At 42.1% G+C, this 65,366-nt stretch overlaps 1 long non-coding RNA gene and 1 pseudogene across 1 annotated transcript; one reads left to right on the top strand and one right to left on the bottom strand.

Moving 5' to 3' along the window:
* Positions 1 to 5,664: 5,664 nt before the first annotated feature.
* On the top strand, positions 5,665 to 28,848 carry LOC143443522 (uncharacterized). Its single transcript, XR_013112601.1, has 3 exons — positions 5,665 to 5,804; positions 20,445 to 20,529; positions 23,297 to 28,848. It is a non-coding gene; the product is annotated as an uncharacterized LOC143443522 (long non-coding RNA).
* Positions 28,849 to 50,810: 21,962 nt separating this feature from the next.
* LOC117715623 (elongation factor 1-alpha 1 pseudogene) lies at positions 50,811 to 52,463 on the bottom strand (annotated as a pseudogene).
* Positions 52,464 to 65,366: the final 12,903 nt, after the last annotated feature.

Below are 65,366 nucleotides of genomic sequence, written 5' to 3'. Positions count from 1 at the left end.
CCAACATACCCATCTGTTCAAGCTGAGCCTAGGTACATGTGTGCAGTATGTGTGCAGTACTCAGAGGTGACTTAGAATCACTCTCCTCACCAAGTGTTGCTCTGAGTTCTTCCATATCAACTCTGCCATAGTGTTTGTAATCCAGTACTCTCTGGAGACCTGGAGTAGAAGTTAAGACTGATAGTCCACAAAGCTTTAGGGATGATGAAACCACGGACCAGAAACTTTTTTAGCTTTTCAGCTTATTTGTTTGTTGTGTATGTGTGCCACAATGTGTGTGTGGAGATCAGAGAACAACTTGAGAAAATCAGTTCTTGCCTTGCTTCTACCTTATGGGTCCCAGGGATCAAACTCGGGTCACCAGGTACTTCGTGGCAAGTACCTTTAACCCCTGAACGATCCGTCTCACCAGCCTGAGCTTCTGAATTCTTATAAACACTGTGGATGCATTTCCACCAGAAGTGTTAAGTGACACTCAGAACAGCACTTCAGAAAAGACATCGACATCTAAAGGAAGTAAGAAACACAAAGAGGACAGTTCTGTTTTCTAAATAATTCAGTCCTGACATGAGTAGATGACCCATGTTTAATTGCATAAAAGTTAACAGTTACTAAAACTATCTAAAGAAGTAGCTTAACCACATGATGACTGGCCTTTATCCACTTGGCATAGCTAAGAGTTACTGAGGAAGCAGAGATGTCAGCTGAGGAATTACATCCATCAGATTGGCCTGTGAGCTGTCTATGGAGCATTTTATTGACTAATAAACACGTATTTCCAAGTCCATGTCCCCTTCAATTTCCCACTGAAATAACAACTATGGACCTGCCTTTGTATATGATTCAGTCCTTTTCTCTGCAGCTTCCAATGCATCTTTGGTCTGTATTCTTAATAACTTGACTATACTATGACATGGGGCGTTTCTTTTCTAGTTCTGTTTAGTGTTCTGGTATGCCTCCTGTGCTTGAACAAGCCTCTTTCTAGCTCTGCGGATCTTTCTCTACGATTTTATTGAAAGTGTTTTCTATACCTTCAGTGGGGAATTCTCCCTCATTTATGTCCATAATTCATATATTTGGCAACATATTCTGTAATATTCCACAAAATCCATTTCTTCATGAGTCTTTTATCTGGCTTTATGACTTTTTTTTTTATTTTCATCATCATTTCAGACTGGTTTTCTTCAGTGTTTCTACTTCTTCATTAAATTCTGTTCTTGTGTGGAAACCCTGCTAATTAAGGTTTACCATGACCGGATAGCTCCTCTTAGGTCCTCAAACAATGGAGGACTCCTTTTATCAGCAAGGCTTCCCCTTCTTTGACCTTGTTTGGGGCTCCTGACACGCCACACACACACACACACACACACACACACTGTACCTGGTGGATATCTAGTAGTCCTTTGGCAGACTTACAAGTTTAAACCCCACTCCTCAATAAGAACCTGCCCACAAGTACCTGGGGTTCCTGGAATGTCTCTCCATACAAGCGAGGCATTCACAGAACTTTAAACTCTAGCCAATGATTTTCATTTACCATGAAAACTCCTTCCCACTCTCCAAGGTCCATATATACCATTGGCTCACCCCAAATAAAGTATATGCATGCAAGCACACCCCTGAATAAAGGTAGTTATTCACACAAGCTAAGATTATCTACGAGTGCTGTTTCATTGAAGACCTTTGAAGAGGCCTTTGTCTAAAAGAGCCATAACACTAAGATCCTTAGAGAAGGCCCCACCCCCAGCACTTACTCCCAGCCCGTTAGGGTCCTGCAGAACTCCATCTATTCCGGATGAACTCTGCTTCACCCTTCCATCCTAGTGTGCAGTGACATCTGGATACCCTGAGTGGGAGGAAGTGGAGGATGTGGAGCCACAGCTGGATTCCAACATGCATACCACATATTCTCAAATTCTTAACTGACTTATTTCATCCAGCTGTTTGTTTGTGCTCCCTTGGAATCCACTCCGATTATTTTTGTCCTTTTAAATTCATTCCTGAGTTTGTTTAATCTGAAACCCTTAAACATATTTCTAACTGATTTTTGTTGGGGATCTCAATGTCCTCTCATCTGAAGTGACATCTCATTCAAACTATCACACCTTAGATTAAGACCTCTTTCTTAGGCCAGCGGCATCCAAGTGAAGTCATTGCTCTCAGTTGAGCCCAGGAGTACAAAGTCAACTTGACAATGTATGAGACCTCATCTCAAACTTTAAATGTCAATCAAACTAGATTTCAGAGAAAAAACATTATCCGGGACAAATAAGGTCATTTCATAATGATAGATACAGATGCCAAAAAACCATGTAATTCTAAATATGTATGTTTCTAATAACATATATAAACAAAGAGGATAGATTTCAAGAATAGTTAATATACAAATGACTTTCTTTTGTTTTATTTTTGAGACAGGGTCTCTCTACATAGCCCTGGGTGTCCTGGACCTCACTCACTATGTGTGGATCTCCCTTCTCCTTGGGGGTCGGTGGCCACTGACTCATGAGGGTGAAGGTAGCAGAAGCAGAGAGCAGAGTTTGTCAGCTGTGAGATGATGGGAGGACTTCCAGAGACCACCACAATGAGACAGCTCCACTTTAATGCTCCAAGTGTAGGGTGTATTAGAGCTCTTAGGGGTACAGAGAGAGAGGTCATAGCACAGCACCTAATTATCATCTGTCTGGAAGGACTGAGTGAGGACATATGTGCTGAATCATGCAGTACTTGCTGTGCAGGATCATCCTCCAGATAAGGTCAAGCATCTGTGCTTAGAGTTATTCCCCAGATAAGGTAGGTGGGGAAGAGAAGCTCCACTGAAAAGGGGAAGTCTCCATTTTGCACTGATTTCAATACTATTCCTTTTTCTTTGTTTTTTTTTTTTTTTTTCAGTGATAGGTTTGGGGTTTTTTTGTTTGTTTGTTTGTTTGTTTGGGTTTTTTTTTTACTCATTCATTAATTAATTTTACATCCAGATGAGATCTTCCCTTCCCTCCTCTCCTCCCAGTCCTTCCCTCTTACCTTCTTTCCTCCCATACCCCCTCCCTTTCTCCTCAGAGACAGGGAGACGTCCCATGGTTACCCAACCCCTTGGCATATCATGTGGCAGTAAGACTAGGTGCACCTCCTTGGATTGAGGCTAAAAAAGGTAGCTCAGTTAGGGGAAAGGGATCCAAAGGCAAGCAACATAGTCAGAGACAGCCTCTCTTTCTGTTGGTAGTGGTTTCGCATGAAGGCCCAGCTGCAGAACTGTTACATAGATGTAGGCCTAGTTCTATCCCAAGCATGCTTTCTGGTTGGTGGTTCAGTTTCTATGAGTCCCTATGGGCCCAGGTTAGTTGATTCTGTAGGTTTTCTTGTGGCGTCCTTGACCTCTCTGGTTCCTTCAATCCTTCTTCCTCTTCCACAAGATTCCCTGAGCTCCACCTAATGTTTAGCTGTGGATCTCTGCATCTGTTTCCATCAGCTGCTGAGTGAAGCCTCTCAGGTGACAGTTATGCTAGCCTCTTGTCTGCAAGCATGGCAGAATATCATTAATAGTATCAGGGGTGGACTCTCTTTCATGATATGGGACTCAAGTTAAACCAGTCATTGGTTGGCCATTCCCTCAATTTCTGTTCCCTCTTTATCCCTGCATATCTTATAGGCAGGAAAAATAGTGAGCCTAAGTTTTTGTGTCTGGGTTGGTGTTCCCCTCCCTCCACTGAAAGTCTTGTCTGATTCCAGGAAGTGGCTATTTCAGGTTCCATACCCCCTATTGCTAGGAATCTTAGCTAGGATCACCCTCAACATGAAATCAGGAAGGCAAATCAAATTATTAGTCACAAATTAAAACGATGAAACTTCAGCTACTGAAGACTGACTTCTAAAACTGTGGGTAACCATCCTGTATGAGGTTGTAGCTATAAGATTAACTACTGTATAAAAAGTATAATTAAAGGATAGTAAATCATTTCAAACATTCTAAACTTCAAATAAAATATTTCAAGAATGATAGTACATGTTGACACAATTGAAAATACACAGTCAGTCTGGTTACAGTATTTGCCTTGGGTAGTTAACATACACATTCAGATTGGTTACAGTGTTTGCCTTGGGTAGTTAACATACACAGTCATTCTGGTTACAGTGTTTGCCTTGGGTAGCTAACATTCCCATTTCCTTCAGCTCCCATCTCTACTTCTTTAGATGATTCTATATTCTTGACTGGTTTCATTTTGGACATAGTATTTTTTTATTACTATATGCCATATATAAATTGTATTTTAGATACAGAAGGTAGACATGGATTGTCATGACTGTCTTACTTAGGTGGTGAGATGGATGCAGAAGGGAGCTCTGGATCAGGGTGGCTAGTGAAGTTGATACAAGCTAGGGGCTTCTTCCTTAATAACTTTACCAGCCATTTCTCTCTTCTGGAGAGATTTTTCTTACACACTCAGTCTCATCTTTCTCAGATCCCAGGAATGAGCCTTCCTAACAACAGGTACAAAGTATCATTTGTCTTGTGCATGTACAAAATATAATGCTTGGCCAATGTGAAGAATTGAGCTGAAGCTCTCAGAAATAAGTCGCATCCATGTAAGATTCTCCATGGCTGATGGACTGGTTATAACTTCATCAAGGTAGAGTTGAAATGTAGGTCTAATGCCAGATAACTATTGAACTTGTTTTAGTGCCTGTAATAGCCATTCATTGGCCACATCTGAGTCTGACCTAACATCCTGGTAAATATCAGGTAGAACCCTTTGGAACACTTTGAGTCTTCAAGCTTCTACCAATCTCAAAGAAGAAAGAAAAGAAGGAAAAAGTCATCAAATAGCATTGAAAATCTAAAATATAGATTTCCTTGACTTGATATAACTCACTTGTCTCGTGTTTCTGCTAATGTATTTGGGGGGAAATCCTTAATTTGTATCTTTTCTTTGTGTAACTATAAAACATTCATAAGATAATTTCTATATTAGAACATGTTATTTGACATTTTGGTTGTAAGCCTAGCCCTTAATGGGCTGAGCCATCTCTCTACCACTGAATTGTGTTATTTAATGTGTTATTTGAGATCACTGGAATCTGTGTTCCCAAACCACGGTTGCTCACATTTGGCTCAAGAATAAAATAGATCTTATTGCCTTTGAGGTGAGAGTTATTTCCATGCATGGCTTCTTGCCTCAGTTTTCCCATTTGTGTTTACTCTAGTTTAATTACTCACTCCACCCCAGGCCTGACTGAGGTAGAATGAGAGTCAGAAGATCAAGGGGACACTGGAAAGAAAAGCCACTTACCCCAGGACCTGGTTTGTTTCTCACTAGATAAATCAAGAACAACTGACAAGATCAGGGATGAGCAACCATGAAGACAACAGCCAGGAGACAGGAATGGCAGGGTGCTTATATGACACACTGTAGGAAGAATCTGCACATGTACATTTTTAATGGCTTGTTTGTTTTGAGTTATTTCTCTGCCTCAAGTGGAGATGATATCTTCTGACATTAACCAGATATCTTGTTCAGAGATCCAGATGTCTGGAAGGGAGGTAACAGATCACTGCAGTAACCACCCAATCGGAGGGAGGCAGGATGGAGACATGACCAGCTGGTCTTCATGCTCTATAAAACAGCAGTGTTGGGTGAGGTGTTGAGTCATGGTTTTTCAGAGGTTAGCATACTCCCTCTTCAGACCATCAGTCCTCTGAGCAAAGCACAGCTTAAAGGCTCAACTCTTGCCTCTGCTTATTGGTTTTGCATCAAGCAGAGTGCACATGCATATTTTGGTGACCCCACTGGGACTACTTTGGCACTGTGGTAAGTGACTGGATATTTATTTGGGCTGGGGGTTCTGAACTTGGAAAACTCCCTAAAGGCCAGCAAGTGAATTAACTTGGCAACTCACCCCTTCCCATCTCCCAGCACTGGACACTTTCACTTAACAAACTGAATCACTGGGCTTTCTCTTCTGTTCCCCTTTTCCACTACAACCTGCAGGGACTTGCTTACAGAACTTTCTGTTCTGTCTTCACCAAGTTATAGTCTCTACAGATGCTGTCTTGAAGATACCCATATTGTTGGTTTTCTTCATAGTTCTCTGTCTGTTAGAAAGGGGGCATAGCCTCCCACTAAGGGTCATGGGGAAATGACCTCCTTCATGGACTCTGTGGATGGGGGGTGCTTATTGGTATAAATGCCTTGGAAATCTGTGATGAGGTTGAAGAAACTCCTGGGTTCATCTCTTTGAAAAATTATTTTATGGATGTAAAGCAGAAGTAACGAGGGTCAAAACCACATTATTAAAACTTTTTTTAAAAAAACCTAGAAACAAACCATTTGTTGACTAGTAGCAGAGTGGATAAGTCATAGCATTAATGGTAGAGAGTCTACTATTTTGAACAAATCAACAAGAAATAGAACAAGGCAGTTACTGGGATTGTTGCTTTGTACTGACTTGTAAGTTTTCTTCATAGTCACAATGTGTTAAAAATTGAGTCCCTGTACAATCCGCCCACTTTAAGTCAATTTTCTATTGAATTGCCAAAATAGTTTAGACCAATACTATATATTAGAACATTTATATTCCAACCTTTCAAACTTATTCATGCCATTAATACAATATTAAGTAAGTCTGTCTCAGTTCCAAGATTTTCTTAGCATTTGCCAATACTTTCTTTCATTCAGGCTTGTGGAATCATCCCCCTGGGGTGCCTTTGTTGTTGTTATTTACAATAAAAATATTACAGATGTACACGTGTGTGTGCATATCTGTGTTTGTATGTATGTGCACATGCATGTGTCTGCATGTGTGTATTTGTGTGTGCATATATGTGCATGTGTCTATATGTGTATGTGTGTATATGTATGTGTAGATGTATGTGTGTGTCTCTCTGTGTATGAATGTGTGCACATGTATGCATGTGTGCATGAATGTGTATACGTTTAGATGTGTGTTTATGTTATGTATGTGTGAGTGTGTGAATGTGTGTGCATGTTTGCATGTATTTGTGTGTATGAGTGCATGTGTACACGTGAATATGTATGTGCATAGTGTTGTTGCTGCTGATACTCTTGTAATTTTTTATGTATATCCCAAGTTGGCTTTAAATTAATAATACTTGCACATCAACATCCTGAGTACTGGATAACAGGTGTGTACCTCCATATCTGGCTCTAGAAGATACTCTTAAATAAAAGATAAAAGAGAAATCCAACTCTCTACTTTCTTCCTCTAGGAAAGAGTACATTTCTTTTTTAAAAATTGGTTATTTTATTTATTTACATTTCAAATGTTATCTCCTTTCCCAGTTTCCCCTCCAAACCCCCCCATCAACTCCACCCTCCCCTTTCCTTTATGAAGGTGCTCCCTCACCTGCCCACGCACTCCTGCCTCAGTGCCCCAGCATCCCCCTACACTGGGTCATCGAGCCTCCACAGGACCAAGGGCCTCTCCTCCTATTGATGCCAGATAAGGCAATCCTTTGCTACAAATCCAGCTAGAGCCATGGATCCCTTCATGTGTAATCTTTGGTTGGTGGTTTAGTCCCTGGGATCTTTGGGGGGGGTCTGGTTGGTTAATATTGTTGTTCTTCCTATGGGGTTGCAAACCCCTTCAGTTCCTTCAGTCCTTCTCCATTGGGGTCCCCTCTCTCAGTCTGATGTTTGGCTGCATGCATCCACTTCTGTATTGGTCAGGCTCTGGCACAGCCTTCTCAGAGAACAGCTATACCAGGCTCCCATCAACAAGTACTTCTTGGCATCAGCAATAGTATCTGGGTTTGGTGTCTGCAGATGGGATAGATCCCTAGGTAGAAAAATCTCTGGATGGCCTTTCCTTCCATCTCTGCTCTACTCCTTGTCACTACATTTCCTTTTCACAGGAGAATTTCTGGATTAATATTTTTGAGATGGGTGGGTGGCCCCATCCCTCAACCAGGAGCCATGTCTATCCACTGGATATGGTCTCTGCAGGTTCTATATCCCCTTTGTTGGGTATTTTGGCTAATGGCCTCCCTGTTGGGTCCTGGAAATCTCTTGAGTCCATGGCATCTGGGACTTTCCTAGTAACTACCCCCAGCTCCTCCTCCCCCACTGCTGCACACCTCATTTCAAATTCCTGACCCTCTGTACATCTCCCCCAGCTCCTCCCATATCTGAACTGGCCTCTCTTTTCCCTCCCCCTCCTCTCTCCCTCCCAGATCCCTCTCTTCCTCTACTTCCCAAGATTATTTTCTTCCACTTTCTGAGTAGGACTGTAGCATCCACACTTTGGTATAGTCTTCCTTCTTGCTGGGTTTCATATGGTGTGTGGATTGTATCTTGGGTATTCCAAGCTTTTATTGGCTAATATCCACTTATCAGTGAGTAAATACCATGTGTGTTCTTTTGTGACTGGGTTACCTCGCTCAGGATGATATTTTCAAGTTCCACCCCAAAAAAAAAAGAATACATTTTTTTCTGACAAAATACCTGCCATACTATTTTGTTTCAAACATTTGTTTTTATAGTTGTATAAAGTTTTTCAAATATTTAAACAAAATCCATCTCTTAAAATAGTTTTTGTCACAATATTTGTACCTGTTCTCATATTTACCCTTACAAATATTCCCTTAAAATGACTTGTCCATTTATAAATATATTCGTGGGGTTGTCTTTGATATGTTACATTTAAATAGGGGAACTATTTGTATGTTTTATTGTATTGACTTTTTAACAAAAAATATTACTTTTTTCTGTTTATTCAAAAAAAGAAAGAATTCTGGCACATTGTTCTGACTATGCTTATGACTCTATCAGTGATAATGATGTATTAATACAGTTTGACCATTCTATGAATTGGGTCCTAGGGTGAAATATTATACTATTTCTTAACTACAATTGTTTTGCAAAGGGTCAGGAAAAGGTTCCTCCTACCCAGGATTCTATTCTATTCAATCAGGATTTGGCTTTAACTGGAGATAATTCAGTGGTACAAATATGAAACAAATATGAAATGTGTAGACTTTCAAATGTCTTAGAAAAGACTTATTTCAGAAAGTCTGAAGCAGGAGGATAGATACAGGAAGAATCAGAGGCTGTCAATGCTCAGTATCAGGTCTTGGGTACCCAGGACTGGCTAAATTGAATGGGGAAAAGGGTAAAGGAATCTGAGATGACATCCTCTTCTTGAAGCTTGCCGAGTATCCCTTTTGGTAGGGATGCTACTCAGCCTCTGTCAGGGCAATGATCAGTAAGAACACTTCTTCTTCTTGGCATGGGAAATGGACAGGCACTGCGGTATTACTGGGCCCATACCTTTTTTTCCCCTCACACTAGATTGCTTGGATTGGAAATGCTTGTTGATAATCTACCAGGAGGATTCCATCTGTGTCGCTGTTTTAATGACTCCCTGTTGTGTAGCATTATTTCTGAGGAGACAGGAGCAAATGTCTATTCATCCCAGACAAGGAATTACTGAGGGCCACATAGGAAGAACAGCAAATGGCTTAGAACTAATAGAATGCGGCCCTTTGGTTTTCACAGACACATGGGTGGACCTTGGTGTGGCACAGCCCCGAGGACCACACGTCCTGAGGACTTCATGCTGTTATGAAGTTCTGCTCTGCTTGCTGCCCTCATGTCCCTCTTAATCTAAGAGTTATATGAAAACTCTAAGGGGGCTTCCAACTAGTCACTCACTGGGCAGTATCTCTGGCACTCACAGAATAATGCTTGATCTCCTTCAGGCTTTGCTGCTGGAGCAGATTAATGATTCTATCACCACCCTAGGAAAGAACTTAGAGACATAGATAGTCAGCAATGAACACCACCCTTAGAAAACATTTGGAAAAATAAAATTGTTAGTAAAGCTAGGTTGAGATGCTTTTACTACTGGCTCTGATGTAGAAAATTTTAGGAAACAATTTGAAGTTCAGAAAGGTAAATTCATATTAGCTGAGCTAAGGACCTTTTATGGTCAGGGAACAAGAACAATGGCAACACTGGCTGACGTGACTCTCACTGAGGCTAGACTGGTCATGATTGATTTCTTATACCCATGTTGTTGTCCTCAGCTTCCTGATATGGTTCATTAAAAATTTCTGATGAGTAGATATGTATTCTGAAGATTTAAGATAGATATGACTGATTTTTATATAAAACTGTAGATTTCTGATTCTTTTAAGGTTCTTACAACATTACTTTTAAAGATACATAATTAAATGATTACCCCTTTCTTTGTAATTGCAATTTACTGCCTGCCAGTAAGAGAAACTGGCTGAGAAAACTACCTTGCTTCCTTACACTTTGTTAATCTACAACAAGTTGCTTAGTTACAAATGTATGTGGGTTTTTGAAAATAATTTGATTTCTTTACCTGTACTATGTAATGTTATTTCTTATGGAAGAAGAAATAAAAGGTGGAAGGTTGGAACATTGTTCCTTCCATTTATCAACTATGTGTATATGTGTAAGGTTTGTGTGAGTGGGGACTGGAATGCTGATCCTTCCACCCACCAATTGTGTGTGTGTGTGTGTGTGTGTGTGTGTGTGTGTGTGTGTGTGTATACATATGTAAAACTTGTCTTGATGTGTGTTGGAGCTTGCGCCATCCACCAATTGAATGTTTATACGTATGTAGTATATGTGTGAAATGCTTGGAGCCTGTTTGCTGGAGTTTTGTTCTAACCATTCTATGTGTGAATGTGTATATGTCTGTAGTTATGTATGTGTGTATGTATGTATGTACATATGTATTGTGTGTATGACATTAGTGGACTCTACTTTTTGTTTCATCCACTCAGTGTGTGTGTGTGTGTGTGAATTTTCTCTCTCTCTTTCTCTTTCTCTGTAGCCCCAGGAGTTAAAAGAATTTATTGTTTTTTTTACTGGCCACAGGGAATGCCAGCCCCAGTAAATCAAGTTTTGTTCCCTCAGAGAAGAGTCTGCTGAGTAACTTCTCTAGTCGCTGACTGCCATTGGCAGCAGCTCCTGTAGGATCTGGATCCACCTTCATCAGTGGCTCTAAGTACTGACTCCCAACCCAATGGCTGTCAGCCTCAGTTTACCTACCACATGGATTCCAAAGCCGGTCATTGGCAAGGAATCAACAACTGACCAACATATGGATACCACCAAAGTCCAACTTGGTGAGCCAGTGAGTTTTACTGAGGTTTCTTATGGTAATATGGATGAGAGGCTACTTACAGGAGCTGCAGTGACTCAGAGACAGCTGCACCAGCAAAGCCCACCCTTGTAAGTTTAACTTTTTCAAAGCCGACTTTTAATGATGGTTCTTCAACACTTTAACCTCCCTTCTGGCTCACCACCCACTAGAGATAATGGAAAAGAAAGGATACAGGGAAGTGGACCTATTTAGAAATGGTTCTTTGGAGCAACTCCTGCCTGTGTTGTCAAGAAACCAGCAGTTCACAGCTCAATCCACTCGCAAATACTTCACTGATAAACCAGCAGTCCGGTTCAGTAGTGTCAGGATAGCAAACATGAATCAGCAGTGGTGGCACTACCTAGCAGAGACAGCCAGGCCTCAGCCTATGTCAGCAGGAGGGACCAGAGCCAACAGGAACATCAGGAAAAGTTCTTGGCCATGCCTCTCTCAGCAAAGCGAAAATCAGAGGTGCCAGCTAGCTGTACCAGCAAGCCAAGCTCAGCCTAGCCCAGCCTCTATCACTCTCCACTGAGTTCTATTTATACTCCCTCCAAACATAACTTGTCCTCCGTAAATCCTGCCCCAGCACATGCATCTGTCTCAGCTGACATTCTGCCAGTCAGCCAGAGTCTGCAGAAGTGACAGCATACCACTAGAATTCTCTAGAGAAGCAATAGCAGTGATTGGCATTTCCAGAACCCAAAGAACCAGTGTTTTCTCAGCCCTCTGGAAATGCATCTCGAGATTTAAGTTGCAGAAAGCAAAAGGGCCTTGTGCACACAGATAAACACTGGAAAAGCCAGGAAAGTTAAACATACAGCTTGCCTGTCAAGGAAATCAGGTGCTTAGCTGCCTTCCTAGAACGTCAGGAATGATGTAGTTTTACAACCTGGTGACCCTTTGCTGTCTGATGAGACAAGCTCTGCCTGTGTCTCCTAGAATTTACTGGTCTCATCCCTTTCCTCCTAAATCTTGATCATTGCTTTTAGACCATAAAACCCATTCTTGGGATGATATGGCTTGTGCTGTACAACAACCTAAGTGATTTTGTGTTATCTTAGGGCCAGGCCAGTCCTGACTTCCACAGGCATCATCTTTACCACAGTCAAACTTCCTAGACCTCAAATATTGGTCACTATCTCTGTATCAACAGTTCTTATTCTTGTGAAATGTAGCCGCCCTCAGCCACAAGTCAACTGGGTTCACCTGAAAGGGGGGCTGGGAATGAAAGGGGCTAGAGGGCGAGAAGAGATGAAGCCAAGACAAAGTTCTCTGATCAAGGCTCAAAGCTTTACTGTTCAGCTCTCAATTTAAAGGGGAAGACACAACCCACAACCCCTCCTGGTTTCAGATGGGTGGGATAATCCATAGTCGTTCCAGGTCATGGTCAGAGATGTCTCAAGGCAAGGCCAGGGGCAGTTCTGCTTCTGTGTTCTGGGCAGCCAAGGTGGGTAACTCCACCTAGATCCTATCACTTGACCTTGTTGTGGTAAACAAGGTCTCTCAGGCTTGCTCATGGTGGGGGGAAGGTACAGTTTCCCCCGTTTTGGTTAACTTAAAAAGAAAAGAGAGAGGTGAAACAGGAATAGGGTTGTCGTCGTGATATCTGGCTACTTCCTGCTGACATTGGGGGCGACGTGTCTCTAGGGGGAACCTAGAAGAATGGGTATGGGGAATGTAGGAGAGTTGGCTGTGTCCTGCTGTCCAGGGTTTATGGAGCCCATCTGAGGATAGGTCAGGAGGAACAGGTCCAGTAGAAGCAGCTGTGTGGGGTACACGACTTCATCCCATCTGGGGTACCGAGTAGCCGAGCTTGTTGGGAGAGATCTTGTGTGAAGGCAACCTATCTGCTTGAGACACAAGGTTCAAAAGTTAACAGCAACATGATTATCCAAGCCGAGTAGGAAATAAGGTTGAAAGTGGAACTGTTTTAGTATCTAATCCAACTGCTGGTTGACAGGGATCAGATACAAAGTCTATGACTACTCAGGCTGGTAGATTTCAACAAAAGCTGTCTGTTTACAATAATTTATAGCCCTCTGTTTCAGTGTTTTTCCATGGAGACCCAAGACTTTGAGCAGGCAAGTAAGCCAGGCCTATTGCTGAATTTTAGGCTTATAGCTGATTTTAGGCCTTCAGTGTTAAGCAGGACTGTCCCTGACGTCTCCTCTCTACTCCAAGTATAGAAGGATCATGGCAATTCTAATCTTACCCAGGCGGGGATAGAGGCCTGACCTCCAATAATTAAAGGGGACCTTGTAATGTCTCCAGTCCTCCTGTCGTTGTCCAGTAAGGCATGAAGGCCATACCCGTCCCGATGTCTTTTTCCTGGAGAGGGGATACTTTTGACATCAACCCCTATGCAGTCAGGCTTGTCCCTCAGGGAACCCAGAAACATATTTTTAACTTTTATTTATATTCCCTTGCAGTGCTTAGCCTCGCAGCCTTAGCAAGAATTCAGATTGCCAGAGAGAGGGGGTTCTGGGTGACCCCTCTCTGCTTGGTCTAGGGGCGGAAGTCCCCTCTTTTAGGTTGGGTGGAGATGAGACTTGGGAACACCCTGGATAGAGTAACAACCTTATCTAGAGTCTTGGGTCCTCCATGGCTAACACATGATAATGTGTCTGACTAAATTTTGTTATCAGATTCTTCATCATCAGAATCACAATTATTAGGCTCAAGATCTGTGTCCACTTGACGGACCAATTTTTCAGGCAGCCATCGGGCTCCATTTTCTTTTTCTGAAAAAATACAGACTGATCCACAACCCCAAATTAAGACAGGGTCAGGACCATTCCAAGAATTAGTTAGGAGGTCTCTCCATTTGACCCTGGCAAATGACCTGGAAGTGACTGGATGCCAGTGGCGATCTGCCGCAGACTGACCTTTAACATCAGTTTGCAGAAAATTTAAAACAAATAACACAAAAGCAAGATGTGCTTTTGGTGACCTTGGAGGGTATAACTCTCCCCCTTTAGTTTTAATAAGCCAATTTTTTAGAGTGTGATGTGCATGTTCAACAATTTTCCCTGTCCCATTGGGTTATAAGGAATTCCAGTTTTATGTTCAATACCAAATTCTTTACAAAAGGATGTAAAGTTGTTACCAGTATAAGCTGGCACATTGTCTGTTTTGAGAACTTTAGGTAATCCCATAGAATTAAAGGCTTGTAGGCAATGATCAATTACATTTCTAGAGGCTTCTCCTGTATGTAGAGAAGCAAAAAGGAATCCTGAGAAAGTGTCAATACAGACATGTATATATTTCGATTTTCCAAATTCTGCATAATGGGTTACATCCATTTGCCAAATATGATTGGGCTTAAGGCCTCTTGGATTAACACCTAAATGGGGAGCCGGAGATAAGGTAAGACAGTTAGGACACTGTTTTACAATCATTCTAGCTTGCTCCTTAGTGATCTTATGTCGGAGCCTTAAAGTGTGACTAGAGAGATGAAACTTTTCATGATCTCACTTAGCCAGAGCAACAGGATCCAAAATTAAGGCTTCTCCTATTAAAGCTCTGTCAACACAATCATTGCCTGCAGCTAAAGGTCCAGGAAGACCAGAATGAGCTCTTATATGGCCAATATAAAAGGGATTTTTTCTGGTAAGAATGAGGTTTTGTAGTCGAGAAAACAAAGATCCGGCTCGAGTATTGAACTGCAATACACCACAAGTTTCTAACAAGGGGACAGACTGAGCTACATATAGGCTATCAGTAAAGAGGTTAAAAGCATCACTTACGGACTGAAAAACATTTAGAACTGCTGTCAGTTCTGCTAGTTGAGCAGAGAGTCCAGGTGTCTCTATGACTACCTGTTGATTATTTAAAAGATACCCTGCTCGTCCTTTAGAGGATCCATCAGTAAATATTAAAAGAGCATTATGTAAAGGCTGCAAAGAAGTCATGTTAGGAAATATAACCTCATGTACATTTAAAAACTGTATCAATTTATCTGGAGGATAATGATTGTCTATAATGCCATTAAATCCTATTTGAGCAAGCAACCAATCTGTACTATGTTGCTTTAACCAAGTATTTTGATCTGCATTAAAAGGCTGAATAATGATGTCTGGCTCTTTGCCAAAATAAGTCACTGCCTGTTTCCTTCCAAGTACAATCATGTGGGCTACTGCCTCATAATATGGTAGGATGTTACGTTTAGGGGATATCTTTGAATGTATCCACATGAGGGGAGCCTTTTTCCACAACAATCCTGTAGGTGTGTAAGTTGTATAAAAAATTAACAAATGTAAAGGTGAGGAATAATCTATGTAAGTAACAAATTGTTTCTCAATGGCTCTTTCTACTTGTTGTAAGGCCAACAATCCTTCTGGGTTTAAGGATCGAGGGGAGGTAAGATAAGCACTCCCCTTGAGAATATCAAATAAAGGTTTCAATTCTCCTGTTGTAAGCTTTAAGTAGGGACGAAGCCAATTGATATCACCTAACAGCTTTTGAAAATCATTTAGAGTTTTTAGACAGTCCCTGCGGATGATTATCTTCTGGGGACAAATGGCTTGATCTGTAAGCCTAAAGCCTAAATAATCATAAGGCTCCTGAGTTTGTACCTTTTCAGGAGCTATTTGTAATCCTTTATCAGCTAATGCTTGCTGTAAATCTCTATAGCATAGAAGTAAGTTCTGAGGATCTTTCCCACCTAAAAGAATGTCATCTGTGTAATGGCTGATGTACATCATTGGTCATTGCTGTCTTACAGGCTCAATGGCTTGTGCCACAAATTTTTGACATAATGTAGGGCTATTAGCCATGCCCTGAGGAAGAACTACCCATTGATACCTTTTCATCGGCTCCTTGAAATTAACAGAAGGAACACTGAAAGCAAATCTCTTGCAATCCCGAGGATGCAAGGGAATAGTGAAAAAACAATCTTTCAAATCTACTATTATTTTATGAAACCCTTTAGGAATGGCCACTGGAGACGGCAGCCCAGATTGTAGAGCTCCCATAGGTACCATGGTTTCATTAACCTTTCTTAGATCTTGCAACAATCGCCATTTCCCAGATTTTTTCTTGATAACAAATATTGGAGTGTTCCAAGGTGACTGAGATTCTACTACATGCCCTGCCTCTAATTGCTCCTGCACAAGCAATGAAGCAGTTTCTACTTTTTCTTTAGACAATGACCACTGACAAAAACCCACACTGGGACGTTATTAAGCCATTGAATTTTATCAGCATGGGATGCAGGCAAGACAGTGGCCATTATGGAAAATACCCTAAGCCTCTAGAGTTAGTTTGAGGCTCGGACGCTTTAAAAGTTTTAATACCTTGCCCTTCTCTTCCCAGTCCTTGGCCAGGCAAAAATCCTTGTCTTAGCATTTGTTTAGTCACTATTTCATTAGGGCTGCACATCATAAGACCCAGAGGGTGACAGGCAAATTCGACATCACATAGGGCTGAATTTGTCCTGAATTGCCCTCTTCATCTCTCCAAGTTAGGAGTTTAGAACTCCGTTTCAGATTATTGGCATAACCAATTCCCTGAAGGTGCATGAGCGTATCAGACAAAGGCCAAGCTGAAGGCCAGTCCTGTCCTCTCACGATCATAATGTCAGCTCCTGTATCCATGAGACCCTCAAAACTCTTTCCCTCAATTGTTAACTTAAGAGTAGGTCTCTTATTAGTAATAGATTGAACCCAATACACATCAGAAGAACCAAAGCAATCCTGTCCTCTCTCATTCTTAACAAACTTGGAAGGGAGTGGATGCAGAGGAACCAAAACAAGTTGAGCAATTCTCTTATCAGCAGGCACAGTTATCACGCCCTGGGGGGAAGCAGACAGGATCTTAATCTGTCCCTCATAATCACTATCTATAACACCTGGATAAATTTGCAATCCTTTTACAATACTACTGCTTCGGCCTAAAAGTAATCCCCAAGTCCCTGGAGGCAAGGGCCCAAAAACTCCTGTAGGCAACGTCTGAACTCCCATTTCTGGTGTCAGTACGGCATGGGTAGTGGAACTAAGGTCTAATCCTGCACTTCCTGGGGTTGCTCTAATAAGTTCTGAAATGGATTTCCCTGGCTTGGCAACAGCTTCATGGCCCCATAAGCTGTTGGTTGTGGATTCTTGGGGGCCTAGGACTGGCCCCGCCACTCGTTTCCCGACAAGGGTCGGCCCTGATTATCTGTTTTAGCTTACATTCGTTAGCCCAATGATAACCCTTCTTGCACCGAGGACAAATTCCTGACACGTGACCTGGTCGATAGTTCACGCCCTTTCTCTTGGGACAGTCACCTTTAAAATGACCTGGAACTACACATTTATAACTGTCGCTCCCCCCCGAGAGATCAGCAAGGAAGACGCAACAAACCAGATCCTTCTCAACAGCCTTTATTGGAAGCACTCTTTTAGATTTCTTGGGGAGACTGACTCGAATGCCCAGAACAGGCTGCTTATATACCCCCAGCCCTGGGCATGGCAAAGCGCATGGAGGTGTCCGATTGGTCAATTTGCAATGCCTCATTAGCATACTCATTGGCATACCGCGCCCAGGAGGGGGTGATTGGCCAGGTTCGTGGTACCCTAGTGGTACCTCATTCTACCTGAGCCTAAGCAGCCGCCATCTTGGATTGCGCCTCAGAGCGGCTGACACGCGAATGTCAGCGTTGTCAGCTGCTTTGAGGCGGGGGTGCTGCTTCTCTCAGCTGGCAGCCACTTTTCAAAGCGGGCATGGCTGCCGCTTTTCAAAGCAGGCAGCCGCTTTGAGTGGGCGGCGCCGCTTTACCAAGCCGACAGACCTTCGGTGCCTTTAGCCAGCCGTCAGGTCTGCGTCAGGTCGGCTGCTTACATATAACATCTTTTATCTTTACAGTTCTGTGCAAGCATTGCATGTATAGTGGTCCCTTGAAAAGCAGCAGCCATGGCCAGACCCTGATTGTAAGAGGGCCCAATTTCAGCACAAAGACGAATGTATCCATGTAAATCTGTCTTTGCTTTGTAAGGCCTGATAGCCTCGCGGCAAGCTGCATTAGCGTTCTCATAGGCCAGCTGTGTAACAAAAGGAATTCCCGACTGAGGATCTCCAAAAATTCTACCAGCTGTCTTTTGCAGCCTGTCCACGAAGTCCTGGAATAATTCATCAGGACCCTGCTTGATGCTGGATAAACTCCCATTAACATCCCCTTTAGTAGGTAACTGATTCCAAGCACAGCGAGCAGCCATTGCAATCTGTGCGTACACACCTGCAGGCAGCTCAACCTGATTAGCATTACCTTCATATTGACCTTCTCCTAAAAGCATGTTCAAGTCCCAGCTAGGATTACCAGCCTGAGCATTCATCGCGGCAGTTTTCTTACTAGCCTCACGCCATTCTGAGCTCCAAAGCAAGTAATCTCCTCCTGACAAAGTAGCCTTATACAAAGTTTTCCAATCTTGTGGTGTTAAATTTGATTCTAACACAGTATCCAATAAAGCTTGTGTGAAGGGTGCCGTAGGCCCATATTGAGAAACCGAAGTTTTCAACTCTTTTATCACTTTAAATTCCAATGCCTGATATTGTCTAGTTCTTTGGTTCTGTTGATCTACTACTTCGACTACAGGAAACACTAACACATCAGATGTATCCTGCCCATCCCTGCGGGCCTGACTCATAGCTCTTTCTAACAGCGATTGATGTATCCCAGAATCATCGCTCCTTTTTGCACCTGACTGACACTTTAACTCCTGTAGCTCGTTAGTCAATCTCTGCAGCTTAATTTCCATCTCTAATTTATATACCTTCATGTCCATCTGGGCAGCTTCTGCTGCATCAAGGACCATAGGTGGAGCAGAAGGTGCATAGGGAGGGGGCCATTCCTCGTGGCATTTGGAACCCCCTTTTTTCAAATCAGCTCCTTTCTCTAGCTCTGATTTATTACCAGAGTTTTCGATTTCTTTTATCTGAGCTGGAGAAGGTGTACTAGGTCTACATTTCCCTGATTTAGGGTTGAGAGTGCCCCTTTTTGTACAAGGGCTTTCTGATGGGCGTTCTTGGAACTCTCCAAGTTGTGCCTGGGCAATAGCTAACGCCTGCAAGGTCTCTTTATCTGTTTTATTATCAATAGCGTCTTTTACCAGTTTCCAAAGGCAGAGGGTGTTATAATCTGCCCTAGTGGTTTTCAAAACCTCTCCGACCGTCTCCCAGGTCTTTTTGTTCAACGTTCCTTCTCGAGGGAACCATGGGCAGCATGAATCTACTTCTGCCAAAAAATCTTCCAACACACTATCTGACAACCCAGCTCCTCCCGTCTGAAGCAACTCTCGAAGGCTGCAGGCAAATGCCCTTTTAGAATTCTCCTGGCCCATAATTCGCTGTCACCTCCTAGACAAAATAGGCTTCAGATCAACACCTATCTGACCTAGACCGTATCCCCTAAAACACACTTCCTGCAAACACGGCCTTCAAAATTTAACTAGCGCTAGCTTCAATACTGTTTGCTACTTCCCAAGTGTGTGGGATTCCTTCTTGTTCCCATTTTCCGTGGAGCTCCACCTACGACAGCTTTCCTCAGCTCGTCCCCCATTTTCAAGCCCCATGTTGGGCGCCACTCTGTAGCCACCCATGGCCACAAGTCAACTGGGTTCACCTGAAAGGGGGGCTGGGAATGAAAGGGGCTGGAGGGCGAGAAGAGATGAAGCCAAGACAAAGTTCTCTGATCAAGGCTCAAAGCTTTACTGTTCAGCTCTCAATTTAAAGGGGAAGACACAACCCACAACCCCTCCTGGTTTCAGATGGGTGGGATAATCCATAGTCGTTCCAGGTCATGGTCAGAGATGTCTCAAGGCAAGCCCAGGGGCAGTTCTGCTTCTGTGTTCTGGGCAGCCAAGGTGGGTAACTCCACCTAGATCCTATCACTTGACCTTGTTGTGGTAAACAAGGTCTCTCAGGCTTGCTCATGGTGGGGGGAAGGTACAGTGAAAGAAGCCAGATGTACTTTGTAAAGAATCTCAGTGTAAACAAGTCTTAAGTTGTGCACTTGGAACTGACTTAATTGTTATCTGAACACCTTTTTTCCAGAATTTTGGTGTACTTAAATATAGCTAAAGTACAATGACCTAGGCCGGACTCCAGAAGTCCTGCTCCAACCCTGTTACAATAAAATCGGGATGAATGAAGTTTCCTTCTTACCTCACCCTGATGGTTTCCCTGCCTGCTGTAAATCCTGTAGGGGAATCACCACATTGAGTCACGAATTCTGCATTCCCTGTTGTCCAATACCATCTTAGGCAGAGATCTGTTACCTAGATTAGGTAAAAAATTATGTGTATTTTTCCCCCTAAAGACTGGCAACTTCTCTACAGGTTCTTCCAGAACACACCTAGCCATTCATTCTGAAGCTATCTACAAAGAAGCTTGATTGCCACATGAAATAAAGAACTGACCAAGGTAAGTCTAGTTGTATGGGTTTCCAGGGAATTTAAGTTTTCAATAGCTTCCTCAGTAAAGATTCATCTAAGAGACATTCCTGAATTCAAAGTGAGATGCAGTATTCCACACACATGGAAGCCTAGACAAAGCTAATCTGGAAGATAATTATTTCTAATGTATGAACGTATTAGACCTTGTCAGTTTCCCTAATGAGAGCCCCATGCTACCAGCAAATAAGTCCTATTCTGATAAGCACTCAAGAGTTGTTAGCCACCATCATTGATACTGTGCACTGATATTGTCCCTGCCTGTACCAACTGACCTATGGCATGCTGGGAGATGTTTGGGGTTTTCTGTTTGGACTTGGAGACACATTGTGAATGTTCCAGTTGACTCAGAATCTCAGCCTCTGTTCACCTTTGAGTGACAGGATCGTGCTTCATGGTTAAAACAGTAAATCTAGAGACTAGAGAGCTGGCTTAGTCCCTAAGAGCACTGGCAGATCTTCCAGAGGACCCAGGTTTAATTCACTGCATTTATATAGCAGCTCACAGCTATTTGTAACTCCAGTTCCAGGTGATCTGGTTGGTGCCTTCATCTGGTCTAGGAGGACACTGCAGCACATTGTGTGTGCAGGCAAAACATTCATACACATGAAAAAATAATCCCATTGGACAGCGCTATCTCAAGGGTTTATGGATTTCTCAGTAACCTTTGGGGGGATATTAGGTCAAAATTTAAAAGACCTATGATTGAAAGGGAGGGGGGTTGCTTCTCAGGGATTTGCTGATAATAACCAATTCCTTTCATCGATACTCAACTAACTCCAGAGAGCATTTATATCTTCTGACTTCCTGTGGGTTTGTGGCATAAACACCCAAGTCTTCCATGAGCTTCTTGGGTTTCCTCCTTGAAACTTGAAAGAGAAGAGAAGGATAAGATTGATCAGGAGCTAGAAGAAGACAATTATATAAGCAGAAATCCCTTCAAACAACAATAGTATGTTCCCTGGGTATGGCAAGTTACTATAGAATTTGTATCCCAAACTTTGGTCTCCTGACTAAAACCCTTTAGGAAGCTTGGCAGGAATATGAATGGAAAGAATTAGACTGAATTTGGCAATTGTAACAGGGTTCGAAGGAGAGGGGCTGCTACCATTGCATGTGAATTCTTGCAGGAAGCAAAAGAGGTTGACCCAGGCCCCTGTGGTGGATGTGCCACCCCAAGTGATGACTTTCTTATAGTAAAAGTGGGTTATATGACTCACTACAGGATTGATGGAGAAGTGTCAAACTATCTACCTAATAATCCTCATGTTGATGTAAACCTAGCTAACCCTCCTCCGGGGCCCAGAATGGAAGCATTTACTACATGAGTGCACCAAGATAATAGATGAAATCTACCTGGTAGATTTGACTTACAGGAACAGTTCTGGCAGAAGTTGACTGCACCCTATACAGTGATGGAAGCAGCTACATCTACCAGTGAAGTGGAATGGCTAGGCTTGCTGTGGTTACTCTAGAAGAAATCATCAAGGCCAACGAGCTGCCACCAAGAGTGTCTACCCAGAAAGCTTAACTGGTTACATTGATGACCATTTGAACTGTTAGCAGGGAACCCAGCCAATAGTTACACTGACCCTAGGTATACGTTTGTAGTTGAACGTGCTCACAGTTCTATTTTGGAAAGAAAAGGGACAGGTCAATCTAATAAGAAAGAAATCAAGCATACAGTGGGGATTCTTAGACCACTGGAAGCTGGCATGCTCTTGAACAGGTACAACTTGTACTAAGTTGTAGCATTGGTGTACTGGTCACAAGAATGGTAGTACTACATTGGTCAGCAGAAACAACTGGCCACAGAAAACAGTTCAAGAGACCAGGAACTCCCACAATGCCATGCCACACCTTCTATACTTTGCTGGTTTGAAACTGTACCTCAATATTCTATTCAGATTTTTTTAAAGCCATTAAGTGCAATTTGCTGAATCCAAATCATATAACTACAAAAGAAAAAAGAAAGAAAAAAAATATTCTCTCCAGCTCCTTTAGTAAATCCAATTGCTAAGCAATTGCATGAGTCTACTGTTTGGAACACCAGTTGGGAGAAACACTACAAATAATTACATTGAGCCATGAGTTTTAGGCCTCAGGCTGTCTGAAGCTACAGTAAGGACGACTACTCAATGTGAAGTTTGTCAGAAAAATCCTTTCCCAACCCAAACCAAACCAAAAGGACTTAAAACACTAGTGAGGGCAGTATCCATTTGAGAATTGACAAGTTGATTTTACTATATTATCAAAGCCAAGAGGGTTCAAATACATGTTGGTTTATAATAACACTTTTTGGGGATGGATTAAAGGATTCTTTACCGCAATTGAGAATTTATCAAATCCTCACTGAGGAAAAGTATTACTTGTAGACTGTTTCTAAGATTGAACAGAGGATAAACAAATAGGCATAAAAGGTGCATTACACTGAGCCTGGAAGTCTCAAGGTATAGAAAATGACCCACACTGTAAAAGCATGATCACTAAGTTGTACAAAGAAACATCGCTGGGACCAAGCCTTGTCTCTCTGCCTTGCACAGGGTGAGGCTTGCTCCCTGAAGTAGGCTTAGTTTGAGTCAATATGAAATTGTCTCTGGGTGACTACTTCAGACCAAATGTATACCAAATAGCACAATAATAGATTAAGAACTGAACATGAAGAATCATGTATATTATCTAAGGCAATTTTAGATTTAATCAAACATGAGCAAGTGTTAATGATTCTGCCCTTACAGGTCCTGGGTATTTCTTCAAGCCAGCAGACCATGTTCTGTTGAAATATGTAGAAACAGGATCAAAAGACTGAGACGTGGCCTGGATCCTGGGAATCGATTCTGGAGACACTAACAGCCAGGCAAGTTGTTGAACTGAAACATTAAATACACTGCACCACAATAAAAAGGCGTGTGAAGACCAATGGACAGCCAAGCAAACAGGGGACCTGAAGTTAACTCTACAAAGACAATGCTAACTGTGATGTTATTAATGACTGGCCTTTTGACCCTCCAGGGAGACACCACAGCAGTTAAAAAGGATGATATTGTATGGGTCTACTTAACAGAAAATATTTTAAGTACCTCTGACTTTGGCCATAGAGGGGGGTTGTATTTTGAGGAGGTTTCTACATCGTGCATCATGGGTGTTGGCACACCCCTTGAGGATTTACGAAACTATACTTTATTCAAGAACATAAATAAGCCAATGGACTTTCCCGACATTTAAAACTGGGGATCTGTTGTGACCAAGGTAGAATCGGGAATGTTCACCTTAAAATTGGCAGGTATCACATCTCCCAGGGATTGTGTTGTTTTCTCAGGGTGTATTCAAGATTGTGTAGATCTGACAGAAAGTACCCTCATGAGATGTGATTCTTTCTCCCCCATGTTATATGCTGTGGGCCACCTGAAGCTACCAACAGGGTGGTTCCTACTGTGTGGGAAGACAGCTTACTCTTTTGTGCCTGCAAACAGTGCTGGGGGACCCTGCACCATAGGAAGAGTTACAGTACGCATGTCTCAGAAAGCCACCTTGAAGCACAGAGTGAAAACAAAGAGGGAAATTTCCTCCCTGCCTACTTGTGGTGACAAAGTGCATCTGTGGAGAGCTGCAGAATATGCCTCTATGACCATCTTTGTAACACCAGTGATGGTAGGATTCTTGAATGCAGAATTGGAATACATGGCTTGCACTACCAGCAGAGCCTTAGACACAGCATCCCATGCTACTGGGGCTGTTAGACAGGAATTAAGTCAAGTTAGGAAAGCCACTGGAGAAAAGCAGGCTATGGTAGATTATTTGTTACTGAGACAAAGCCGTGGATGTAAACAGTTTAAAGAAAACTCTCATTTTGACCAGTTAGACAATGCTCAATTGATCAATAGAAAGGCTAATATAATTAATGAAATTATCTCTAGCATAAAGAAGGGAGAGTGATTCTTACTTTCTTACTCCCAAGTTATAGAGGCCTCATGGAAATCTTCCTAATTTTTCTGCTTTTTGTCTTTTACTGTCTATAGGTACTCACTATTTCATAAGGCCTATTACAGTGTGTGTGGATATGTGTCAGAAAACTCCCTCATGGATAAAAATAAACTTACTGACAATAAGCAGGCTGCCAGATTATAACCAGATCATATATGTATGTATACTTACATACATTACACATTATTTTCATTTATGTATATGTGAGGGCAGAGCATGTTGACTTGCCTCAACTCCCTTCATTCCCATCCCTTCACCTGAACTGACCTTCCTTTCTCCTGTGGTGATACTCAGATTGGAAAGGGAATAACATTATCACAGTGCTCATAGTGGTAAATGATTTGCTGACTTATGGAAGGCAGGTGGTAGAGCAAGAGAGAGAGGGGGGTCTTGCTCAGGAAAGGCATGTGTTACTGTGCTTGTGGGTGATAAGAGATGCACAAGCCCTGATTTCCTTCCTTGGTCTTCATTTCTCCGTCACACCTGATTTATCCAGTCCACAGTATCTGTGATCTGATGAGTGTGATTTGTTCCTAGTTATAACCTGCCTTTCAAACACATCCTGGACTGCCTTGAATTCATAACTTTCTCACAGCCACATTATGCAATGATCCCATGGTGTTAATACCAAGGACCATGGAATGCAGGGAGCTAGCCAAGATCACATAAGCCCTTCAGTCTTCTAGAATGTATGGTAATGGTGAGTATGAATGGGCAATGACTGCTGAGTCAGAATCCCACCTTTCTCATGCATCCTTGCTGAGCCAAGTGAGCAACTCCATCCTAAAGCTTGACATCAAGTCCTCAAACAGAAAGAAACATCTCTGTAGTACTGTCGATTAGAAAAAAGAAAGTCAGGGGCTGGGGCAATAACACCATGTTTAAGAGCATTGTCTATCCTTGCAGAGGACCTAAATTCAGTGCCCAGAACCCACATGGCAGCTCACAAACCCCTGTAATACCAGTTCCAGGGGATCTAATGTCCTCTTCTGGCCTCCAAAGGTACTGCAAAACTATGGTGCCCAGTGATGATGCAGTATTCTGAAAATATCTGTGGCATTCTGAAACTAGAACTTTTGCTGAACCTCCCAGCCAGAGTTAGTGATACACTGGGAGGTCACTTAAGACTACTATCACACTGTGTTCTCAACCTGTTTGTTTAACCTGCTTTTAAGAGAACAATGTAACAGTCAACCTCACTTATCTTGGATTTCCCATGTAATCAGCATTTACAATCTAAACTAACAAATAGCTACAATCTTAAATTATATAATCTTCCATGCTATAGACCCAGAGTAATATGTATGTATGTATGTATGTATGCATGTATGTATGTATATTTGTGTGTATTATGTATGCATTATTTGCCAAAAGCAGCAAATACAGAGGCTGAAAGGAATCTTCTAAAATTAATATCCATAAGCATTGAAAGTAACATTCATGGATAGTGAATGCAACATGTGGCCATTGCCTGATTAACAATGACATTTGTAATGATCTTTGCTACCTGAGTCAGTTGGGCTCAGTTGGAGTTAGCAATTTTAAGCCTAGAAAAACTTCATGAAAGATTTCTGCAGAGTATCGCCATTTTTGTCCATGTGATGCTTTCTATTTCCTCAATCTGTTACTTATCATTATCTGGATGATATTTTGTTGGCTGATTCTGATGCAGATACTTTAGAAAAATGTTTAAGGAAACAAAAAGAATTCTACCATGGTTGGGGTTATAGATTGCTCATGAAAAACTACAGAGAGGAGATTCTATTAACGCTTTAGGTTCTAAAATAATTCATCAGAAGATTCAATCGCAAAATATAGATCAGAAGAGATCAGTTGCAGACTCTTAGTGATTTTCAAAAGAATGATGGGAGACAGTAATTGGCTACAGCCTATCACTAGATTAACTACTTAAGAGTTAAGTAATTTGTTTCGAACTTTATAAGGAAATTTGGATTTAAACAGTCCAAGAAAGTCAACAGCTGAAGCAGAGAAAGAAAGTTAACTCTGGTGGAACAAAGACTGCAAGATGCATATGTGGATCACATAGATCACAATTTGATTGAATTTTGGTTAGTTTGCCTTCAACTAACTCTCCTACTGCACTTATTATACAAATGGGAGATAGTATTGTGGGGTAGATTTTCTTAGACAAAGTAAAAATTTAAAACTTACATAGAAAAGCTTTCTGATTTAATCATAAAAGGTAGAATAAGACTATGTCAATTGTCAGAAACAGACCCAGCCTAATCATAGTGCCTTTTACTAATGCTGAGATTATGTTATTATGGTAACAAACAAACCACATCCCCAACACAAAGCTTTTGCTGACTTCTGATGTTATTACTTCCTTACAGTATATAGGCTGATTTAATTCCACAATATTATATATATTCCCAGTGTCTCTCAGCTGCTATTGATCCTTTCTCATTAACATTCAGAAATTTTAAAGTTAATTTTAAAGTTAAATTTTAAAGTACTATTTAGTCTATCCTTGGTGGGTTTTATTCTTTTTGTTTTACAAACCAATATTGTGTTTGTGTCACATTGAGAAAAGAAATAAAAATACTTCTTCCTAGTATCTGTGGTGGTTTGAATAGGAATGGCCCCCATAGATTCATGTGTTTGAATGCTTGGCCTATGGTGAGTGGCATTATTAGGAAGTGTTGCCATGTTGGAGTAATTGTGGCCTTATTGGAAGAAGTTTGTCACTGTAAGGTCAGGCTTTAAGATCTCCTGTGCTCAAGGTCTGCCCAGTGTGGCAGACAGTCTCCTCCTGTCTACCTTCAGATCAAGATATAGAACTCTCAACTCCTCTACCTCCAGCATCATGTCTTTCTGCATGCTGCTATGCTTCTCATCTTGATGATGATTTTCTAAACCTCTAAAACTATAAGCCAGCCCCAATTATGTTTGCCTTTATAAGAGTTGCCTTGGTCATAGCGACTCTTGACAGCAATGAAAAAACTTAACTAAGACAGAAGTTGGTACCAGGGACTGGGTTATTGCTGTGATAGGCCTGACCATGCTTTTGTTTGGAGGAATGCAGATTTTGGAACTCTGAGTTAGCAAAGCAATGGACTAGTGATACTAGTAGAAGCATGGAAGACAGTGGTGCTGAAGGTGATTTGAACTACGGGTGCCAGACTCAAGAGGTTTTGTAGGAAAAGAATTTTAGTATGTTGCCTAGAAATCATTCTTGTGATATTTCACTTTGTCAAAGGAAGTTTCAAAATAACCTAGTATAGGCTCTGTCCTGTGGATCACTCTTATGAAGAGCATTTTGAGAAAGGAAAAATAAAAAATGTATGATGCAAGGATTAAAGGGACACTAAGAAGCAGAATGGAGAAGAATCCTGTATTCAAGGATATTAAATGGAATTAAGGGAGTGGTAACATGGGAGCAAGATCCCACCCAACTAAACTTCAGCTTATGAAAAGGAATTAGAGAAAACCATAGGTTCAGGCATGGTAGTACATGACTTTAATCCCAGCACTCAGGAAACAGAGGCATGCAGATCTGAGTTCAAAGCTATTCTGGTCTACAAATTAAGTTCCATGACAGCCAAGCTTAGGTAGTAAAGGAAAACATTGAAAGTAGAAAGGTAGTAAAGATGTAATTGAACAACAGGGCCATATTCCAGCACTAGCAAGCAGAACTTGGCAGTTTAGTTCTGGGTTTAGAGTCAAGGACAAAAGAAATGGATTATGGAATCTCCATCCATAACTAAGGAAAGTTGCTGAGGCCATATGTGTGGCAGGGGTGTCCCTGCATGGAGATCCAAAGAGGCCATTGTGTGATGGCCAGAAAGGCCATTGTGCGAAGCTATAAAAATAAAACCTCTATTGCCTTTGAAACTCCGAGATATTAGAGATGTCACAGCCATGGGATTCCTGTCAAGGAAAGCTACTAATAGTGAGTGGAATCAGCCCAAGAGAAAGAAGTGTGTTGCAGTGTAGGCCGCCAACCTGACTCGGCCGGTCAAGATGGCGCCAGCCTCGGCCTCTGGTATTGGCTACTAGTAAATAGTGCACTGCACATGCATCAACTCAGTTTGGCCCCAAACCCCTCCCGAACGGGGTATGCTAATGAGGTACCACAATCTAGCAGGGTATGCTAATGGGGTACCATGATCCTGACCAATCACCCCCTCCCGGGCAGGTATGCTAATGTGGTATGCTAATGAGGCACTGCAATTCTGACCAATCGCGCACCTCCATGAGCTTTTCCCCGCCCAGGGCTGAGGGTATATAAGCAGCTCGCCCTGGGCACTCAGGGTCTCCTCCTGAAAACTAAAAGAGCGCTTCTGCAATAAAGGCTATTGAGAAGGATCCAGTTGTTTGCATCTTCCTTGCTGGTCGAGTGGGGCACGACATTGCAATAAACAAAGCTGAAAGGAGTTGGAGATCTAAAGAACATTTTGATAATAGACATGAAGATACAGAGTTCGGAGTTTCCCCAGCTTGTTTTCAGTCTTGTTTTGGCCAATATTTCCTCACTGTGCTCCCTTTTCTGTTTTGGAACAGTAATGTTTATCCTGTGCCATGATACATTAGAAGTACATGATTGGCTTTCTAATTTTGATGTTAAAGGAGATTATAGTTAAGAGATTGCATGAATCTCAGAAGAGACTCATGCTTTCCTTGATGTGGTAGACTACATCCCTTCTTAGATAAGGAGTCAAATAACATTGTTTAAGTTGCTTCTTGTCAGGTGTGTGTCACAATGTTACAGTTTTACTGCCTTGGAGCTGAGCTTTTCTTTCTTTCCTTTAAAAGATGTATTTATTTATATATTTTATGTATTTGGCTGTTTTGTCTGCATGAACATGTGCATACCAGAAGGGTATTGGATTCCACGGAAATACAGTTAGAGATGTTGTGAGCCATCATGTAGTTGCTGGGATTTGAACTCAGAACCTCTAAAGAGCTCCCTGTCTGTTCAGCTGGGTGCTCTTAACTACTGAGCCATTTCTCCAGGCAGAGCTGAGCTTTTGTCTCTTGGTAGTAAAGAATAAGCTGAGGCAGCACAGAAGAGGGGGCAGCAAGCAAAGTTTATGGAGAAGCAAAGAAACAGATTTCTGTTGCCAGGAGGGACTCAAAAAGAAGTTGCCAAGTATCACATATGGGAGGAGATTTATATATCCTGGAAAACTGGCCAGTTTGGTCTCATCCACATGTTAAGCAAGCATATAGTTGGAATTACTCTGGTTGGTTACAATGAACATATTTAGTGGGTTCTGCTTGGTTGATGAACTAGTGAAAGCACAGGCTCAGGAGCCTGCTAGATGAGGGTAAAGTTCTGCTGAAAGTACAAGGCAGAAGAACCGGGAAGTAAGAACAAAGGACACCTTGATAATTCCAGCCTCTGGGGATTTCCATTCCTTTGCTCATTTCCTGTGTAAAGTTGTTCAGAGATTCACCAGTCTGAAAATTAACAATTTTTAACAAAGAAGAGGATTTTATTCAATTACTGGCATCTGGTCTACACCCGGGACTTGGATTTCCCGAATGCAGTCCCCAGCCACCTCAGTTAAGGGTTTATAAAGCCTAAGAATACAAAGTTACAATTTGTTCTCCTGCAAGCAGAAGGTCCTCTCTGCAAAACAAGCTTATTTACAGAAGCAGTAAAAAGTGTAACCCTTAAAAGCCCTTAACATTTGGTGGTCTAAGTTTGCTTTATAAGCACAGAGATTTTTAACCTTTAAATATAATGTTAGCCATCAACATCCTTTGACTTATACCTTGAGTCAAATCCTTGACTCTGCAGTGGGTACCTGTTCATATGGGAACTTAACTACCATCAGCTTAATAGTTCCTAAATGAGAACTTACATATTTGTTAAGTAATTAATGATGCAGGGGCCAGCAGTAAGCAGCAGGCATGGGAGAGCTAAACACCCTGGATAGCTGATGACAGGGTTACTAGCCAGGAAGAACCCCCAAAAGAAAATGAGTGCCAATTTTTTTCTCCTTGTAAGGCCTTTTCCCTCTCTGTAATGTGTTTTCAAGTTTTGACCAAATGATCCCTGATAATCCCTGAATGGTTTGCACAGAAGCAGCAAGTTTCCATACGGCATAACAGTAACTTCGTTCTGTGTAAAGCAAACCAAATGCCCTACCTCAGATAATGTTGTAAGACCACCCCAGATATCGAGCCAACCTTATTCTAATTTCGCCATAGATGTTTCTAATGCAAATAAGTCCTGGCTTATTTGAAGTCCTAAGTTTTTGTAGCTGACATCAGCCATTGCTGTGTCCATTGCCCCAAGAGTAGCTCCAGCTGTTTCTAGTCCTAATCTTACTATGAGGAGTATGAGAAGAGGAACTCCATGTTTCATTTCTGTCTGCCCAGGAGACTGGGAAGATTTGCAAATACAAGTGTTCTCTCTCTGATGAGCTGTCATATACAAACATCCTGGGAAACAGGAATACTAAGATACAAAATTTGAAGGCTTGATGAATATGTGAACTAGCTAATCATGGATATGGTCTACCATCACATGTGAACCAAACAGTTTAAACAGGGAGGAGAAGGAAGGAAGGAAGGAAGGAAGGAAGGAAGGAAGGAAGGAAGGAAGGAAGGAAGGAAAAAAGGAAGGTCGGTCTACCTGACGAAGTGGTAGCCAGGAGCTGGGAAACTTTGACGGCAAGTTTGCATTTGCTCTTAAAGGGAGATCTAGACATATCTCCCACAGAAATAGCAGAAAGGCACATAGTCAGACAACACAGCATTAGTCTACAGCCTGTGTTTATCTCATATTTAGTGGATCTTCACAGGCCTTGGTGACAGGTCCATTCTCCTGCAGCTGGGTTGTTATCTCATGATGTGCTTGACCTGGGAGTCATGTATCCAAGTGTGGACACTGTCAACCTTGCCAGCAGTGGAGGTGATCAGGATGACAAGGTGTGGTCCCTTCTTAAGGGTCCCTGTTCCTTTAGACCTAACATTTCAGCCTCATGTTGAGGATGAGGGCCAATGTTCTCTCTTCTGTAACTGTTTCTCCATTAAAACTAGGACGTCAATGTCAGGGACCAGGAAGGCTGAAAACCTAGTCAGAGGGAAGGGTTGGGGGCTCAGGCCGTGGAGATCGTTCATCAGAAGCATCTGACTTGCTGACCCAGCTGAAGAGACAAGGAGCAATAAATATACCTGGACTGGTTTACACCAACTTTCAGCAAATCCACAGCTTATAGGCTTTTGGACTAGTTTGTAGTCCACGGCTGATTCATGGATGGTGTCTGTCATCCAAGTGGAAATCTGCTGGGACAGATATAGACTAGGGACAGAAGTTAAAGTTTAGGAACTTAAAGGAAAATCTTACATTTAGAACTTTCCCCTCAGGACTAAGCAGTAGGTGGGGAAGCGTTGTTGGTTGACAGTACTTACCTGGAATCCATTTGACCTGTGACAGGTAAATCCAAGTCATGACTCCCTGAAGCTTACATGAATTTAAAGTTTACAAAAACAGATAAAAGTTTTTCATTACCGCTGTTTGTAATCTGTACAGAGATCCACACTAGAGAAAAACAAAACAACACAGTAGACTCATACCTTTGAATCACAGTAAAGGCTTTGGAACCCCCAAGATTATTTTTAGTTTAAATGTTAACACATTTTACTCTCTCCAGATGACTGGATATATGGAGAGATTGGACAGAGATGTTTCAAGCAGGACAAGAAGCACATTTTAGTCTATACTTAGAAAACAACCAAAGTAAGTTTTAAAAGTTTGAGCTTGTAACTATAACAGTAAGCATTACTTTCTTTGCCAGAGCTGAATTAATAGCTCATCAGAACTCCATTGATTAATATGTTAAAACTCTGAACCTTTGAAGTCTTAACATCATATATCATCTTTAAGTTTTATTGTTATTTTTAATTAATTTCTCTGACCCTTACAACTTACATAGACCTCAACCCCTTCTTCTGTTCATTCATTTACCATGAAACACAGACATTGAACACTGAGAGCAGCCATTGCAATGCAAGCTTTTTCAAGGACAGGAATAGTAAAACTTACATGGAAGTCTGTTTCGTGTGTTTGCCTTCCTCATCAGGAGACATAACAGCTCTAGAGAAAGTAAGTCCTGATTTTCATATATGAAATGCATTGACTAGGCAGCTGCCACTAAACTGATAAAGCTGTAGTGAAACCATCAAGACCATCAGAAATCTGAGAAGAATAAATTTTAGCAGGAAGTATAAACCAAATGGCCTCTGTATCAATAAAATGGCAGAGACTTATCAGCTTCCTGGACGGTTACACTAGGCTCCTTCTCAGTAATCTCAACAATCCCTAAGGAGATAGAGTGGCTTCAGTCTCCAGTGGTCACACAGGACAGCATTAACTCTATGACTGACACACAGGATAGTATCTGTCTTTGGCTGCCAAACTCACAAGATCTGAGAAACTTTCCTGTGGGTGAAGGACTTGAGAGACTGGCTTTCCTTGGTGAGGCAAAGAGGGACATCCAATTCTTCAGTGTCCTGCTTGTCCGCAAGCTTGATGGTAGGTGAGGCATGGGGAACTTGTGACCATTGGTCAGTGTTACCAGAATCCATGTGGGGCCATCTTCTTTGAAGGATGCCATAGGGTTGCCACTAGAAGCTAATTTTTGTCTAACACTGGAAGCCTTTTTTCACTTAATACTTTAAATGGCATACTCAGCAGGTCTCTGATGAGTTTTTGAAGGCTATCTATTAAATACATCTGACTTTAAATAAACTTTACTTCTTTTTAGTTACTTGTTTTAGGCTTAACTTTGAGAACACATACAGAAAGTTAAATAAATCTAACCCCTGTCAACGAAGTGCATTTGTTCTGAGCCCAACTGCAAGCACAGTTCTGAGCATGTCGAAGACTTTGATCATTTATAAGGTGACTGACTATTAACCCACATGTCCTAATTATAGCCTTAAAAAATTACAATTCTTGAACTGAAGCTATTTTAGTACCAGAATAAAACTTTAAATCATAAATGCAGCCCACAAAGAGATTGTAAATTTTAACTTTTGATCCTTTTATAATGCATAATTATACACTATCGGAGTTTCTTGTATGATTTGGTTTATCTAAATACCTAAAACTTAACAATGCTAGCAAACACAAGGGGTGTGTGTGTATGTGTGTATACACATATATGTACACACACATATATATACACACATATATATACACACACATATGCAATTCATTGACAGGGGTTAGATTTATTTAACTTTCTGTATGTGTTCTCAGAGTTAAGCCTAAAACAAGTAACTAAAAAGAAGTAAAGTATGTATATGTATTTATGTGTGTGTGTGTGTGTGTGTGTGTGTGTGTGTGTGTGTGTGTACACACATACATTTTCAAGTCAGTTTCTGTTAGCCTAAATACACCTGAAATATGGAGATAGATTTCATAGTATCTTGCTATATCATAAGACTGGAATATCTCAGGTTTAGGTCATAGCCATGTCCCCAACTCATGGCTTCTCGTCTCCTTCACTATATTTTTAATCTTGAAAAATCCCTTTCCATCCTGATTTGCCTTGTTTCTCAAGCCTCTGTTATTCTTTATCTAGAATAATATAGCTCTCTCCCATCTTAGCCTGTCCAAAAATATGGTCAGATATTATCTCATGACATTAAAGCTCTGCTGGTATTTTTAATCAGAAGCTTAAGCTAGGGGGTACAGGTTCTGCATTGCAACTGTCAGGTTGGCATCAAACTCTGGTCAGAGACAAGTAACTCTCAGCCAGGAGGTGACCTTGGCTATTTTTTTTTTTTTTTTTGAGACAGCTGCGTTTCTGAAGCTTTCCTGATTGGTTCTGCTTTGGCAGCATTTTCTGTCTGCCTTTTAAATGGATTTCTCAGACCTAGTCCTCTGGGTCCTGTGGTGGTGCATTCAATTAGCTCAAGTATGTATGTAGTCAGAGCCTTCTATTTAAAGTGAAAACTGAAATTGGCAAAATTACTAGAAGAATTTTTACATATATCAAACCACTGACTGACATTTGCAGGATCAATGAATTTTGAAAACATTCAAGGACATTTTATTTGAACCCATGACTTTATTCTGAGAAAAAAGATGACATCCAGAAGACCTGTTATTTATCCATATTTTAAAAAGAGCAAAGAGTTACTGAACACAGTAAACAAAACCTGATTTACTTCCTCCATTAGGGAATAAAATTTATTACATTTTTTAATCATCATAGTCTTTTTAGTCTTATTTCCCAAAATGTTTTTCCTCATTTGTTACTGTTATACTTAGGCAAGAAACACACACACACACACACACACACACACACAAAACCATCATGATTCAAAATATTTTGGAGACACACTGTTATCTAAAAGTACCCATTTCTTTTAAACAAGGAGTTGAATCCAAGTTGTATATGTCATATCCTACAGTCAATTAAGATTATAGATTTTCAACCATCAACCCCCATGCCATAAGTTTTAAGTTAACATTTTGTTATAGATTTTATAGATCTTTAACCATACCAATAAACCTACAAATCTTGAGGTACAGAAAGTAATAAGATTATTACATAATAATCTTACAAATCATTGGATAAGATTCATACTCTAACCAAAGTTTTAGAGTTAAACAAAAAACACAAGGAGTTATGAGACTAGTAGCTATAGTCTCCACTGGGAATAGTCTGTCCCTTTCATTTTGTTTTTTTTCTTTTCTCTGTCACATAGTGAGGTGGCCCTCCTGATATACGTTGGAGATTTTGGAGGAAACCTTTAAATAAGCATGCTTGGGTCTACAGGATGGGGAACCATAACTCAACTCCAGAGCCAGATTTTCATTGAAATAGCACAGTATAAAACAATGTTTTATTTAACGTTACCCATACCTAAAAGACACTTGGATCCAGTGACTAGAGGAAGGGAACAGAGTAAGCTGAGAACAAAGAAGGCTTAAAGATAAGAAATTTAAAAAAAAAAAAAAAAAAAAAAAAAAGATGCAGCACTACAAATGCAAGCAGTCCAAGCAACACAAAACGGACAGAGAAAATTCTACAATCTGATGGCCACCCAGACAAACCAAAACCAAATGAGGGCCAGCATGTCCCTCCAACATGGGATTTAGCACTATGTTCTGCTCTTCCATGAGTCTCACAAATGCATGCTACAGACAAGAGCCTCACCTATACCTCTGGAGGTTTTCCTATGCCGCTTTCCTTACAGTCTAAGCATAGATTGTAAGCGTAGAGAACCTACGGATGGCCCCTCCTAATGCTAGGCCTATCTGATCCCTTGGCTTCCAGTACTCTGGGAGCCTCCAGGGTCCCAGGGCCAGCCAGAACAAAAAGGTAGATCTGGCTGAAGGCCCAGATCCCAGACAAGCCCACAAAGTTATGTGTCTTTGGGTTGTTCAGAGACCCACCAGTCTGACTGTTAAGACATTTTAACAAAGAAGAGGCTTTTATTCAGATACTGGCAGCAGGTCTACTCCAGGGTCTCAGGATTCCAGACTGTAGCACCCAGCCACCTCAGTCAGGGGTTTATAAAGGCAAAGAACACAAGGTTACATTCTCTCTAAACTAGTGATTCCAAACCTTCCTAATGCTGTGATCCTTCAATACATTTTTGTTGCTACTTCATAACTGTAATTTTGCTACTGCTATGAATCATAATGTAAATATCTGACATGTACCATATCTGATATACGACCCCTGTGAAAGGGTTGTTCTACTCCCCCAAAAGATGGAGACCCACAGTTTGAGAACCACTAGTCTAGGTGCAAGCAGAACGTCCTCTCACACAAAACAAATGTGTTTACAGAAGCAGAAAAAACATTAAAAATAATTTAACCCTTAGCAGCCTTTAATGTCTGGTGGTCCAATTTTGCTTTATACTTCTCTTAAGCACAGAGATTTAAATTTTTTAAACATAAAGTTATCTATCACAAATTCACTGTAATACTCAGTGTACCTAGAGTTCTGATAGGTCATTTCGACTTTTTTTGTTGTCATTGTTTTTCTTTGGACTGTGGATTGGGGCTGCCTTATACCTAATGTCTATCAACAACAAAGAGAAAGTAGCTAACTTCAAATCCATTTAATTCCCATTGTTGTCCATAGCATCAGATCTATAGTTCATTCTTGCTTTTCTTTCTCATATTCTAGCTGGAGCATTCTATCTAGTGCTCTAAACCACATTTTTTTTTTACTTATTCACACTAGTTTTACATGCATATTCCTTATTGTCTTAGTCATGGTTTTACTTATGTAAACAGACACCGTGACCAAGGCAACTCTTATAAGGACAACATTTAATTAGGGCTGGCTTACAGGTTCAGAGGTTTAGTCCATTATCATCAAGGTGGGAGCATGGCAGCTTCCAGTCAGACATGGTGCAGGAGGAATTCAGAGATCTATATCTTGTTCCAAAGACAAACAGAAGAAGACTGACTTTCAGGCAGCTAGGATAGAGTCTTAAAGCCTACACACACAGTGACATACTTCCTCCAACAAAGCCACATCTAGTCCAACAAGCCTATGTCTCCTAATAGAGCCACTCCCTGTGCCAAGCATATTCAAACCACTACTTTTTTTTGTTTAAATACACATTAACACAAAAGTGTATATTATGAAACATACTGTGGCATTTCACTACATGTACACTGTGATCAGATCAGGACAGCTGGTACATTCATTATGTCATTAAAGTTGTATATAATATGTAGATATAACATAGTTTATTCAATCAGTTGTAGATTACAGAAAGATACTGGGCTGATTCCAGTAATTTTACTGTAAGATTTCTCCTTAAACTTTATTTTTAAATTATCATACTGCGGAACTTAGTGGCATAGACACCATAATCTCAGCTACTCATGAGGCAAAGAAAGGAAGATCTTGAATCCAGGTCCAGCCTATACAACACAATAAGTCTAGCTCAAAAGAAAACAATTTATATACTCACACAAATGGAAATTTTGGCTAATTCACCAAGTTACACCCAGTGGTGACATTTTATTTATTTATTTATTCATTCATTTATTCATTCATATTTTTTAAGTTTCTTTCTTTTCTAAGTTAATTTATTCTTCTTTTATATTTTACATCCCAACTGAAGTTTTCCCTCCCTCTACTCCTTCCAGTCCCCCCCACCCTATACACACACCTCCCCTCTCACCCAAATCCACTCCTCCATTTCCCTTCAGAAAAGAATGAGCCTCCCAGTGATATTAACTGAACAAGGCATAACAAGAAGCAATAAGACTGGGCACAAACCTTTATATCAAGGCTGGACAAGCCAATCCAGTAAGATGAAAAGGATCCCAAGAGCAGGCAGAAGAGTCAGAAATACCTCTACTTCCACTGTTAGGAGTCCCACAAGAACACTAAGCTACATAACCATAGCATGCATGCAGGGACATAGCTCAGACCCACACAGGCTCCGTGATTGCTGCTTCAGTCTGTGAGCCGCTGTGAGTCCTGGTTAACTGATTCTGTGGGCTGTGTTCTCATGATATCAGGACCCCTCTGGCTCCTACAGTCCTTCTTCCTTCTCTTCCACAGGGTTTCCCAAGCTCTGCCTAACGTTTGGCTGTGGGTCTCTGCATCTGTTCCCATCAGTTGCTGGATGAAGCCTCTCTGGTGATAATCAGGCAGGAGAATATGGAGCAAGTGGAACACTCCTCTTTTGCTGGTGGGAGTGCAAACTTCTACGACCACTATGACAATGTCTTCATCAGAAAAGATGGGAACCTTTCACCCAGAAATCTGGTTAAAGTCTCCACAGGCTAAGGGTGGAGAATTTCAACACAACTAACAAAAAAAAAAAAAAACACGAAATATTTTCTACATAAAGACAGTATTTCTGTTTTTTAAATATTGATATTACAAGTAAGAATGCTAAAATATCAAAATCATGTGGAAGGCCAAAGCATCCATAACCTCTTTTCCTAATATAAACCTGTAAAGAATCTCACAAATAATATTAAGAACCTTGTTTACAGTCAAATTTCTGCCTCAGGGGTTTTTTTTTTTGTTTTTTTTTGTTTTTGTTTTTTTTTTTTTTTTTTTTTTTTGTGAATTAGTCTATTGAGGAGTCCTTTGACTCTTGTGATAAATGGCCTTACCTCATCCACCCATAATCCTGTGCAGTGTTCCCTAGGAGCCACTCTATGCTCTCATTTACTGAAAAAAAAAAATATTTCTTAGAAGCTCTTTGAACAATATTACTTCAGGGGCCATCAAAAATTTATACATACACATATGCACACACATACACACACACACACACACACACACACACACACATCTGTCTAGTGTTAAGGCATGTAAGCATTTCTCTCTCTTGAAGAGCCCATGCCTATATGCCTGTATTTTGAGTGTATGTCACCTTCTTTCTAAGCATCTTTCTCTCCCCCTTAATGCCCAGGTTTATTTCTGTATTAAAGTTGGTTCTCTTTTTTTTTTTAATGAACTCTAACTCAACTTGAAATTCTTGTCCTTCGTGAAGAACTCCACCTTCACTTGGCAGCTCAGTTTCTGTCCCCAGTCCCTGCTGCTGCTAAGAGTGCAGCACTGCTAGGCCACAGATTTTACACACTCATCTGTGAGTATGTGGTTGATAAAGTAGATCTCATGTGTAGAATTGTGCAACAGCACCACCAACAGGTTGTAAAGATGTTCCTGTCTCTAAGTGGAATTCTGCTGTGCCCTTTGAAGCACTATTGACCTACCTCGGTCCTGCTGGCAATCACTGATCTCTTCTCGTGTCTGTATAGCTTTGTTAGTTTGATGTTATTATAAAAATGGGAATGTGTGTCATGACCTTTTCCACCACGATGTTATTTTATATTGAACTAAACTTTATTTTTAAAAGACAAAGCTGTATACAAGCTTTTATACAATCCGAGTCTTAGAATTAATCAATGACTCTTCTGTATAGTTAATCTGCTTGCACTGGGATTTAAAGAAGTTATAATATTTCACTCTTGTAAAAAGGGCATACAATCCAAACTATAACTGGGATTCTCAGGGACTCAGTGCTTTCTCTTACACAATAGGGATCTGGTCAATTTTAAGGTTAAATCCCTCTATACATGCTGCCCTTGATTCCTTTATCACCACCATCCATCAGCCCATGCAATAGGGCATCTGGCTGCTGCAGCACTTTCAGTTTTTTGTCTTTGGATGTTTTGATGTAGCCCTTTGAACCCCATTCAGGATCCCAGCTGCTGTTGACAAGCAAGTGGTTGCCATCCTTTGAATTTGCTCATTCAGCTGTAGCCAACCACAGAACATCATGACCTAGATCCTTGCTGCTCTAGGCTGGATCATAATAAATGCCTGACTTGTTGAATTGAAAGGATGCACTGCCTGTATCAATAGCAACAGTGATGGGCCTCATGGTTGCCCTGGCCATCATGAATGCCTTTTCCCATTGGAGAATGGCCCAAATCCAGCGCCATTAACCACAGAAAATTTGGGTCTGTATTCATCAATTTTATCCTTTTTTTCAGGTAGCTGGAAATCCTCTGATTTCAGGCCTCTGTTTTCTTTAATATACATATATTAGTTTTCTTGTTACTGTAGCAAATCACCTGACAAAAACCAACTTAAGGCAAAAAAGAGTTTATTTAGGCTCACAGTTCCAGGGTACAGACCATCCAGGTACCGAAGACATTGTAGCAGGAGTGAGAGGCCCCTGGTCACATTGTCTCTGCAGTTAGGGAGCAGAGAGCAAATGGGAAGTGGCCCTGGATGTAAAACTTCAAAGCACATCCACAGTGATTCACTTTTTCCAACAAGGCTCCCTCACTCAAGGTTCCATGTCTTCCCAAACAGAGCCACCCACTGGGGATCAACTGCTCAAATACATGAGGCTATGGATGTTTCACATTTAAAGCCTAACAATGAAAGGTGTGACGTGTTATTCCACCACTGAACCCCTGAACACCTTCCCCAAAACAACTACTCTCTCCACAGATCAGTCTGCCAGTTGCGTGGATGCTCTATGCCAATGTCCCCTAAAAGCCCAACAACCCCACTTCTTGACTCATCACAGTAGTAACACAGCTTGTCTTCAATTGTGACCTTGAAGGCCATTTATCACCTATCTGTGAGTGAGGTCAGGTGTTTAATCAATATGAGAGATGTCGGTGAGCAACAGTCTGGGAGGAGGTACCTCAGACTCAAAGGTGAATAGAAAGTAGGGGAGCATGGATGTGTGTGCTCCTGTGACACATGTCTCTGTGTGTTCTGTGTATGTGTGTGCTCCTGTGACACATGTCTCTGTGTGTGCTGTGCATGTGTGTGCTCCTGTGACACCTGTCTCTGTGTGTGCTGTGCATGTGTGTGCTCCTGTGACACATGTCTCTGTGTGTTCTGTGTATGTGTGTGCTCCTGTGACACATGTCTCTGTGTGTGCTGTGCATGTGTGTGCTCCTGTGACACATGTCTCTGTGTGTTCTGTGCATGTGTGTGCTCCTGTGACACCTGTCTCTGTGTGTGCTGTGTATGTGTGTGCTCCTGTGGACACATGTCTCTGTGTGTTCTGTGTATGTGTGTGCTCCTGTGACACATGTCTCTGTGTGTGCTGTGCATGTGTGTGCTCCTGTGACACATGTCTCTGTGTGTGCTGTGCATGTGTGTGCTCCTGTGACACATGTCTCTGTGTGTTCTGTGTATGTGTGTGCTCGTGTGACACCTGTCTCTGTGTGTTCTGTGTATGTGTGTGCTCCTGTGACACATGTCTCTGTGTGTGCTGTGCATGTATGTGCTCGTGTGACACCTGTCTCTGTGTGTGCTGTGCATGTGTGTGCTCCTGTGGACACATGTCTCTGTGTGTGCTGTGTATGTGTGTGTTCCTGTGACACATGTCTCTGTGTGTTCTGTGTATGTGTGTGCTCCTGTGACACATGTCTCTGTGTGTGCTGTGCATGTGTGTGCTCCTGTGGACACATGTCTCTGTGTGTGCTGTGCATGTGTGTGCTCCTGTGACACCTGTCTCTGTGTGTTCTGTGCATGTGTGTGCTCCTGTGACACATGTCTCTGTGTGTGCTGTGCATGTGTGTGCTCCTGTGACACATGTCTCTGTGTGTTCTGTGCATGTGTGTGCTCCTGTGACACCTGTCTCTGTGTGTGCTGTGCATGTGTGTGCTCCTGTGACACATGTCTCTGTGTGTTCTGTGCATGTGTGTGCTCCTGTGACACATGTCTCTGTGTGTGCTGTGTATGTGTGTGCTCCTGTGGACGCATGTCTCTGTGTGTTCTGTGTATGTGTGTGCTCCTGTGACACATGTCTCTGTGTGTGCTGTGCATGTGTGTGCTCCTGTGACACCTGTCTCTGTGTGTGCTGTGCATGTGTGTGCTCCTGTGACACATGTCTCTGTGTGTTCTGTGTATGTGTGTGCTCCTGTGACACATGTCTCTGTGTGTGCTGTGCATGTGTGTGCTCCTGTGACACATGTCTCTGTGTGTTCTGTGCATGTGTGTGCTCCTGTGACACCTGTCTCTGTGTGTGCTGTGTATGTGTGTGCTCCTGTGGACGCATGTCTCTGTGTGTGCTGTGTATGTGTGTGCTCCTGTGACACATGTCTCTGTGTGTGCTGTGCATGTGTGTGCTCCTGTGACACATGTCTCTGTGTGTGCTGTGCATGTGTGTGCTCCTGTGACACATGTCTCTGTGTGTTCTGTGTATGTGTGTGCTCGTGTGACACCTGTCTCTGTGTGTTCTGTGTATGTGTGTGCTCCTGTGACACATGTCTCTGTGTGTGCTGTGCATGTGTGTGCTCGTGTGACACCTGTCTCTGTGTGTGCTGTGCATGTGTGTGCTCCTGTGGACACATGTCTCTGTGTGTGCTGTGTATGTGTGTGTTCCTGTGACACATGTCTCTGTGTGTTCTGTGTATGTGTGTGCTCCTGTGACACATGTCTCTGTGTGTGCTGTGCATGTGTGTGCTCCTGTGGACACATGTCTCTGTGTGTGCTGTGCATGTGTGTGCTCCTGTGACACCTGTCTCTGTGTGTTCTGTGCATGTGTGTGCTCCTGTGACACATGTCTCTGTGTGTGCTGTGCATGTGTGTGCTCCTGTGACACATGTCTCTGTGTGTTCTGTGCATGTGTGTGCTCCTGTGACACCTGTCTCTGTGTGTGCTGTGCATGTGTGTGCTCCTGTGACACATGTCTCTGTGTGTTCTGTGCATGTGTGTGCTCCTGTGACACATGTCTCTGTGTGTGCTGTGTATGTGTGTGCTCCTGTGGACGCATGTCTCTGTGTGTTCTGTGTATGTGTGTGCTCCTGTGACACATGTCTCTGTGTGTTCTGTGCATGTGTGTGCTCCTGTGACACATGTCTCTGTGTGTGCTGTGTATGTGTGTGCTCCTGTGGACACATGTCTCTGTGTGTGCTGTGCATGTGTGTGCTCCTGTGACACATGTCTCTGTGTGTGCTGTGTATGTGTGTGCTCCTGTGACACATGTCTCTGTGTGTGCTGTGCATGTGTGTGCTCCTGTGACACATGTCTCTGTGTGTGCTGTGTATGTGTGTGCTCCTGTGACACATGTCTCTGTGTGTTCTGTGTATGTGTGTGCTCCTGTGACACATGTCTCTGTGTGTGCTGTGCATGTGTGTGCTCCTGTGACACATGTCTCTGTGTGTGCTGTGTATGTGTGTGCTCCTGTGACACCTGTCTCTGTGTGTGCTGTGTATGTGTATGCTCCTCTACATTGAATAAACCTTGGCTGCTTGTGACTGAAGTTTTTCCTGCTCTTTAAGCTTTAATCGGTAGAGAAAATGAACTAGACCTGGGAGCTACATATTTGCGGGGCGGGGATTGTCTGAGATCTTCTTTGAGGGTGACCAAGTCTTTGAGGTCCACATAAACCAAGCCAAATTTTGATAGGTGGGTGGCTGTTAAATTTCCCAGGCCTTCTCCTTTAATCCCAGAATGGGAAGGCCACCACCACCACCAAGTGTTGTGAAATCTGCAGACTGGTCATTGTATTTCTCCCTTTTCTCTGACAGGGAGAGTCCCCTTTGGGTGATTTTAGCTCTAAGATCTGTGTATCAGAGACCAAGAGAATGTTTTCATATAGCTCTGGTTGAAATTCCACACTGGCAAACTCTCGCTGGGACCTTTGGGGTTAATTACTAGCAACAGGCTCTAGAGAGCCTTTTTCCTGATCTTTATTCCCACTGAGACTCCATCTTTTTTTCACCTTTATCTTGTTAATCATAGTTTGATCATCCAGTGGGATTCCATCAGCAATTTATCTTATTTGTGTGTGTATCACTTATCTAAACCAGGACGAAAGGAGCTATTAACAGAGGAGTTAAAACTATCTAAGAAATCTTTAAACAGATTGAGCTATTTGCTGATCTAGAAGCTATCTGCCCCTTAACCAGAAACTTGTGACTAGAGACCACATAGCTCCCCCTTCTGGCCTAAATGTGGTATGACTTGAAGCACAATTCTGGGAAAACTGACCATGGGAACTAAGGGAAATAGTTCAGAGAATATACTCTCATATGGTTTTGGCCCATCTGTATCGTTCCCAAGTACAAAAATCAACTCAAAATGGATCAAAGACCTCAATGTAAGATTTGAAACTTCAAAGCTACTAGAATAAATATAAGAAAAAGTATGGAAAAGAACGTGCTGAATAACACTCTCATGGGCCAGAAATGAAAGATGGTCATGGTGAAATTCAAAAGCATCGTCACCGTAAAGAAAACAACAAGAAACGGGAGGCAGCTTACAAAATGACGGCAAATATCTGCTATTCATCTGATGGGGCACAAAGTACATTTTTTTTAAAACTTCAATAAACAGACAAACAAAGGTTGTCAAAAAAATACAACAGCCAGTAAATATCTCAAGCAATGGTCACCATCATTAGCCACGAGGGACATGCAAAGCAAAGCTACAGTGAGAGTCCATCTTCCGCAGGAAACATGGCTACAGCAAAAAAAGCAACAGAGGATGAGCAAGGAAGTGGAGAATTTGTAAGTAGGATTAGAAATTAGTGCCGTCACAATGGAAGTCAGTATGGAATCCCCTTAAAAGGTAAGAGATAAAACTGTCTTATGATCCACTCAGAGGTGTGCGCCAAGAGGAGTCAATGCCAGTGTCTCTCGGAGACATCCACACACACGTGTTTAATGCAGTATTTTTCACACTAGTCAAGTTATGGACTCAACTCACACATCCGTCAACAGACGATGGATGAGGAAAATGATGTCTGTGTGCACAACAGGGTACCAATTAGCCACAGAGAAGAAAATGGTGTCATCTTCAGGAAAATAGATGTAACTGGAGATCACATTGTGATCAATGAAATTATCCAGGACCAGAAATACAAATATCACATTAAAAATCATTTGTGAAATCCAAACTTAAAATGATAACACTTGTAATTGGGGATGAGTAGTCGGGGAGAAGATTACCTGGGAAGAAGGGACCAGTGGGAAGGAGCTTAGGAGAGGCTAATGCAGAATAACATGATCAGAGTATTCGATGTACATGGCTGAGAATGTCTTAAGGATGGACATCATTTTGTACATGCATTTATGCTAGTAATAGGTAAATCGAATAAAATGTTTAAAAGATAATAAAGCACAAGACAGCTGTTTGGGGGTCACTGTGGGTGCTTAAAGCTGGGGAGATATACTTCCCAGCTGCTAGGACATGGTCAGTGAGCTCCACCTGTCATTTCCCAGCATTTTCCAGTGCACCGCGTTATTGTGAATCAATCCTAGAGAGTCAGTCTGAGTGTCGGAGGACACAGGAGGCCGCTTGCCCTTTATCTCGGCAGAGACATTTATCAATTTGTCAATAAGGCCTTTCATCCGAAGGCCAGATGGCTTCCATCCCAGCGTCTGAGGATTTGAAGCTAACCAAGTGACAGGAAGAGCTCTGGAAGCTTGTCTTCAGCACTCAGGAGGGGTTTTCTGTGGCACAGGAGAGAGAACATAGAACTCAGTTGTCAGTCATTGCTGAGGTCAGGGTATGCTTTGTCTAAGTTACTCCATATTGTATAAGCCAGCAGGTTTCCAGGGTGTGTCTTGCCCTGGAAGACTCAGTTTTACAAGCAACATTTGATCCCATTTTGAATGCAAACACAGTCAGGATGAAGACTCTCTACCTTGTTGAACATGTAATCACCATTACCATATTGCCCACCACTACCTATGAGACACAGGCTCATAATTTAACACCACGACCAGAAGCAAGTGGGGGAGGAAAGGATTTATTTGGCTTATACTTTCACATCACTGTTCATCATTGAGGGAAGTCAGGACAGGAACTTGAAGGTGGGAGTTGATACAAGGGCTATGATGGTGGTGGTGGTGGTGGTGGTGGTGGTGGTGGTGGTGGTGGTGGTGGTGGTGGTGTGTGTGCGTGTGTGTGCATGCTGCTTACTGGCTTGTTCTCTATAGCTTGTTCGTCTTGCCTTCAGATAGAACTCAGGACCACACCTGCTCAGGAGTGGCTCCACTCACAGTGGACTTGGCTGTCCCCCATCAATCACTAAGAAAATGCCCTACAGACTTGCCTACAGCCCAATCTTAAAGAGGCATTTTCTCATTTGGGGTTCCCTCCTCTCAGATGACTCAAACCTGTGTCATAAGCACCAACATGCAGACAACTTCCAGCTGCCCCAGGGCTTTGATTTGTCTGTCTCCACTGCTAACAGAAGTTACTCAAATGGTCATTCATTTGTCCACACATCTGTCCACCCCTCCATCTGTCTGGATCTGGTCCTGCCCTTTGCCTCCAGATACTGTACCTCATTTGCATATCAGATTGAATCTGAGGTTCAGCTCAACAGCACTTTCAGCAGTGTCCATCAGAAACTCCCCACAGAGCATCCCCTTTGAGTCTCTACTCGCTTTCTGCTCGCCTCCCATCTAGCTTCTTTTGAACTCTTTGTTAACCTTTTATAGCTATCCTGTAACCTACACACACACACACAGACACACACACCCATTTTGTAGAATGTGTGATCTGTGAATTAATTGGTAATTAAGATTGGAATAAAATAACCTGGGTTTTGCTTGACCAGCTATCAAGGGAAATTGGGACTATTTGGCAAATTAGAGGCCATAAAACTGATATACGTTGTAAAGTCATTGCTATTTAATCTGGCAGTGTGCACATGCCGTGGAAAGACATAAGCCAGTCTATGTTTTTGTCAGTGCATTCACAACCAGCATGCTGGATAACATCACCACTCAACATACTTCCATGGGCATCTTCAAATACTCATGGATAGCATACCATAGAGAGCTCCAGGTTGCAGATGACTCCGCTCTCCTAAATAAAAAAGCTATTATTTTACTATAATACTGTCTGACCTCAATACAAGCTGAGTGAGAGAATAATTGGACAATGATAAAATTGTAAACTCCAGTGTCATCCTATACCCGGGCTTATTTTGTATAATAATAACAATAACAATCTGAACTGATTTATGCACAGCCTGCATGCACTCTACTGACTTACGTGCAGGCTGCACGATGCTCAACCACAATAAGCAACCATAGAGAAAGACAAAGGAAGAGACTAGGTCTTACAGGGAATGCCAGGAGTAAAACTTTTTACTATACATACATGCTGTCTAAGGCCTGCCACCTAAAGAGAGTGCTTGGGCCCTGAGGAACAATTAGAACCCATGCTGCTTCTCCACAGATTCTGCAATACAACAAAAAGATAGGAAGCTGTTTCTCACTCTGCAGCAGGCACCTGCCTTCCTGGTAACTGAGTAAAACCTTCCCGCTATCCCAGGCCCAGTGCTCCATTTTTTTTTTTTTTTCATTTTTCTGCCAAAGATGATTTGAAGTAGAAACTTAAGAGCTCTTTGGAATGTCATTTGGATGGTGTTTTGCTGGGGTAAACAGGTGAAGGGACATTTTCCTGAAGTGAACACAGGTGAAACACTAAGGCAGACTCGTGAAGGAGCATTTCGCTGATGTTCTACTAAAGTAAGCATGTGAAAAGACATGTGATGAAGGATTCTTCTGCTAATGACATGCGTGTATTTGTCCACCTTAACATTGAGTAGTTTAGCTCCATAGAGAGAAATACACCAGAAAACTTCTGGTGGTGTGTTGTGGCATCCCCCCCATCCCTCCACCTCCCACCCTTCCCCCACACTCCCCCAGCCCTGCTTCTGTGCACTCTGGCTGAGTGGCAGAATGATGTCAGCTGAGACAGACGCACATGCCGAGGCAAGATCCATGGAGGACACATGATGTTTGGAGGATATGAACAGGACTCAATGAACAGTGATGGAGGCTAAGCCAGGCTTGCTTATAGAGCTAGCTGTGCAATGCTTGTCATTCTTGCATCTTAGCTGATCTTCACTTCACTGAGAGAGGCACAGCTGAGAATTTCTCCTGGGATTCCTGTTGGCCCTGGTCCCTCCTGCTGACTTGAGCTGAGGCTGAGGCCTGGCTATCTCTGCTAGGTAGTGCCACCACTGCTGATTTGTTTGCTATCATAACTATACCAAACTGGACTGCTGGTGTATCAGTAACGTGTTCGTGAGTGGATCAAGCTGCCGCTGCTAACCTGTGAACTGAACTGCTGATTTCCAAACAACACAGATGGAAGTTGCTCCAAAGAACCTTTCTAAACAGGTCCACTACCCCACCCCATATTCTTTCTTCTCTACAATCTCTGGTGGGTGGTGGGCTACAAAGGAGGTTAAAGTGTTTAAGAACCGTCCTTGAAAATAAGGATTGAAAAAAATGATTACTAAAAATTACTACACCGAATAACTACATTAGCCCAAGAACCTTCAATAATTCAGAATCCTCAGCTACTGAGGACAGTCTTCTTGGTGTTAACTAACAGAAACCATAAAACTCACCCTTACAGGACTAAAGATAGACAAGACAAACTGACAAACCTAAGAGTCTTACAGATCTCCCAAGAGCTATCCCTGTTCCCTCAAGAAACATCTTACCTTGATTTAGCTGTGTCATGAGTATTCACATTTGCTTGTTTTATTCTGTCCATTTGTGTGTTATTCTATGTTGTGACAGCATGAAATGAAGCTCAGTCTGTCTCTAAAATTCCCTAAAATAACTGAGTAACAAACTCATGGCTGTTTAAATACTTTTTTCATTCATTTTCCCCCCATATGTTGAGATGATGATGATGATGATGATGATGATGATGATGATGATGATGATGATGACAACGATGACGACGATGACGATGGTGGCAGTGGCGGCAGCAGTGGTTATGGTGGGATGATAATGGTGATGGTGATGATGATGTCATCTTGAAATACCTGTTTTGCTGTAGCTTTATGAACTTGATACCCTGGAGTCACCTAGGGAGATAATCTGAGTTGTTCTGTGGGTGTGTCTGGTGTCTTGACTGCCTCAGTGACTGTGGGAAGCACCTTCAGGTAGGGGCCCTGATAAGAGCAGGAGGAAAGCCTTGCCTTTTTTGCTCATGTGGCCCTCAGTCTTGCTGGAGTCTATCTACTCTGTCGCTGCTGGTGGTAATTACTTCTTCATCTTAGAATGGGAGGGCAGGGTGACAGGGGGAGGGGACTTCTGATGTGAAATAAAGCCAGTGGAATTTCTGAAATCTTCTGGTCAGTCTTCCAGATTGGGACTACTAAGGCCCACAGCATCATGGACTGAGAAACTCAGCCTCTCCACACACCACATAAACCAGCACTTCTCACCAGGTAGGGTGTAACCCCTTTGAGGGTTGACATTTAAGGGTCACCTAAGACTATTGGAAAACACAGATATTTACATTACAATTCATAACAGTAGCAAAATTACAGTTATAAAGTAGCAACAAAAGTAAGTTTATGGTTGGGGGTCAGCACAACATGAGGAACAGCATTAAAAGATTGAAGCATTAAAAAGGTTGAGGACCATTGGTGTAAACCAGTCTAATAAATCTTTTAATCCCTGTTCATCCTATCAGGTCTGTTCCCCTAGAGAACCCTGACTAATATTCCTGCCTTAAACGTGTGTGTGTGCCTACTGTGTGAATGTGGGTGTCTAGGGCTATGTTAATGGCCTTGTAAGCACATACTTAGAAACTTACCTACTTGCTTGCCTTCCTAACAGCTATCCAATGTATCTTTGAATCTCTTGAATATTTCCTAAAATCTCAAAATGTTGTTGATATAAAAGAACATTCATTGGGGTCACAAGATGAAAGTTTCACAAGTTGATGAAATTTGACCTTGGATAAAGAGATTTTAATAATGACTTCTTACCAAAACAAGTTCTTAAAAATTATTAACTTTCTTTTACTTATGTAATAATAATGTGTAACAAAAATAATAGGACATAAAAATGGCGTATGTCATTTGGGATGCCTCTGGGTAATATATATTGTAAAACCTTGTTTGGAAAATTGCTATGGATTTCTTTTTCAAAAGTATTTTTAATAAACAAATGTTCAGTGTGAGGACTTGTTTGTTTGTTTGTTTGTTTGTTTGTTTGAGACAGGGTTTCTCTGTGTAGCCCTGGCTGTCCTGGAACTCACTCTGTAGACCAGACTGTCCTCTAACTCACAGAGATCCACTTGTGTCTGCCTCTTGAGTGCTGGAGATAAAGGCATTTGCCACCACTGCCTATGGGGGCCTAGAAAATGCCTCCATATGATCAGGCTACAGCCTGTAGGGCATTTTCTTAATGGGTGATTGAAGAGAGAAAGCCTAGCCATTGTGGGTGGTGTTATTCTTGGTAGTCCTGGGTTCTATAAAATAGCAGGCTAAGCAAGTCATGAGGAGCAAGCCTGTGGGAAAAAAAATCTCGCGGAGGGGGGGGGAGGGAGTCCGGCGTCGGGGTCTCGGCGGCAGGCTTCCCACACCTCCACAGAGGGTCCCACATTCACGCAGCTGTCGGTGGGTGGGCCAGCTGCTGCATCAGCAAGGATCTAGGGTTCCAAAAGCTGGGAATATGGCGGCGAGACCAGGTGACACGTGGAGTCCGGTTTTCCAAAGCTTTATTGTTCATGGCACATTGAGTGGGTATAGATGGTATGCGCTTCCCCCCCACACACACACCCCAAAAGCCAGGGGAGCCTGACTTTTATAGGGAGGGGAAAAGGGGAGGGAATAACTTAATTAGCTACGCCCCTGGCCTTTAGATAACTCATTAATATTTAAATCTCTGGAGGTGGAGACCTCTACCTGTGCTACCTGATTGAAGGTTGCAGGTTAAATGGAGTTACCTCGTCCAAGGCCCAATATCCTTTTTTCTTTTTTTTCTCATTAAACTTGTTTTAATGGATCTCAAATTTCTGTGACAGCTTTTTAGTCAAGTTGTTTCCATTAAAAAGTACTGATTTTGAAAACTAATAACTTAAAACTGCCACACACAAAAAAAACGGTCCACAAAACATTCTTTCCTTCTGAAGGTTTTACGATGCATTGTTATGATTAACCAGTCTTTTACTATTAAACTTAAATGGCCAACTGAGACAAACAGTTCTGAGACCGTTCTTCTACCACTGAGTAAGACTGGGGTGGCAGGTGGCAGGGATAATATTCATTTAGCCTTCTGAGCTTTCGGGGGAGACTTGGTGACTTTGCCGGCTCCAGCAGCCTTCTTGTCCACAGCTCTGATGACACCCACAGCAACTGTCTGCCTCATGTCTCGAACAGCAAAACGATCAAGTGGAGGATAGTCAGAGAAGCTCTCAACACACATGGGCTTGCCAGGAACCATATCAACAATGGCTGCATCACCAGACTTCAAGAATTTGGGGCCAGCTTCCAGCTTCTTACCAGAATTACGATCAATCTTTTCTTTAAGCTCAGCAAACTTGTGTGCTATATGGGCTGTGTGACAGTCCAGAACAGGAGCATAGCCAGCACGAATTCAGCCTGGATGGTTCATGATGATCACCTGAGCAGTGAAGCCAGCTGCTTCCATTGGTGGGTCATTTTTGCTGTCACCAGCAACATTGCCACGTCTAACATCTTTGACAGACACATTCTTTACATTGAAGCCCACATGGTCCCCAGGAAGAGCTTCACTCAAAGCATCATGGTGCATTTCAACGGACTTGACTTCAGTTGTTACATTGACTGGAGCAAAGGTAACCACCATACCAGGTTTGAGAACACCAGTCTCCACTAGGCCCACGGGGACAGTGCCAATACCCCCAGTTTTATAGACATCCTGGAGGGGCAGTCGAAGAGGCTTGTCAGTTGGACAAGTTGATGGCAGGATGCAGTCCAAAGCTTCCAGCAGCATGGTGCCACTGGCACTGCCATCTTTTCAGGTGACTTTCCATCCCTTGAACCAAGGTATATTAGCACTTGGCTCCAGCATGTTGTCACCATTCCAACCAGAAATTGGCACAAATGCTACTGTGTCAGGATTATAGCCAATTTTCTTAATGTAGGTGCTGACTTCCTTAACGATTTCCTTGTATCTCTTCTGACTGTATGGTGGCTCGGTGGAATCCATTTTGTTAACACCGACAATTAGCTGTTTCACACCCAGGGTGTAAGCCAGAAGAGCGTGCTCACGGGTCTGCCATTCTTGGAGATACCAGCTTCAAATTCACCAACACCAGCAACAACAATCAGGACAGCACAATCAGCCTGAGATGTGCCTGTAATCATGTTTTTGATGAAGTCTCTGTGCCCTGGGGCATCAATGATAGTCACGTAGTATTTGCTGGTCTCAAATTTCCACAGAGAGATGTCAATAGTGATACCAAGCTCACGCTCAGCTTTCAGTTTGTCCAAGACCCAAGCATACTTGAAGGAGCCTTTTCCCATTTCAGCAGCCTCCTTCTCAAACTTTTCTATGATTCGTTTGTCGATTCCACCACATTTATAAATCAGGTGGCCGGTTGTGGTGGACTTGCCAGAATCTACGTGTCCAATTACGACGATGTTGATGTGAGTCTTTTCCTTTCCCATTTTTACTTTGAATTAGCGGTGGCTTTCACAACACCTGCGTAGGGGTTTCGCTTGTGTTTTTTCACAGGACCAGCCCAAGCCTATCTGGGTCCCTGCCAGAAATGTCTGACACCAACCCACCAACCAAGAAGATGGCCTGCTTCTCACTGACAGATCAAGAATCGAGGATGAGGAGGAGAAGGCAAAGGAGTCACCATGCCCAGAGGAGCAGCAGGATCTCCTGGAAGGACATTCATGACCTGATAACAGCTTCCCAGGCCATGTGCCCTCCACAAGCCCCCCTCTCCTCCATTCTCTTGGCAGTTTTTGCTATCCTTCATGCTAACTCTGCTACCGCCCAGCCTCCCCCCAGCCTTCCCAACACCTACCATTGGAGATTCTATGCTAGGGAAACCTATAACGGACACAATAAAGTTATAGGAACCCAGGACTGCCCACTTGAAGGATGTTGAACCAAGATTGAGATCCCCCTACACCCAGAATCCATCTCCACTATCCCCAGCCCTTTTCTCTGCTTTCCTTACCGAAACACAGGTGAATGTCTCCAGGAGGTCTCCACATATGGAGGTTGCAGATATTGGAGCTGCAGGATGAAATCCACCAGTCGCGGTGGCACCATGCTCACCAACCTTAAAACTCATTTTCAGCTTTCCATCAGCGATCCATGGAATGAACTTTGGCGAACCAGAGTCGTGGGTAAACTTTACCCCAATGGCTATGCCAGACACCCGGTAGCTGACCTGCATGTCTCCTGTGAACTTGTCCCTGCCCCCAAATCAGCCTTTACTCATGCAAATATTATCCAACAGGAAAACCAGTCTCAGGAGGAACTACAAGCTACCCCCTCCTGGCTACAATACATCCAATATACAGCAGACCTCCTTCCCCTGATGACCAACCCATCCCAATTCCTCCCAATGCTTTTTCTGTGCCTCCCTCTCCTGACCATTATTAACAGCCATTCCCATTAACTTTTCACTTTACAACTTCCATGGACCCCTGCCCATGAGGAAAACACAGGACATTCCTCTCTTTGACCTACCCCCACCTCTTTGCCTTGTAGGACCCTCCTCAAAACCCCATTTCACATGTGTTCATGACATCACCATTACCAAATCAGTATGTGTCAATCCTCCTGCCCTCCTCTGGTGCAAGGGCACTACAGGTGCCTGTATCAACCCTCATTTTCAAGGCTCCTGAACCCCTGTGATTGTTGTTCCTCAGGTTTATCTCTACAAACCTGAAGAGCTCGCCTTGCAGATGAGAGAAAGCCGAAAGAAGAGAGAGATCTTCATCCCTCTGCTCATTGGACTAGTCCTTGTTGTCTCACTTGGTGCTGCTGGAACTGCTGGAGCAGCCCTTGTCCAAACACAGCATCTGGCCGGCGACTTCCAGGACAAGCTTGACCAGGCAATGGCCTCTGTGACAGACAGCCTTGAATCTCTTCAATGCCAGATAACCTCTTTAGCAGGAGTTGCTCTCCAGAACCGGAGGGCCCTGGATTTGTTGACTGCTGAACAGGGGGGGACTTGTGTTTTGTTGGGAGAGGAATGTTGCTTCTATGTCAATGAATCTGGGCTGGTAGAACAAGATGTACAAATGCTCAAAGAGCTCTGGGGGGGAGCCTCCAGGCTCGCTATACTCCCAACACCCCTACCCCTTGGTATTCTAACCCCTTGATGGCTTGGATTCTCCCCCTCCTTGGCCCCATACTAGCCATTGGAACCTTGCTTCTCTTGGCACCCTGCCTCATTCAGTTTCTAAAACAACAGATAAGTAACATTGCAAAGGTAACTACCAATCAGGTCTTAGTTCAATATCAAACTGTTTCCGACATAGGAGACATTTATTCTAATGACACCTCTCCTTTATAAAAGAAAAGAGAGGGAATTTTGGGGCACTGAGCTGAGAGACAACCAGGTGTCTGGTCGAACGAGCTTCTGAACCCCAGAGAACCCTTTAGGGATGGTAGGATGTTCAGCTCTGTTCCTGGCCCCCTGGATCTCTCAGCTTCTGCCCTTCACAGCCCCTCCCACAGAGAGGTTGAGAGGTCTATGACCATCTGGTCACATAGGAATGGTGCCCCAGGTTCTCCTCACATGCATATGAGGCATCCCCCAAAACCTCAGACTAAGCCAATGAGGTTACCTGCTGCTAAAACCTTCACCCACCCCAAACTGTATATATTGAGCTTAATTGAGAAGTAAAGCGCACACAAGAATCATCCTGTTGTCTGAGATCTTCTGTCGTGGACCCTCCCCTCTTCGCCAGCTAGCCGGCTCCAGAGCTGTTAACATGGGCAAGGGATCTACCGCCTTTCCCTGCTACCTGGCCAGCATTTTCCAGCTTAGCAAAGAGCTGTAACACTTTGGAACCCACCAGCTCTCCCGGAACCTGCCTGGGATGCCAGGCTGCCTCCTTGTCAGCTAGTTGGCTCCTTATCGGCCTAGCCTGAGCCTGGACCGGTTCAGCGTGGACAGGGGCAACACCTGGGAGAGACCGGTAGTGACAGGGCGCCAGAGGCAGCGGCAGGGGCAGGCAATCTCCCCTCCCTGCTCGCACCCTGTCCCCAGCCAGGAGATCGTCGTGGGACACCCTCCGGAACAAGGGTCCTACACAAGCCAGTAAGCAACATCCTTCCATGGCCTTCACAAAAGCTCTTGCCTCCAGGTTCCTGCCCTGTTTGAGTTCCTGTCCTGACTTCCTACAGTGATGAACGTCATGTGAGAGCATAAGCCAAATAAATTCTTTCCTCCCCAAGATTATTTGGCCATGGTGTTTTATCATAGCTACAGTGACCCTAATTGGGACAGCTGTAAAACATATAGTCTGACAGATACATATGTGTGTCAAGTATCCCTGGTATTCCTTTCATGGTGTATATAGCAGGAGATGCAATAACAATGAACAGTAGCATTCAAAGCCTAGGTAAGCTCATTCTACATGCAATACACTAGTAATAATGAATACCTCACATATCTAAGAAATTTTAACTTTTAACATTAAAAGATACAAACTGTTGCCTGTCTGCTTGTGTTTTTCTCTTTCTGAAGGTTTTTTTTTTTGAGATTTTTATCTTACCAACTTAAACTAACAAAAGTCCATTAAATCCCAAGCTGTTAGCACCTGCTCAGCCAAATGAAAGCCTTATAAATAATCAGATTAGGCTTCATATTTTTAGGAACTAGTCACAGTGAGGTATGCCTTTAATCACCTTTAATCCCAGAACCCATGAGGCAGAGAGAGGTGGATCTCTGTGAATTCAAGGCCAGACTGGTCTACAGGGTGAGTTACAGGACAGCCATAGCTACATAGTGGGACCCTATCTCCAAAACCAACAAAATTTTTGAAATACAGATCTTAGATTAAGAACTGTTATTAATTGTGGCCATTGTAAAAGTCGTTGTTCCCCTGACTTCTATCTCAGCCTGTTTGTCATTTGTATATAGGATTACTGATTTTTCTTTTGAGTTAATCTTATATTCAGCCACTCTGCTGAAGGTGTGTATTGGCTGTAGGAGTTCTCTTCTAGAATTTTTGGGGTCAGTTATGTATACTGTTATATCATCTGTAAATAATAACACTTTGATGTTGAAAGCCAGCTCAACAACCAGGTAACTAAGGAAGGCAGTGAGGTATGCCATGGGTGACTGGGGTCAATTCTGATAGCAGCCGACAGGGGTGGGGGCAATGATAGCCAAAGGCAATGTACAGGGTCAGAACTTATAGTGCTAAAGGGAGCAAAACTTAATTACCCAGGACCAGCAATAATGCCTGGCAAGAAACTGTGAACTCTTTAACTCTTAAAAGGCCAATGAGAAAGAAAAGGAGAGAAAGTCACACACACACACACACTCAGACACACACACACACACACATTCAGCTGGGCCTAAACAACACCTGTTTCATCAATTTCACAAGTGTACATGCATACATACATATATATGTATATATATATATATACATATATATGTATATATATACATATATATGTATTATGTGCATATATGCATACACACACATATATATTTATTGTGCATATACATACACACACACATACACACACACGCATTGGTGTGTATGGAGGATGGAGCAGAGCCCCAACAGCCACATTTTAGTTTTTCTCTCAGCCTTTTTATACTTTCTTAGACAAAAATTATTTATAAAATTACCTCACAGATAAAATGTTACATGAAAGGGAGTTATAGGATGATGTCAATAATAAGTTGAAAGCAGTGTTTCATTCTATAAACTCATTATGAGTTCAAAACAACATGGCCTTGCTTTATCATGGTGCACATCTGTGGCCTCATCCTTGAATATGACCTAGAATGAATATTTTTTCTTGATCACAAATCTGTCCCAAGACTATTTTTCTTCTTAATGCAATTTATAAAAGCTTACTGTACTCCATATTATACAGCCTTTACTTATGACTCTATGAAGAGAGAGCACATTCTATTCTTGATTCTAACTTTATTATATATTTCTGGCAAAGAACTAAACCCATCTCCTTAAATTTTCTTCCTAAAATTATCTGAATCAAATCAGGAACTCTATAAATTCATTAATTCGCCTAAACAACATTATTATATGAAAGTAATCTTCATATTGATCTGTAGGAAATCTGCCAATGCCCAGAAATCATTAAGCTTTATAACAGTGGTAGGAAAGACATATAAACAGTGAGGAGCAAGCCTGGATGAAGTCTCTAAGATGCTTGCCTTACAGAGCATACCCAAGGCAGCCATGCAAAACAGTGAGCCATCTCCAGAAAATTTGCTTGCTCCCCATAGTCTTTCTTACATGGCCACTTTGACTTCTTCTTTTCTAATCTGTATCTCTTCAGTTGTCCTGATGCTCTGGCCAGAACTTCAAGTACTTTACTGAATAGATATATGGAGAGAGTAGACAGCCTTGTCTTGTTTCTGATTTTAGTAAAAATGCTTTGAGATTCTCTCCATTCAATTTGATGTTGGCTACAGATTTTCTGTAAATTGCCTTTTTAAAAAAATGTTCAGGTATGCCCCCTTGTATCCCTGATCTCTCCAAGACTTTTATCATAAAGGGGTGCTAGATTTTGTCAAAGACTTTTCAGCATCTAATGAGATGATCATATGTTTCATTTTTCTTTTAGTTTGTTTGTATGGTGGATTACATGGACAGATTTTCATAAGTTGAACCATCTTTGCATCTCTGGGATAAAGCCTACTTGATCATGGTGGATGATCTTTTTGATGTGTTCTTGGATTTTATTTGTATATTTTTGCATCAATGTTCATGAGGCAAACTGGTCTATAATTACCTTCCTTTGTTGAATCTTTGTGTGATATGGGTATCAGGGTGACCATGGCTTCATGAAATGAATTTGGCAATATTCCTGCTGTTTTTATTTTGTGGAATAATTTGAGGAGTATTGATATCAGTCTTTCTTGGAAAGTCTGGTAGAATTCTGAGCTAAAACTATCTGGCCCTGGGCTTTTGTTGATTGGGAGACTTTTAATGACTACTTCAATTTTGTTAGGATTGTAGGTCTATTTAAATTGTTTCTCTGATCTTGATTTAACTTTGGTAACTGGTATCTATCAAGAAAATTGTCTATTTCTTTTATGGTAATTCTAACAAAGCAATTGACCTGTATGACAAAAACTTCAAGTCTTTGAAGAAAGAAATTAAAAAAGATATCAGAAGATGGAAAGCTATTCCATGCACATAGAACAGTAGGATTAACATAGTAAAAATGGCTATTTTGAGGGGGGAGTAAGGGTAGGTGGGGCCACACCCTTGTGAAGGCATGAGGGAGGATGGCATAGGGGGTTCCTGGGTGGTGGGAGGAATGGGGTGAGGGGATAAAATCTGAAATGTATATTAAAAATAATAATAAATAAATAAATAAAACTATAAAAGTAGGTAAATAGACTATACCAAATGCTGAGAAAGCCATAAATTTGCAAACACTAAGATGGACAATTAATAAATGGGACCTCATGAAACTGAAAGCTTCTATAAGGCAAAGGACACCATCAATAGGACAAAACGGAAGTCTACAGAATGGGAAAAGATTTTCATCAACTTCATATCTGATAAAGGGTTAATATCTAAAATAGATAAAGAATTCAAGAAAGCTAGACATCAACAAACCAAATAATCCAATTAAAAATGGGGTACAGATCTAAACATAACATTCTCATCAGAGAAATCTCAAATTGCCATGAAATACTTAAAAGAAATGTTCAACATCCTTAGGGATAAGAGAAATGCAAATCAAAACGACTTTGAATTCCCACATTACACCTATTAGGAAGGCCAGGAACCAAAGGATGAATAGCCCAGAGATCTAGGATAGAAACAAGCATGACTAACAAAAATGTCTATGAAATGTTTCCTAATAATATTCTCCTATACTTGCAGACCTGACCTAGAATAATCATCACCAGAGAGGCTTCATCAAGCAAATAATAGGAACAGATGCAGAGACCCACAGCCAAACAGGCAGAGCTTGGGAAATTCTGAGGAAGAAGGGGAGGAAGGATTGTAGGAGCCAGAATGATCAAGGATTCCACAAGAAAACAATCCACAGAGTCAACTAACTAGGGTTCCTTGGGACTCTCAGAGACGGAAACAACAATTAGAGCGCCTGTATGGGTCTGACCTAGGTCCTCTGCATATATGTTATGGTGTGTAGCTTGGTCTTCTTGCAAACCTCCTAACAGTGGGAGTAGGGGGCTGTCTCTGACTCTTTTGCCTACTTTTCAGAACTTCTATTTGGGTTGCCTAGTCCAGCCTTGATAAGAGGATATGCGTCTAATCTTATTGTAACTTTTTAGGCCATGTTTGGTTGATGTCCCTGGGAGGACTGCTCTTTTCTGAAGGGAAACAGGGGAGGAATGGATCTGGGGGAGAGGTGAGGTGGGGGGAGAGGATTGGGAGGAGAAGAGAGAGAAGAAACTTCAGTCAGGCTGTAATATGTAAGAGAAGAATGAATTTTAAAGAAAGAAAGAAGATACAGAGAAAAAGAGGAGGGGAGAGACAGATATATAGAGAGAGACAGAGAGAGAGACAGAGACAGATAGATAGACAAATAAAGAGAGACAGACAGAAGAGACAGAGGCGGCGAGAGAACGGTAACAATAACGTAAAGATGAAGGTGAGTGGTGTTTCTGGGAGAAGGTGGGGAAGGGTATGGGTAAGATCAAAACACATTGTATTAATCATCAAAGAATTAATAAAATATTATTTTTGAAAAAAACATTCTATTAAGATATGATCTAGCCTTACCTAAAACTGACAAGTGAGGCCAAATCTTTGTCATTTTTTAAAACCTCGATAAGGCTGATTATATGTGTACTGTTTACGTTGCTTGTGTTTTTATGTTTACATGGTATGAAAATGGCTTATGAGTAATGTTCATTAAAACTTCCAAATTAGCCCAAGTTCCCTTTAGTTCTTAGTGTACGAAACAACAATCAGACAAGCAGGCTTAGTCAGGATGTTATTGGCTGATCATTGTCTCAGCCCTGACTCAACAAGTGATCTAAGATACTCCTCGTGGTTCGGGAAATAAACAGATGAAGACATAAGTCCTGCTCCAGGGCTCAAACTCACTCCTCACTGACAATTTTCCTCATGGGAAGATGATCTTATAGACTTTGCTATTTCAACAGTCTGAAAACTGGGGACTGTGAGTGAATCCTCTCTAATTAAAAAAAAAAAATGAGTTTCAAGTCAGTTTAATTTTAAAACTCCATCTCTGTGAAGATTTATCTTAGTGTTATGTAACAGCTAAAAGTTTAAAGTGCCATTTGTTTTTCAGTATTGACATAAATAACCTTATGGTCTTGAGTACATCTTGGAGGTCAATGCTAATGTGGACAGAGTTCCAGTGTTTTGGCTCCTATCCTAAGTCAACTAGGCCCCAGGAGACTATGAGGTATCTCTCAAAGCATCCCACAGCGTTGACAAATCATCTTTCTTCTTGACCAGAAAGACTACAGAGCCCCAGATGGAAGACCTTATCCAGTGTACAGTTCTATGAAGAACAAAGTCAACACACCGGCACATGCCCCCATGCTTCCAAAGGAAGCAGCAGGGTCAGAAAGAGATGGTACATCTGGTAAAAGAAAGATTAAAGGAGCCAGAGGCTCTTTCCCCAGCCCAAGTGACCCAGGGGATGAGATTCTCAACTAACTTTAACAGAAAAAGAGAGAGGGTAATTGTTATAATGCAAAACAAAAGGCTAAACTAAATTTTAAAAGGAAAAACAAAGCCGGGCAGTGGTGGTGCACGCCTTTAATCCCAGCACTTGGGAGGCAGAGGCAGGCAGATTTCTGAGTTCGAGGCCAGCCTGGTCTACAGAGTGAGTTCCAGGACAGCCAGGGCTACAAAGAGAAACCCTGTCTCAAAAACAAAACAAAACAAACAAAAAAAAGGGAAAAACAATAATCAAGGCCTTATATAAGCCTTTCAGTTAAATCCTTCATTTGAGCTACTGCTATCCTAGATAGAGCTGTCACAGAGTCCCCCTTGAGCTATTATACAAAGATAGGCTCTAGATATATAAGTATTTTCTGATGAATTTATCAGTAGTTGTAACCTTACTTCATGATTTGATATTTTTATTATTTCCCTTTTGACATCATTTGTACCCAATGGTTATTCGATTACACAATATATCCCCTCTCATCTTTTCCACTATTCATCAAAATTCTTCTTAAAGGTGTTCTCTTGTATCTCACCACATTCTTAATCTCCCCCCACCCCCGTTTCTGTGTGTGCGTGTTTTAATAACCCCTGAGGTTATTAAAGCCTCAATTGAAAAAAATGTCTTTATAAGATAGAGCTGTAGGTAAGCCTGCAGGGCAGCTTTTAAATTAGTGATTGATGCAGTAGGGCCTAGCCCACTGTGGGCAGTATCACCCCTGAGCTTGTGGTCCTGGGATCTTTAAGAAAGCGGGCTGAGCAAGCCATGAGGAGCAAATCAGTAAGCAGCATCCCCTCCATGGCTCCAGCTTCCAGGTTTCTGTCCTGCTTGAGTTCCTGCCCTCACTGGTTTGGATGATGAACTGTGGCTAATGAACTGTGAATGAAATGAACTCTTTCTTCCTCAAGTTGCTTTTGGCCATGGTGTTTCATTAAAGCCATAGTAACCCCAACTAAGACTAGGGTAGAAGGGGAGACTCCAGAGAACATGTTCTGAAAGCCCTTCGCCTAACTGGGTTTCGTTCAACTGAAAATGCTGATCAAAAAAGGACCCATGTTGCATGAACTTGGGAGAAGTGGTCATTTAACTTCTACCACTCCTTCTTGCATGCTTAAGCCTGGATACCTCCAAACTCATCTGTATTCCTGTCACCATCTGCACCTGTGCAGTTCATTGTAAAGGGACTCCAGCAGCTGCACAACAGACTCAAATCCACATCTATGGCCAGAGAGAGGACAGCATTTGTGAGTCAGGTTTCTGCTTCCACCAGAGACAGAACTCGGGTGTCAGCATCAACAGCAAGTGCCAACACGCAGACCTGTAGGGCTGGTCCCAGAAAGTGTTCTTAAGGATAGAGACCGCCTTCTCTTTGTCCTGGTTGTCTTCTTGGCAGCTATGACAGACAGATGGCTGCAGGGAAAGAGTTATCTCGACCACCAGGCAGAAGTTATAAATTAAAGATGTCAGAATCAGAGAATGGAAGAAACCTCCATCACTTAAGATATTGGAGCTTTTAATAAGACAATGTGGCTATTACATTAATTTTATGAATAACTTGGCAAAGACACAGTGCCAATGTAATTGTTAAGACATTTTTATGGATGTTTCGGGAAAGGAGTTTCTTATGAGATTAATATTAAAACGGACGATTTTAAGCAAACAAAAAAGGCAGCATATTATTTTTCTTATTGCTTTGATAAAGCACTTGACAAAATCAACCACAGGATGGAATGTCCGGGAGTCACCCCACGAACCACACGAACACAGATGTCAGTTAGACAGAGATGGTTTATTGAGCACACACCCTAAGACTGAACAATTAGGGCCATAGCTCAGAATTTGGGGGTTGAGGCTACCACTGTGAACATTTTTCTATGTCCGCTTATAAGGGCTAAAACCGCAAAACTACAATGAGTTTATACACAGATGCTGGTAGTGCTGCCTGGTGGTCAGCCCTGACTCAAGCTATTTTAGACATAACAGTTCATATTGACCTTTAATTTAATGGGTCCTACATGAAGCTTATAGTTGTAGAATTTCTTAAGATAAACAAATCGCATAACATACATGTGATCACTGTGACCTTGATCTCAGTCAAGTTATTTTTCTGCGCAAATGATTGGCAGCCATATCACAGCAATAATATGAAATAGCTGGCGGGCATTGAACAAAATGGCCACAGCTATGCAGGGCCCAGGGGCAGGCCTCAACAGGAAGAGGGAAAGAAGGGAGGGAGAGAGAGAAAGGGAAGAGAGGAAGGGGGAAGGGAGAGGGATGGAGGGAGAGAGGGACAGAGGAAAGAGGGAGAGAGGGAGGGAGAGTCTGTTTTGGCAGCTACAGGGAAGGCATATCAGTGGTAGCTGGTCACATTGCACCCACAGTTAAGAGGAGAGAGGGGAGTGTTTATAGTAAGTCACTTACTACTTTTGTTTTTCGTTCATCCCAGGCTCCCAGTGCACATTCAGGATGGGTCTTCCCTCCTCAGTTAAGCGTCTCTGGAAATGTCCTTACACGCTCAGTGCCATGTATTCCTAGGTGATCAAAACAGTCAAGTTAACAGTAAAGCTTAGCCATCACAGTGGGCTTCATCCAGAGAGTTGAAGACCTGGATAGAGCAAAAGTTGATTTCTATAAACAAGAAATAACTTTTCTAGTGGGTGCCATTAACCCTGGGTCTTGAATTTCAAATCAGCCTTCCCTTGGTTCTCCATCGCAAAGCCCTCCCCTGCGCTGTTTGGATTCTCCAGACTCTTTAACAATACAAATTCCTTAAAATATGTCTTGTATACACACACACACACACACACACACACACACAAACTGTTTCTCTGGAAAACCCTGAAGGATAGATTAGGTGGAAGGAACTGGGTGTGTATGTTACTCCTAAATTAGACATTGAAACCTTAAACTCAAAGAGGGCTAGTTTGAGATGTGAAGCCTCTGGGGGTATTTAGGGTATGAAGGTGGAGCCTCGTGAATTCCTGCCTTTATAAAATAGGACCAGGCAAGACCCTTTGTGTTTATCATTTGAGGACATTTGAGATGACTTTTTCTGTAAGGCAGAGTCCTCACCAGACACCCAATCTGCCTTTACCTTGTGCTCCCTAGTCTCTGGTCCTGAGAAAATTAAATTCTGTGGCTTGTAAAGCACCTGGTATGTGGTTTTATTATGACAGCTCCATAGAATAAGTACCAGGCACACGGCACCATCCTTGGAACCAGTCAAGAGTGTCAAATCTTTAGTGGGGGAGGGAGGGTTGTCAGGACTGACCTTTTTTTCACTTCCGATTCCAGCACCAACACTGTGCTTTGAACTCTTGCGTTTGCAGCCTGGCTTTCCTCTAAGTGAAGCTTTCAATTCCCTTTAATCTGCTTCAAGCTTGGACTCTCAGAAATGTCCCTGGTCCCATCATGGTGTCTAGCTCCTTCCACTGTTTCTTGGCTGGATGTTGTAATGCAGCTGCCAAAAGCTTCTCCCAGACTTACGGGGGCCTTAATCATTTATGTTTGGGGATCTTGATGAAGCCAGACTCCCTGTCAGAAAATGATCAAAGTCGGAGAGCACAGTTGCTACCTCACTCAATCTTTGCCAAGATCTTCAGTCTTCCTTTATGCCACCTCCTTTACTCCACCATTGGGAACACAGTCCTCCCTGCTTCTCTAGATATGCTGACTAGATGATGGACATGCTCTTTTTCCATCCAGGGGATCAAAGCCAGAGCCTCACACTTGCCAGGCAGGGGTTCTTCCACTGAGCAGCACCCCACCCTGACTCACTCTCATAAACACTCAGGGCCATTCTTCTTAAGTTCAGATACCGATGATTCCTCTATGTTCTTGCCTGTGAATGATCACACCCAGATCACTTTTGGCATACATAGCCTTTATCAAGGGTACGTATATCTGTGATAAAGGCTATGTATGCCCCCTGCAGTCCTAGCTTTTCCATGACTGTGTCATGAAGGATGCTTGATTTTTGGTCATAGGTCTTTTCTGCATCTATTGAGATGGCGGTGTTATTTCTGTCTTTGAATTCATTTATGTGATATACATTTATTGGTTTGCATGTGTTTAACCATCGCTCTGTCTCTGGAATGGAGACTGTAATTGTTTAGGAAAAACAATCTTTTGCTGTGATTCTGAAGTTCTTTTGCAAGTATTTTAATTGAGAGATTTTATTGAGAGATTTGTTCACCATGTAGAGTGGTCTATGATATCCTTTATTTTCTGCTGTCTTTATCTGGTTTGAGTAATACTGGCTTTATAAATTCATTTCAAGGCCATTCATTCATTTTCTGTTTCAGAGAATGATTTGAGTAATACTGATGTTGGTTCTTTGAAGGACTCATAGGACTCTTCTTAAATTTCTTTTAAGTTGGGAGGGATTTTGTTCTGCTTTGTTTTTCTTTAAAAGTTATTTACAGATCAGCAAACAATAAGATAATTCTTAAAGTCAATAGACAGCCGGTGTATAAAGTTAATCTGAGTCATATACCTTTTCAGTGGGTTGAAACCTCTTGTTCATGCCGTTCTCTAACACATGTGATGCATACCCTGCGAAGGCCTTAATTCCTTATCTGATAAGTGGTGAAGAAAACTGATAATGAATGTTCCACAACAGCTTTTTAAAATGCTAAGTGGTACATAAAAACACACAGGAGACTATTTCGTCTGGAGTGAGAAGAGTTTCAAGGTAGGGGGCAGGAGAAGGTGGTGGTGAGGGGAACATGTGCAAGCTATAA

Source organism: Arvicanthis niloticus, chromosome 9, assembly GCF_011762505.2.
Source record: "Arvicanthis niloticus isolate mArvNil1 chromosome 9, mArvNil1.pat.X, whole genome shotgun sequence".
Taxonomy (NCBI): Eukaryota; Metazoa; Chordata; class Mammalia; order Rodentia; family Muridae; genus Arvicanthis; species Arvicanthis niloticus.
Note: the sequence above shows the minus strand (reverse complement) of the source record. Positions and strands in the feature narration are given on the sequence as shown.